This window comes from Vanacampus margaritifer, chromosome 15 (genome assembly GCF_051991255.1).
Source record: "Vanacampus margaritifer isolate UIUO_Vmar chromosome 15, RoL_Vmar_1.0, whole genome shotgun sequence".
NCBI classification, from domain to species: Eukaryota; Metazoa; Chordata; class Actinopteri; order Syngnathiformes; family Syngnathidae; genus Vanacampus; species Vanacampus margaritifer.
This window is the reverse complement of record NC_135446.1, coordinates 11437842-11509930: the sequence shown is the minus strand read 5'-3', so window position 1 is coordinate 11509930 and position 72089 is coordinate 11437842. Positions and strand designations below refer to the sequence as shown.

At 40.7% G+C, this 72089-nt stretch overlaps 1 protein-coding gene across 2 annotated transcripts; it reads right to left on the bottom strand.

The window, feature by feature from the left end:
* Nucleotides 1-15641: 15641 nt before the first annotated feature.
* lmo3 (LIM domain only 3) lies at nucleotides 15642-58437 on the bottom strand. 2 transcript variants are annotated; one of them, XM_077545359.1, is made up of 4 exons: nucleotides 58014-58437; nucleotides 52778-52991; nucleotides 27312-27437; nucleotides 15642-17778 (listed from the first exon to the last, which is right to left on the bottom strand). In XM_077545359.1, the coding sequence occupies exons 2-4, from the start codon at nucleotides 52981-52983 to the stop codon at nucleotides 17673-17675; spliced, it is 438 nt and encodes a 145-aa protein (XP_077401485.1). In that variant the 5' UTR covers nucleotides 52984-52991; nucleotides 58014-58437; the 3' UTR covers nucleotides 15642-17672. The 2 variants fall into 2 exon arrangements, with proteins under 2 accessions (XP_077401485.1, XP_077401486.1); XM_077545360.1 differs by lacking the exon at nucleotides 58014-58437 and adding an exon at nucleotides 56449-56706.
* Between the last annotated feature and the right edge of the window lie 13652 nt (nucleotides 58438-72089).

Below are 72089 nucleotides of genomic sequence, written 5' to 3'. Positions count from 1 at the left end.
CGGATGGACAGTTGGTAGTGCTTACTCTACCAACCCAATATGGAGCCTTTTTGACCCCATACTTCTTGATTAATGCAGAAGTAATCCAAAGCAAATTAGACTTTGAGAGTGTCTAAGAAGGCAAATCGTGTTTGTTTGTGGTGTATCACTCCAAACGTTGAAGACATTAGACTCGTACGGGCAAGGAAGCTGGTACTGTCAAGGCAGCCGTTGCTATTAAAGGGACATTTTGTGGTGTCTGGTCGGTGCTGGATTTCACTTTCCTTTCTTTTCTTTGGTCCTTCCTCGGGTCTCCTGACGGCCTCACGACTCTGGCTGGAAGTGTTCGGTTTAGGTGAACGGTATGGGATTTTTTAATAGGTTTTAGGTGAACTAATGAATACACACACACTCGCACGCACGCACACACACACATACACATACTCACCCACATACAAAAATAATAATAATAATAATAATAAAAAAAATAAAGGAGAGCAATGATGATGACATGTCAAATCGGTAAAATTACCGAATGAACAATACTGAGCTCTCCAGGAAAAAAAAAAAAAGGACATTTTGTGATCCCTAGCGCCATCTAGTGGTTAAAAAATAGCATACATACAACGGTGGATCAAAGAGATCATATTTTATCAAGCCTACCACCAATTCTTATTTAGCGTGAGCAAACGTGCATCTCGGTGAGCGATGGCAACTTGCCAGCTGCTGTGAAGCCCCCGGCAAGTCGCACTGAAAGATCGAGCGAACCGGAATTTGCCGGAGCAGCTAACAAGAGCAGCTAGCGGGAGCTAGCCAGAGCCCCAGACTGGAGTGGCTAACAAGAGCGGATTACGGAAGGAGCTAGTAAAAAAAAGCTTGCAAGAACAAAGCATAAATTGACAAGCGACGGGCCCGAATCACGGTAGTTTTTGATAACGGCCTGCGCATGGATATGCTGGCATTTCCTTTTTGAGCGGTACCGTTTCACATCACAGTTCATTATCTACACACACAATTTAATCCGTCCTTACATTTGCAACATTACCAGCCGTAGTCATGAGCTTCGCTTTTAACCGTTTTGGGTTCTATTGATATGGACTTTTTAGTGTAGTGGCAACACCAGTTGAAACTAATTTGCGTTGATATAACTACCTCAAATCAGCTGTCCTGGAACCGAAAACACAGAGTTTCCTCTCTCAGTGTATGTCAACTCGCTGTTCAGGGTTAGTCTCTGTGTTTGTTGAACATGCTTTGTGAAATGGACCCCAGTAGCATTGAACACCACTACTACTGATTACCAAACAACTCTTACCCTTTTACCGACTGTTTACCAGAGTAGTGTTTTTTTTTTTTTTGTACAGCTCTAACAAACACTTGGAAACACCAGGAGGTGTCTTTTTAGTTTATTGCTTACAAGAAAGTTAGTTTTGTCCTTCAGTTGCCAATGAAAATTACGCTGAATAGTCCTTTATGCATCACAGTTTATGAAAAGGTCTGTATATGTGTTTACAAAGTTTTGTATATTCTTGAGAAATCATAGCATTGCAAGGGTAGTTGTACACAGGAAGGTTTGGGCCTGACATATTCCATTAGTCCGCTTTTGGACCCTTACTGATTGCATATAACACATGGCAGCATCTTGCGGTCAGTAATGCGGACTCTTATCCGCAGTTCTGTGTAACATATTAATTAAAGTTGAATCTTACTCCCTGTAGCATTGGGTTATTGCTAAGCAGTATCTCCCAGTGCAAAATGTATTATTCATGCTCGCTGTTTTGGTTTCTTTGTTGTCCCTGCAGGCAGGTCCCAGGTAAGTCCCGATACCTCAGTAGTGCTTGCGGATGGGAGGCCCTGGGGTAGAGCCTCTGGCGATGGCTTTAGCCTAGCTGCTCCCCGGAGACCGTCCCGCTCAACCGCTCCGTTCCGTCTTCAAAGACAAATACAAACACCGCAGCCTCGCCATCTCCAGCTCCTGCTTCTCTCTTGTGCTTCTGAGAGCTCATACAGTAATATTGTTCCCCTCCCGCTCTGCCCACATATTCAATCCAGAGTGAGTTACACCACGGAAAAAAATTCGTACGTGGGCGCGTTCTTTCAAATTGTGCAAGTGCGGTCAAGGGTTCAGTGGCGGAGGCGGCCAAAGGAAAGTCTTTTGTGACTTTACAGATGCAGAATTACAGTATCTCAACAAACAAATACACAGAGTGGTGGGGACATGAAGTTTGTTGATAAAAAAATAAAAATTCCACTCCCCAAACCCCCTAAAAACAAAGGCAGAATAAAAACCAGTGGAAATGTTTTTTTTCATTTTGTCTTTCCCATGCGCATTTAAAACTACATATCTATTTTCTTTATTTGACTCAAGCTGCCAGTCTACCCTGAAACCAGTCAGAAACTTTCTTTTTTTTTTTCTGGAGAGCTCAGTATTGTTCATTCGGTAATTTTACCGATTTGACATGTCATCATCATTGCTCTCTCTTTTTAATTAAAAAAAAAATATATATATATTGTTATTATTTTATTTTATTATTTTTTTGTATGTGGGTGATTTGGGGTATGTGCGTGCGTGCGTGCGAGTGTATTCATTAGTTCACCTAAAACCTATTTAAAAATCCCATACCGTTCACCTAAACCGAACACTTCCAGCCAGAGTCGTGAGGCCGTCAGGAGACCCGAGCTCTCAGAAACTCAGAAACCAGTCAGAAACTTGACACGATTGTAGCTTGAAACTATCAAACGTGACCTCAGAAGAGGTTTCTGGTGTTTCTTTCTCTAATAAACCCCCACATTGTGACGTGTTTTGTTATATTCATGACTTTCAGAAGATACTCCGTGGTCCACCTTGGCCTTTAAGTCTACACTTTGGCGGAGAATTAGCAGTGTCAGGTTCCGTAACGGGATGGTGAGCAGTAATTACAGCGAGGCCGCGGCCCCATCAAGATCCCCCCGCGTTGTCAGTTGGTCAGCACCGGATTGGCAGCAGGCGCTCCTGCCTGAGAGTCTCCAGAGTGCCCATTAGGATGGAGGCCCGGCGTCCTTATCAAGCCAACCCCTGTGCACTTCCAGTGCGCAATTACAGCATGGTCTGCACATTTGTGGAGCTCACTGTTGTTGTTAGCGTCACCTTAGTCTACAGCCTCCTTAATAACCGTAAGTCAGTAGTGAGGGCTTGCAGGGCCGCAGTTGGCAGGGTGAGACGTGCGCGGCGAGTTAATGACGAGAGTTATGGCTGTTGTGTGATGTTACATGGGAGCTGATTGGGAGAGAGACTGTGACCTTGTGTTCTGCAAGCTTTATAATTGTTTTAGGTTCACACGGATCACAGAGGGGAGTGTTACATTCAGAATGTGTTTTGGTTAGGTAGTCTTTTCCCTGATTTGGATCACAGCATTCATACGCTGATACCCCTAAATACAATCAATATGTCAGTTTAATACATAAAAATAAAGATGAGAGAAACTTGATATCAATTCAAACCAATTTCTTTTTTCTGATCGACAATCACATTGGGGGAGATAAAATGTCACTTTCCTATTTATTTACATTGCGAGTCATCTCAATTTCTGTTGTTTTTTCTGTTGTTTTTTTTTTGTTGCATAATCGCCACTTTAATTTCACAGTTGGAGATGGGAATTTCAATCACATTATTACCTAGTTTGATGTATATGAATACATTCCCGATGGTGATTCATTCCTTTCACTGTAACCTGCTCTGACAGGATTGTTGCAAACCCCAATTCCAATTAAGTTCAGACGTTGTGTAAAACGTACTTAAAAGCAGAATATAATGATTTGCAAACCCTTTTCAATTCCTGACTCCGGGCCTGGAGGACTCCGGGCCTCGAGGACCCCGGCCCTAGAGGACCCCGGCCCTAGAGGACCCCGGGCCTCGAGGACCCCGGGCCTCGAGGACTCCGGGCCTCGAGGACTCCGGGCCTCGAGGACTCCGGGCCTCGATGACTGGAATTGGTGAACCCTGCTCTACAAAGACAACATAAAATTATGTTTTTATACCAGTTGTGCGACATCCCCTTTCTTTTTGAACAATCATCAAGAAGCATTTGGTAACTGAGCTCAGAAAGTTGTCTGAGTTGGGACTCTCGCCCCACTCTTCTACTAGATTAAGGACTTTTCTTTTCAGCCAACTTCAGTCTGTCAAACTCAGTCCCCACCACGTCGCGTCTCTCCACCATCAGGAAATGTATCTGACTGGTGCTCAGCTAACATCCCTACCTCAGAACACCACAAAGTCAAAAAAGATCACCCTGGACTCCACCTTCCTGGGAACCATGATATCTGGTAACCTCTCCTGGTCTGGATCCAGTAGCGTCTGCACCTCCTGAGGATGTCCAAGAAAAACAACATCTGCCAGAAGCTGTTTGTGACCTTCTGCCGCCTGACCATTCTGACAAACGGAATCACAGTGTGGCTCTCCAACTGCTCTGAGGCAAAAAGGAAGAGGCTCCAGAGAGTGGTCAAGAGAGTGTTGAGGATCATCGGCCGAGGCCATCGCAGGTGACAACACCCACCCTGCTTACCAACTCTTTGACCCGCTGCCCTCTGGCAGACACAACCAGTCGACCAAGGCGAGAATGAATAGAAACAGAGATGGCTTCTTCCCACAAGCCATCACTGCACTCAACTCACAATAAAACACTTTTCTACCCTGTTGTGAATAACACGTTTTCAAACTGTTGAAACAAGTTAAGAAGGCATTTCTGCATTCATTTCAAATGAATAATATTTTTGTATGATACTTAACTGTGTGCTTTCAATGTCAAAGAACGAAACATTGGCCATTTCTCAATACGAACACAGAACGTACTTGAGAAGGTACTTCCTAACCCTGGAGAACCCAAGAACCCTTTTCTTTTTTGGAAAATTATGAATTATACATTAAATGACTGCTATAACTTCACTGAACACCAAAATATATGTTTTTATCAATTTTAACCCTTTATTCCCTAATTTAGGATTAGGGCGAAATTTGACCCTTTTGGGATTTAGGGGTATCATTTTGAAAAATCAGAATAACAAAAACTGTCAGTAAACTATTTAGAATTTAAGAAAATAATCAATCAAATACACAGCTACATTGAACAATATAATTTTTTTGTTTTATTTGTTGCATTTTAGAACTGTATTTTGAATGTACAAACACACTTTGGCCAATGGAAACAAGAACACAGACAAAATCACTACTGGAAAAAAAAAAGGTCTTTGTTATTTGAGTAGCAGAATTTATAGGGGCCAAATTTGACCCCGTGGGTTCTCCAGGGCTAAGACCGAGAGTCTCTTTGTTAATTGGAACAACTCAAGGGTCCTAAAAAGGGGAAGTAATGATTGTGCACACATACTATATGAAATTAGTGAAGAAAGGAATAGTATGTCAAACGGAAAACAGTGGTGACAAAATGTAATTTAGCATAAAAAATTTGGGGCGGACTGACAATTGATGGACTGCGCCCAAATAGTGGCGGTTATTTACCAATGATTAAGGCAATGGTTCGGCTTGAAATATTGACGAATCGACAATGACAGAAGGGTGTCCTGTCGGTTGCCGAATGACCGACGCTCAAAATTCATTGACGCTCTCACCTCCGTGTATTTCCGTGATTGCAAGCATGAAATGCTTTTGGGATATTTTCATAGCGAAGCCCTCACAAGTATCCAAACGATGCATCCTTGATGTAGGCTAGCTGACATGAACAACATCCGGCTATTCTGCGCGTTCTTGGTTTATTTGTACTTTCAATTGGAACAGTACTTAGGCCCGCGACTGATGACGTTTCACAACATCACAAGAACGGACAAGAATGCAAAATGAAGAATGGCTCGAGGCTACCATGGAGACATAACTCATAAAATTTCACACCAATTTAGCATCATAAGATATCGCTTTCTATTTTTTTTTCGCACTTCTTAATGCCGATACTCAAAAGTTCTTCAGATCCTCCATCTGCCCTGTTTGATTACACTCATCCTCTGCAGAGAGGTAGAGAGAGAGAGTCGCCTTTTGAGTCTCTTCCACCATTTCCCCACAACAAAATAAGACGTTTCATTGCATCTAACCAAACGAGCTAGGTGGGAAAATTGCCTTTTCAATAATCTGGCCTGAAACTCCCCCCCACCGCCCCCCACTGCCTTTTTCATCCTGAAAGGTTTTCTGAAGGTTATTGTTGGAAATAAGGCGGCTCCTATACCCCCCGCAGATGACAATCATCTTTCCAATTTGTTTGAGATTAGGTCATACGGAAACAGTGCTTCATAAACACACAGGGTCGGCATCAACAGCCATGAGGGATGGGAGGGCGGGATAGCCATAGCGCTCGTGAACCAGGAGGAAAACAAACAAAATTACACAGATCTCCATTACTAACTGAGAAAAAAAAGAAAGACTCCCACCCCTGCTTCATTTCCAAAACAGCATGACCTGGCTTAGAAGTTTGATTTGGATCACTAAACCCATTTTTCAGCATAATTAATATCTGAGTGAACAAGTGAGTGTTTGAAAAATGGCTGCATTGACTTTGGCGTTGCTGTTTGTGGTGGCCCAAGCATGCAATGCGACAGCCTTTGTGAAATGACTTTGTTTTTTCCAAGTGATTATATTCAGGCGATTTTTTTGAGGGCTTTCCGATCTTCTAATATGATTTTAAAAGCCAGTCAGGCTGAATTTGAGCACTTCACAGACCCACATAATTAAAGAAATGCACAATTCTCTGGTCTCTAAATGTTTGTCCTGTTGTGTGGGCTATGTTTAGAAGACAGACTGACAATAATAGATGTTAATCTTGTTCAAGCATACACATACTCACCCGCATACAAAAAAAAAAAGAAAAAAAAGAGCAATGATGATGACATGTCAAATCGGTAAAATTACCGAATGAACAATACTGAGCTCTCCAGAAGAAAAAATCTAATAAAAATAAATCTTGTTCAAGCAATCTCAAGAGTGCAACTGCTTATGGTGAACGTTCAATGTGTGCTCCAATTCATTAATTCATTCACCATAATGAAAATGAAGAGAAACATTAAGAGTTACGGTAGCATCGCTAACAGTTAGCCTAGCTTCTTCTACCACCACCACTGCTTTGTATTTTCCAACAGTCAGGATCCCTTTATAGACATCCCTCTAAACCAGGGTTCACCAATTCCAGTCCTCGAGGTCCGGAGTCCTGCAGGTTTTAGTTGTTTCCGCCCACTACCACACCTGATTCATATAATCTGCTCATCAGCATGCCTGATAATGATCCTGTTTTTTAGTATCAGCTGTGTGTAAAAATTTATAAATAAAATAAAATAAAAAACATAAAATAAAAAAAAGAGAGAGCAATGATGATGACATGTCAAATCGGTAAAATTACCAAATGAACAATACTGAGCTCTCCGTAAAAAAAATAAAATAATAAAATTTAAAAAAAAAAATTAATATAAAAATCAGCTGTGTTGGAAAAAGGAAACATGAAAAACCTGCAGGACTCCGGACCTTGAGGACCGGAATTGGTGAAACCCGCATAAACCATAGGTGTCAAACTCTGGTTAATCCGGGACATCTGGCTACCCTAGTTTCTCATTAAATGTTAGCATTAAGCTAAGCGCTAAAAAAGAAAAAGAAAAAGGTTGAATACACGTGTTATTTAATTTAATTAATTTCAACAGTAAACTTCCATTGGGAGTGGCATTAAACAGCTTGACGTGATGTTTGTGATGAAGACATGAGCCCTTAAAGGAGACATTATAGAAAATGGACTTTTTAATTGTTTGTATTTCAATAGCTGAGTCTCTGGAGTGCCTGCCCACACACACTCGCAGTTGAATCATTATGGACTCACGTTTTATTTGCAGTGGGGGTATATGGCTAAATTCGCTCCATTCATTTGCAGTCTGGATCAGTCAGTGTCTCCAATAATGCCACATAACTGCTCAACATGTCTCCATGAAGAGATTCATAGGTGCCCTCTGCTGGCATAAATCTGCAGATGATGATTCTACAAACCTCCAAACTATTGCATGCCTGGAAAGCTTGGGGGAGTGTGGACCTGTTTAATTAACTGTATTTGTGACCACTAAACCACGTAAGCACTGCAATCTTTTTAATACTTTAAATCACTTTTTGCTGGTCAGGTGAGTGTTTGCGTGGGATGGCGGATTGCTGTGATTTACCTTGCATGGCTGACCTCCTAGACGGGGGTCCTAAACAGGCATCTGGTAGGAGTTATCCCACCACTTCAAAAGTACCCAGTTCACAAACCCAAAGGCTGCAATGAATCCCAATGGGCATGCGGCAGATCAGTTGACGGGGTCAGATTTGTGATGGGGCATTAATGCAATCAATGAGGTGCTAATTGCGTGTCTCGCTGACGTTCTTTCCATCCCGATTGTCAATACTCTACCGGGTAAGGTTGTGACTCCATATTAAAGGTTTTAATTGCCCTAACCTTCACTAATCCCCAATGTTATTACATGGGTATTTGCATGATTATGGAAGGTTTAAACAATAGAACAAATGCAAATATCACAGAGGATTAATTTAAAATGAAAGCACGGTCTGCAGTGGGTTAACAATGGAACCAGCCCATTGACTTACTGTACTATAAATGTGCATTGAGATTTTGTGATTCAAAATATACATAGACTGATCTATATTCTTTTTCTTCTGCAAAGAATGACTGATGTTACTGCATGCTTAGTGAAGAGTGACCGTCTCCATGTATCTGTCTATTATATTGCCAGCAGGTGGCTAAAACGCGCACTTCTTAGGGAGCAGCACAATGCCCTCAGAAGTGGGGAGAAAAACGGAATCTAATTATTGACATTATTTTAATGATGTCAGTACATTACTGCATGAATGGCGCTTGTGCAAAGACATCACTGGCTAATGTGACCACTAACTACCTTTTTTTTTTTCTTTTTTCTGGAGAGCGCAGTATTGTTCATTCGGTAATTTTACCGATTTGACATGTCATCATCATTGCTCTCTCTCTTTTTTTTTTTTTTGTAATTTAAAAGAAATAGTTTTTTATTATGTATGTGGGTGAGTATGTGTGCGTGCGTGTGAGTGTGTATTCATGAGTTCACCTAAAACCTATTAAAAAATCTCATACCGTTCACCTAAACCAAACACTTCCAGCAAGAGTCGCGAGGCCGTCAGGAGACCCGAGGAAGGACCAAAGAAAAGAAAGGAAAGTGAAATCTAGCACCGACCAGACACCACCCACCACCCACCGGACCACTAACTACCTATATACATGTCAAATCGGTAAAATTACCGAATGAACAATACTGAGCTCTCCAGAAAAAAAACAAACAAAAAAAAAACCTACGTATATACTGTATTAGCATTTAAAAAAAAAATAATCCCCTGTAGTGTTTTGAACCACACTTTGGAAATAAAGGCTTTTTTTCCCTCTTCTTTTTCTTACCTTCCAGAGACAGTTGAAAATCTGAGTAGTTTGGGAAAGCTAAATTATGAGTCATTGCATGAAATCAAAACAGCCTCAACAAGCTTACGGTCGAGACGATTCTATTTTTATTTCAACTCAAAACAAACCCTCATTGGATTGACCCCGGTGCTGTGTACTCCTCCTGGGAGCTGACTAATTGTTCAAAGAGTCAAATTTGCTCGGGTCTTACACTCAAATCAGACCCAAAAATACAAAATCCATTATCAGCGCAATAAAGAGCTAATGACCCAAACAACTGGAATTTATTTGCCAGGGCGCCCATATCCTTGAAAGGGCCAAAGGATAAGGAGTCATTAAAGCAGCGTTATCTGGTCCAGATAGCATTGGCATGTCTGTAAAGATCATTATTTTTGCCCCTGGAGCCGTTTGGCAAAGGAGAGCAGCACTAACTTCAGGGTCAGCATTAACACAGGGATAAAGACGCTAACGATACACAGCCTGGCAGCTAATACTTTTTCTAAACGCTCTTAATGACTGTAGATTCGGATGTGGGAGAGTTCGTGTTTTTCTTTGTGCTCAAGCAGCTCACTTTGGCTGTGAGCGACGGGGCACAGTTCTTTAAACGTTTTTTACTTTTCTCAAGGTTCCATCTCATCCCCACCCCCCCCTTTTTTTTTTTTGCTGTGGCAAGGGGGGCTGGGTGCATGTTTTCAGAAGGCCCCCGTGAGCTGAGTGTTTGATAATTCTTAACTTGTTACGCAAATGAGCAACATTCTGTTTTCCAAGTCGACATACAAAAAACATGATTACCTGATCACATTGTAACTTTCCATACCACATTTAAACCCTATAGGGTAGTAATTTGATCATATAAAACTTTGTGTTAAAGAAACTTACTCATGCTGGCAACCTTTAGACAGTCATAAAAAAAAGAAGTAATGATTCATCAATCTGTATTCCAGAAAGTTAATGCAATCCATCCCAAATGGCATTGAGACTTGGTGAAGCAGCATGTGGCTCATTTCTCTCTCTCTCTCTTTTTTATTTTTCTTTTTTTGCGGGAAATATATGCCATGGCAGCTCCGACTCAATCCATTGCGGACCGTGCTCGTAAACTAAACTTGAAAGTACGTAACAGGGCGTAAAATAAATTTGGAGTTGGTCCTTAGTAACCGTTTTTATTTTTGGACATTTCACACTCGTAAACCTATAACTCGCAAGCACACCTAGCAGTGTGTATGTGAATAACGGGCTCTTTTGCATGTTTTGCTACAAGAGACTGATCAGTGAATTAGTTGTTGACTAAAAACTAATATTATCAAGCATTTATTGAGAGTGTGTAAATTCAGCCAGCTACATAAAATCAGCAAATCAAAATTGTGAGGCCTTTATCTCGTTATGCTTAGAAGAGTTGTGTGACAAACATATTACTCTTATAAACACAAGGAAATATTAAAAGTTGCCTATCTGGGTAATTCCTTTTGGAATTGATGCCGTACACACTAGTCACAAATATTAGGTTTATTGTACAGGGTGACACAAAAAATCTGGATTTTTGTAATAATCCAATAAAACCAAGAGTGACGGAAGCAAATTATTTTATTCATAAAACATGCCATTTAAGAAAAAATGTTGGAATTTTCTTTTCTTTTTTTATTACGTCCTGTAGATAGATGACATCTTCCTGTACAAATTCATTGAAATCTGTTGACCGCTGCAAGATCTCAGCTGTGATAGCTGGGATCATTGTTTGATTGCAAATGGCGTGTTCTAAGGTTTCAATTACTAGGAATAAAATATTTTGCTTCCATCACTCTTGGTTTTATTGGATTGTTAAAAAGTTCCCACAGAAGGATTGTTATAACCTCAGACTTCTAGATTTACTCTTTATTACAACATCGATTAAGCGACATAATTGTTTTAAAAACCCAATGATTTCCGCCACCGTGACTGCCTGGTCGAAGGCACTAGAATTGACAAAAGCCCAAGTGGAGCCCTGTGGGCTTTCTCCCCTATGGCATAACCCCGACTTTCAACTTAACAACCAACCGTTTTATTTAGGTGTGTGGGAGCAGAAAGGAATTACACATCTCCACCATCTCTTCTCAGATAATATGTTTATATCATATACATCCTTGCTCCAAAAATACAAAATAAAAAACGGAAATTTTTTACATTATCTACAAGTTAAAAATATGATAAAGAAAAAAATTCCAACACTTCGGGGTACACTCCAACCGCCTGTTTTAGCTAAAGATATTAACAAGCTTTCTCCGACAATAACAAAAAAACTTTCAAAAATATATGTTACTTTCATATACTGATAAAATGTCTTTACCCATCTCGAAATGGGAGACAGACTTGTCTATAGCACCGGAATCTGACTTTTGGATTCAAGTTTGTGAAAACGCATTTAAAATGACAAAACACACAAATTTACAACTTATCCAATATAAAATTATTTATAGAACATACATTACTCAATATATGATGAAGAAAATGGGACTCTCAGACTCCGACATTTGTCTCCAATGTTTACAAAACACTACAGACACTTATGTTCATGCTTTATGGTTATGTACTCCAGTTATGTATTTCTGGACTAAAGTCTTAGAAAAACTTTCCGCTATTTTGGACTGTAGGATACCTTTATCTCCAAACTTGTGTTTGCTAGGTGACCTAACAACAACTGACTTACCACATAAACAATTTCAATCTACACTTGTAGCCCTTACTATCGCTAAAAAAAAAAATTCTTGTTAACTGGAAAAATAAACAAACTCTGAATATCAACCAATGGTCTAACCTCCTCATAAATCACATTTTAATGGAAAAAATATCTGCCTCAAATAAAAACCAAATATAAAAATTTATAGAAACATGGTCTACGTATATAGAATTTTTTAACCTAATTCTGGTTACTTAATTCTGCCTGTTAGCGAGAGCCACCACATCGTGATAACTTACATTGATGTTTCTGCATTTGGCAATTTATTATTATATTATATTATTAGTATGGGATTTTTTTTTTAATAGGCTTTAGGTGAACTGATGAATACACACGCACGCACGCACGCACGCACACACACACGCACATACACATACTCACCCACATACAAAAAAAAAATATATATATATATATATATATATAAATGTATTTTTTTTTTTATTTATTTATTATTATTATTATTTTAAAAAAAAGAATAAAAGGAGAGCAATGATGATGTCAAATCGAATGAACAATACTGAGCTTTCCTGAGAAGAAGAAGAAAAAAGAAGAAGAAAAAAAAGTTCCCGTTTTTTTTGTGTCACCCTGTATTTATGAAAGCTAAAAAAACAACAACATTATTTCATTGTTTTTTTTTGTGGTTAAAATTTAATTTCATTTTGCAGTGTTTTTCGAGTGCATATTGCATCAGCCTAGCCACTGTAAGCATTCGCTGCATGCTTCACCACATGTAAAAAGGTAAGGACATAAATCAATTGGTGTGACAAAACCACACGGTTACGGTATTCTATTTATCTGCGGGGCAAACATACATGACAAAGCGAGTGTGTGTTGTTTCCACACAAACTCCTCCTTTATTCAAGCGCACGTCTTGTAATGGCACAAATGGCCATCACGTTGCAATGTATCATCCCTGTCACAAAAGACAACACGGCGCTAATGATGCCAGGCTATCAGCGGTAAGGATTCGGTGAGATGGGGCGGGGGGCTAACATCTGACTCCCGGAACAGCCGAGGCAAAATAACACATGACACATGTCTGCCATTAGTGCGAATCCTCCCCGCGGTTGCCACACTTTCTTTTAATTTCGCTTGGCTGTAATCTCCCATCGACTCGAGTGTTTTCATCTACTAAAGGACTTTCAACAGCTTGAGCCTAATCAAAGACGTTCCCTCTTTTTTCCCCGTGTCTCTGGATAAGGAAATTCAATTAGCTTAATTGGGCTGGATATTATCCTCTGTAATGTGATGGAAGCATCGCTTTCACCAAAACTACACAGGGCACTTTGGAAGCACCTTGCTAATTAGTGCAATAACTTTAATCCAAATGTTTTACCTCAACATTCCAGATGATTCCAAATTGAAATCCAGGTAATTAGTCGAAATAACCCCCACGCACGAGGAGATCACTCGACTCCATCTTCAAGGCTGCTGACGGCAAAGTATAAATGAAGCGTTCCGTTTCCTCATGTTCCACGCTTGACACTTAATGGGACCAAAATAGAAAATATATTTGTTTGCTTTGTGTTTTACAACTGCAAAAACAGATGGATTTCTTCAGAAATGCAGTGGCAAAAAAAAACTTTATACAGCCCTATTTAAATGCAATTGTTTTGTTTCTTGAGAAAAAAAAATGCAATTGTTTTGGGATATAAATTCTTAAAAAGCAAGATAAATGAATGCGACCTATAAATAAATATATAAAAATATTTTTGAAGGAATATTTTTGAAGGAGGAAGCAACGATAATGTCGCTGCACCCTCTTATAACTGTGCTCAGAATTAACGAATCACATTCAAACTCATGTAGAATGGGAGTCGGCACACACATGCCATCAAGTGCCTTGCGTTACCTTCCGCCCCCCAAAACCTTCAGGCTTCTGCTCGAAAGCAAATACATGTCAAGAAAAGCCTACTCGAACAGCTTTGTGGTTAATCATGAATTTGAATGTGACTGCTTAATTCTGAAAACAGCCACATCCCAGTTATTAGAGGGTGTGCACACTTATGCAATTATCTCATTTCACCAAAATATTTTTTTCCTTCAGTTGATTTGTATTATAGATCACATTAATGATGGAAAACAAGTTTTCATATGATTTATCTTAGTGTAATCTTATATCACAAAAAAAACGGCATTTGAACATAGGGTGTGCAGACTTTTTACTTCGTGCATTTAAATGGGGGGGGGGGGGGGGGATTTGGACTTCTGCAACCAAGCATCTTTACTCTGAGATTTCATTGGGTTCCTTCCATCCAAGCAAGGATGAAATGGGATTTTTTTCTCTCTCAATTTATTAGAGGGTGTGCACACTTATGCAATTATCTAATTTCTCCCAAATATTTTTTCCCCTCAGTTGAGTTGTATTATAGATCACATTAATGATGGAAAAAAAAGTTTTCATATGATTCATCTTAGTGTAATCTTGTATCACAAAAAAAACCCGGCATTTGAACATAGGGTGTGCAGACTTTTTACATCGTGCATCTAAATGGGGGGGATTTGGACTTCTGCAACCAAGCATCTTTACTCTGAGATTTCATTGGGTTCCTTCCATCCAAGCAAGGCTGAAATGGGATTTTTTTCTCTCCCAACTTATTAGAGGGTGTGCACACTTATGCAATTATCTCATTTCTCCCAAATATTTTTTTCCCTCAGTTGAGTTGTATTATAGATCACGTTAATGATGGAAAAAAAAGTTTTCATATGATTCATCTTAGTGTAATCTTGTATCACAAAAAAACGGCATTTGAACATAGGGTGTGCAGACTTTTTACATCATGCATCTAAATGGTGGGGGGGGGGGATTTGGACTTCTGCAACCAAGCATCTTTACTCTGAGATTTCATTGGGTTCCTTCCATCCAAGCAAGGCTGAAATGGGATTTTTTTCTCTCCCAACTTATTAGAGGGTGTGCACACTTATGCAATTATCTCATTTCTCCCAAATATTTTTTTCCCTCAGTTGAGTTGTATTATAGATCACGTTAATGATGGAAAAAAAAGTTTTCATATGATTCATCTTAGTGTAATCTTGTATCACAAAAAAACGGCATTTGAACATAGGGTGTGCAGACTTTTTACATCATGCATCTAAATGGTGGGGGGGGGGGGGGGGGATTTGGACTTCTGCAACCAAGCATCTTTACTCTGAGATTTCATTGGGTTCCTTCCATCTAAGCAAGGCTGAAATGGGATTTTTTCTCTCTCCCACCCCCAAGCAGCAGAGACAACAAACTGAGGAAATTATTGCACTTCAAATCAGTCATATATCATAAGCTGCAACATGCTCCGTTGGTTAGGGTAATAGACAGAGAAAGCAGCTTTTTTTCTGATGGCTGGTTTGCATCTAATGCTGTGCCCTTGAGCTAGATACTTAACCTTAGCAGCTCCAGCAAACACAGGGCCTCCCAAATGGCTTTGAAAGTGTAAACCTATCTTCAGAAACGAATATCTGCTGTCAACTGGTTGAGCTAACGCTGGTTTTGCCCCCTACGAAATGACAGAAAGAAGACACCAAACTCAGCGTAACACAATAAAACTGTATTACATTTGTGCTTAAAATTATTACAATTACAGTATTTACAAGCGTTGTCCTAAAAATAAACATCTCATGCTGGATGACACATAAAAAGAAAGAATTGCACAATAGGCAAGCAAAATGAAATACTCTTTTTTTTTTTTTTATGTACACCTACATTTTACAGATGACATTTTGAAGTCAAGAATGAACGCAGAGTGCAGCTGGACAGTTTACGCAGGACGGGGGAGGTCAAGATGACGAGGCCGCGAGTGGCGAGCGGAGTCGCGCGTCCGCCATCGATTGCATTCAAGTATCAGCGTGTTGAAACAAGCCAAATTCAGGACGAGAACCGCTTCAATAAATAATCGACGGAAAGTTAACCAAACCCTTCAAGGTCATTTCATACACTCGTACAACTGCTACAACAACAACCAGCCTCCATGAGCGTATCTCCAGCTTCTCAATGCAAAGTTTAATAAATATAATTTCCATTAAAAAAAAAAAAAGATTCCAAAACCGGATGGTCAAATGCTGCTTGAAGTAAAAGAGGATTTAAGGAATTGAATCAAGACTTGATCTAGTCCAGTTATTTTCTGTGTGAGGCATAGCAGTTTGAGAAAAATAAAGAACAAACAAACAAAAATCTCAATTGAGTCCACAGTTTGTTCTCTAGTGGGTAGCTTGATCTCCTACACTTTGAAAACCAACACGTTGCTCTTGTCCATAAGGCTGTGTCCCATTATCGTTACTATTTGCTGTTAAATTCAAACAACTGTGCAAAAGGCGATTTGTCGTGGTCGGCACAAAATGGAGGATTTCAGTTTTTGCTGTTGTTGTTTCACGCCATTCTGACTGTTCCATTGAAGATGTAGTTATAGATCACAGGTGTCAAAATCCGGTCCTCGAGGGCCACTACCTTGACACCTCAGTTCTAGATCATCAACATTTAATAACTTCTTCTTTAACCCCTGACATCACATCTGGATTTTGGCCTGTATTACTAAAAAAACCTCGCCCCCAAACCCCCGCCCCCCCACGCTAGGTGTTGAAGTGAGGAGGGTTGGGGTTCACCATCTTCTGTCCTCGAGGGCACTTATCCTACATATTTTGGATGTTTCCCATCTCCAACGCACCTGATTCAAATGATCAGCTCATCATGAAAACTCTGCAGGAGTCTGATAACAATCCTGATCATTTCAATCAGGTGTGTTGGTGGGAAACATCTGAAACGTGCAGGATAGGGACTCTCGAGTACCCCTGATATGGACAAAATTAACATGGCCTATCACGTTCCACTCATAATTCTTTTTTGTGGGATTGCAGAACTGTTAATCAATCGTATTATCGGTAAAAATAAAAACATTGAAAAATATGACATATCAATCAACCTGATGTTGAGGTTGACTCTTTGTGAGAGACTGACAGATCAAACCAAGACTGCATGAGAAAAACTCCTCAAAAAACGAAGAGCGATTTACACGCACTCTCACACACACACACACACACACATACACACGTATTAAATTATTTTTTTTCCAAGCTCATCTGTTTACACTTTACAACATCCAGTAAAAAGGTGTTTATCCCAAAGATACACTGATTGACAATACCTCTGCGTGTTTTAGATTCAAGTAGTTGGACCGCGCAGTCCTTGTCATAAAAGGTGACACATGTAAATATCAGTCCAACAACTTGCTTTGGGTTGTTCTGAGGCCAGTGTTTTTGTTTGCCGAGAGTAAAGAGGCAGCACTTGTCAGTCACAAACAAACAAAACGTTATTTTACTTAAGAGTCCGCTTCCGGCGCCGCTGCCTGCTATGTCGCAGTCTCTATGGCTATTCTGTACAGTCGAGTACCTCCCCTTCCAGATGAGGCTTCATTATGTACACGTGGGTGGGGGGGGGGCGGACAGGAGCTGGACAGGAAGCGGTAGTGCTTTTTGTTGTGTGATTGCAAGCTTTCCATCAGTCTTCTCCTACTCCTCTGTCTTCCTCCTGCTTTTGGCCCCCCCCGCCCCGCCCCCCTCTTTTACGAGGGTCAGCGGACCTGGGGAGCGTAGCCTTCCTTCATCAGGCCCTCTTCGTAGTCCGTCTGGCACAGGATCATGTTGTTCTTCAGGAAGAACTTGTCTCCCACGCAAAACCTGCGCGACATGAGAGGAGAAGTGCATCATTAACACCAAACTGTAGGTTAGCAAGGCTACGGCGCTAGCAAGGCTACGGCGCTAGCAAGGCTACGGCGCTAGCTCGTCTTTGGGAGCTAGCGTTGTGCCAAACCCCTTCAGCTGCAAATTGTGAAGGAAATTTATCAACTTGGGGAAAGCATTTGTTTAGTTCATTTCACCTGAAGATGTTACCAAACCTTGAACATCCCCGGTAGCCGCATCCTCACAAGTGGGGGTATACGGTTATTTTTGACCTTTCAGCACAGCGCCAAACGGAGATTATGTCGAACGAGAGGCAACTCTTGCTGAATTGTCCTGAGGGTCGCTTATCTCCCTACAGGTTGGACAAGGTCGGCGAACGCCGGTGCTAGTGTTTAACCAGAGGCTACGGGGTGAGTTTGTGGAAGGGGGGTGGCGGGCAGTTTCTCCTCTTGTTTGACTTTCAACGGATACTAAGAATACAGAATTCATAGCTGGAAGCTGCGTGGTAGCTCGTGTACCTGACATGCTCGTTGTGTTTATTCTGCGCTGGAGGGCAGATTGAGAGCATGATTTGTTACATCCGTTTGGGACCAATTAACAGATAGAACGTAAAAGGTGAGACCGGGGCCTTTTGGGAAAGGAGGAAAAAGGCATGCTCCGAGGAAGGGATTATAATTACTTAGGAAAACATTCTAGGAAGCTCTGTGATCAGAACTGATCTCATTTGAAATCATCCATTACACCTTGTTGACCACTACAGGCATGAAAGTTGATGAAATTGGATCACATTGATGACAACTTAATTTTCCTTGTTATTAACTAGAGCACCAACCCAGTGCAGTTCTAGTGTTAAGCGGGACACACATATACCTATATATATACATAGGTGGACCAAATTTGAGCGATCAAAGTCTGTGTGAGTGTGAATTTTTCCTGACTTTGGTACCTCCATGATACCGAGACACCGGGCACGAGTTTAGGGATTGAGCAGCTCAGAGATAAAAAAATAAAAATAAAAAATCATTGAGAGATTTGAAAACAAATATCAGAAAATGCTCCCTCTTACGCGTTCCAGTTCACAGGTGAGTAGCAGATTTTTGAACCAAGTGGAGACATTTGAGAGAGGACTGGTTGGCTCCAAAGTAAAGCGCTTCGAAAGTAATCCAGACTGACTTCCTGTGGTGTGGGATGTATTTAGAGTAACTTTTCCTCCACGATCTACTTGAAAACGGCCGGGGCTGACTATGGTAAATGTTGAACCTGTTGAATATTTCCGAGTGCAAATCCCGACAGTGTATGGCAGAGCAATTGACTGTGTGACTTGAAACAAATTGTCGGTGGAGATATTGTTACATGCGTCACGATAAGCGCAGAAAGAACACCCCGATTTATTTCCCTCCTTAGGTCAAATTTCTACATATTACTATTTGAAAATAAACGCCTCTAAACTCTATTATTTTTCTGCTTGCTCTGTGTCCACTCCAATAATGACCTCATGTCAACGTGTTTTCTTTTTTTGCACTCCTTCTCTCCTCCAGTCAAATTGTTTCTCCCCCTTTTCACCTCCCCGCGCTCGTTTCCGCTCCCCTATTTCACACAGACAAATTGTTTCTGCTCGGTGAAATGTCAACAGCATATGTGACATCTGTGCGCCAATTTTGATGAGGATATTACACTTGGGCCCATCACAGGCGTGTCTAATAAAGGACGTTTTGCCGCCCCCGACTATTTCCAGTTTCTGGAACAAACAATAGCCAAGTGTATTTTCTATATGTGGTTCTATTAGGTCAGGCTTGGAAAGTGGTTTGCTGTTACTGCAGCTTCAAATATGACTAATAGCCAATTATTGTATTGTAGCAACTTTAGCCTTTAAGGAGTATTGGAATACAACAAGCTACACTTTATAGAGAAGAGGTACAAGATTTATCTCTAGGATGCAATGAAACTTCGAAACCCAGTAAAAAAAAAAAAAATCGAAAATACTTAAGCGTAATTTGCTCATCATACGGTATTATCAGCCTTTACTAATGAGGCTCATTAAAAGAGTCCCTTGACATCATTAATACAATTCTACACCTAGTTGTATTCATATTATGGTCTGTAGTCTTACAGATGCTTACTGTGCATGCAGTCATCGTCCTCTGACGCTTTCTTCATCTCTCCTTTTCACTTTCTTCCCTTTCTTTACCGAGAGGTGAGTGTGACTAATGAGTCTTTAGAGACCTCTTGTTGTAGGGGTGGAAGAGGGGGAGAAAAAAATGGCTTCCACAGGCGCACACTTAAAAGATGCATTGCGATGCCAGCTATATGCCCCGGAGGCGCGTGTTAACTAGAGTAGTCTCCTTTCCACTCAAATGAGGAAACCGGGAGAAAAAGTGAGCTGCGCCACATGTAGTTAGTGTTCACAAATACTCGGGCTTATGAATGGGACCGCATGTCTCCGTTGTCACCAGACAGCACAAGGACAATCATAGAATTTGCCTTGTTTTCGCAAAATGTTCCGGGCCATTAGTCATCTACTGTGAAGTGTGGTTCTATCACTTTTGGAACGTTTGAGTGAATGTGAGCAGAGTACGTCCTTAGAAATCATTTTTACCCCAACATGAGCTCTTCCCTTCCTTCTCGACATGTTTCTCTTCCCGGTGGTTTTCACCTTTGTTTTAAGGTGCCTCTTAGTTGTAGTGTATGACATTAGGCCATCTTTTCAGTTTGTTGCATTCACATTCACGTCAATTTTCCAAATCCTTTTGAGCACGTGAAAGTGAACACAATCTCTATAAAAAGAAAAGTTACTCCTAAATAATACCGTTTTGTCATTATTCAGAAGAAAATTCTTATTTGTGTGTTTACAAGTATGTGCCATAAGATATTTGGCAGGTACACACTTCGGTGATCAGGTAGGGTATTAGCATTTCCCCAAAGGCTGAAGAGGGTCTTCTGCCCAGATTTAGTCATAACTGTTTTAATTTACTTATTTCCTCAATAGACCAGAATTAGGGTCTGTGGTTGAAGTCAATGTGTTAGTATGATTTCTTTGTAAATCTTATCTTATGCCGGGTGTCGGTTTGTCTGGAGGGCCTCCTCTATTTCCACAACAATAGACCATTTGTCTGTGGTCGAAGTCAATGTGTATTGAATGATGTCTGTAAAAGTTGTATCTCATGTCTGGTGAACTCCGGGTGGGCTGGGGGCTGAGGGCTTGGGGGTTTTATGGTACCGCCCTTCAAGATAGTATAAGAATGTTGTGAGTCCGCTGTAACTTCGCTCTAGTGAGAGGCTGCCGCTATTGTATGGGAACTCACTTTTGCCCGGAATATTCTGTAGAAATAAAAGCTTCGAAGTGACTTTTCATCGATCTCCAGCCTGCATTCGGATAACCAACATTCTCACTACCCGAAAGAAAACGAACACGCGGAAGAAAAAGATTATTTTCTTCAACAAGGCTCAACTGTTGAATGTCTCTAAATCCTTACATGTATGATTGACGAGTTGTGCTGAGCCACAGATTCCGTGAATTTGATGTGAAACTGAAAAATAGCCACTTAGGAAGCTATCTGAAGCTGAACGCTGGCTATGTTGAGCATTTCTATGACGTGATTGCCAAGTCAGCAATGTTACCCGTTAAGCTAAGAACTAGCCTAGCTTCTGGAAAGTGACGAATATGCCAAATTATGTAAACCAGAGCAGCCTTGTGTCAGATCTGCGCAAATGCTCCACGGTACTTTAATTATTAATAATAATTTTCCAGGTACGAAGGATCTCGACTGCCCTCTCTAACCTAAGGGTTCAGCGCTCCTGCTAGCCTGCTAGCTTAAACCAAGGATGCATATATCAAGATTCGGGAGGAAGTTAACAAGTACACAAAGTACAAAAAGACTCCCAAGTACGTTCTTAGGAAGACCGTACCTGGCAAGTTCAAGAGATCATACTCTTAGAATTTCTTCCATTTCTTCTTCTACTAATATTCCCTTTATTGTATCTGTCAATATGGATGCCGTGCGACATAATGCTGCCTCTCCAAGATCAGTATTAACAAACATCTGGTTTTGGGTTGTCGTGTTTTTAATCTTTGCTAGTTTGCTAGTTCAGTTTTTCTCATATCATCTAATAGTTGTGCTTATTGTTTGTGGGTGGGATTGGCTGTAAATGAGTGCGGAAAATCCTTAGTTGTATATTTTAACGTGTCGTGATCATTTCTCCCCTCTCGTAGATCAGTATGAGGAAGCACGATTGTAGTTCTCCAGTAGTTCTCCCCGCACAGGCTCCCAGTTCTCGACACCAATCATACACAAAGTGACAACTATGTCCCTTATTGCCTATTAGGCCCCTGTCTAACAAGCCTGACTCATGACATACAAGGCACCCGTGGCTGAGCTTTGCTGCGCGGGAACCCAATTGGCGTCAGTCTCTCCTTGCAAGGCTCAAGTATGGAGATCCCCCCCACCACCACACACCCCACACCCTTATCAGCACTGACCTTCGCCTGCACTGTCACCCATCCGGCTCCTCTCTGCTCTAACCTTCCTCCAGCCTCCCCAGACTGTGGCCTCCAGCTCATCAGGGGGAAATTGGGCCAGCTCCGGCTAGATGATGAGGCTGGACGACAGCCTCATCGATTAACTGTCCCCCACGGCTGATCTGTGGCTAACTGCTTGCTGGATGGAGGCTCATATCTCCTTCCTTATTCCCAACACCTCTTTTCGGAATCAGTCGCCTGTTCCTTTCGGCTCCGGCTTCCTCGCTTGCCGCTCAGGTAGGGGAGAATAACAGGCCCGGCAATTGGGAAGGTCACAGTGGTAGATTTATGTTTGGTTTAACGGAGTGAGGCCGCATTGGGTGCAGACATGAGGAATCAGGGTTGATGTAGGATCCTATATTTTCACTGATGGACCACGGACAGGGTAGTCACTCCCTTTGCTTGATAACATTTCAAAGTCATGCTCAGAGTGGAAAAAAGCGGTCTGGCTGATGCACAAGTAAGATAACCGGTGCAGCTTTTCTATTTATCGCACTCTTCATTGCTTTGCCTTCATGGCAATACATAAATTGCTGTCAATTTGACAGTGATGGTGAGGAAGAACAAAGGTCACGGTCACTCGCTCCCTTGAACTAATTGGCCTATCACTTAACCAAGGCCTTTAATAGCTGAGCACAGCAATGACTATTAGAGTCCTACAGTGACGGAATCAGAATAATCACTGGCGTCCGACTTCTCTCGGCTGGTTTGAACGCGCCCACAAAGGGACGGAAGACACGGGTTGATAAATGGGAGGCTATGGGGGGGGAGTCGGCTGGGTGTTCATACGTGATTGTAGCAATTCAACCTTCAAACGCCAATTTGCGCGGCGGCTGACCTGGAGGAGCGACGGATAATTACACCGCCTGACCCCTGCCGACCCGCCGATCGCCTGCTCTGTTTATCAGATTTCACATTTTCTGACGACGTTCCACAGAGAAATCTCTGGGCCATTTGCGAGATGGATTAGATTGCTTTATTGAAGGGCCTGTCGGGGGAGCGGGTCAATGGGAGGGGAGGCGAGGGGGGCCCGGTCTTTCGTGTTTGTTTGAGGCCGGGAAATGAGAGGGGACAGAGCTGGTGCCAATGAACAAGGGGAGCAGCAGGATCGGTATGCCAGACAAAGCGCGGGAGCCCATTTTCAGGCCATCCGAAACGAGGCGGATAAACTATTCAGGAAAAGTGAGATCTCCAGAGAGCTAAGAGCAATTTGCTGAAGGTCAATCTATTAATCACACTATAAACGTTGAGCATTTTACCTAAGCTAAACGTGTTACTCTCTACAAGGCAACACAAACATCAAAGACAAGTTTGAACATTTGAAGAAGAAAGTAGTAAATTAGTGAGAATTAAGTTGTATAATTAGAAAAATCAATGCATACGTTCTCAGACTGGTATGTGTAGAAATGTGCAGGGATTTTGTAATATGTTTCATTTTCACGTGCATGTACTGTGATTATTAATACCCGCCAAGAATGTTGCCTGTAGATTTTTTTTTTTTACAACATGGCTTTTAATGTTATGCCAAAGAAGTTAGTTTATGTAACTTTATTTGTACCTGAGGGTAGACAGTGAGTCGGATGCTCACACATACACAAACATCTTTTAAACCGCCAATACATGACAGCAACATAACCGAGACAGAAGTGCTTCAGGCATATCAAACATGGTTAAAAACAAACATTGAAATCTAAATCAAAAGATGTGGAACAGAATAAAATGATTGATGCTTCTTGTGATGGCACAATTGTATTTAAAACACTAAACAATATTTAAAGCATTTATTTATATATGATAAATGCGCATCATCTGTTATAGGCCTAACATTTAACCGAAGGCTGTGCAATTAATCGGAATTCAATTACAATTTCAATTATTACACTCCACAATTACAAAATCGGCATAGTCGTAAACAAAAATAAAAGATTATTAATACTAAATTTGAGTTGTTTAAATTTATATATTTGCACCTTTTTTTATTTTAAAATGACACATTTAATCAATATTGTTTGGTCCAAAAGGAACTTGCATAATTAAAGTGTTTATTTAATTGTAATTTGCTTCTCTTATTATTTTTTTACATGTTTAAATATTTTTTTGTTTTTGTACCAAAAAACAAATGATTGTCCTAATTGTGATTTCAATTATTACCAAATTAATCGTGATTCATATTTTCTTAATAATCGAGCAGTAATAATCGAGTACTTAAGCTTCAAAAAGTAATCCCTTGTAAATACCTCATTTATCATGTGCAGAATGTCACCTAAAAAATAAACAAATGTTCATATTACTCATGCTTTTTCAAAAAACAAACAAACATCCAAAACAAATCAAACAAAAACTCAACACAAAAAAATTGTGTTAAAAGCCATTATCTGTAAGTGTCCAAATATTTTTGTCCATTCTAGTATATATAGGCTGCAAAAAGCTAGTAACAAACTGGAAAACAAAAAGTCAAAGCTGACGAACAGCTTCAATTAAATCCGGTGCCACACCATAAACCGCGGCCAGACTCCGGCAAAAATTGTGATGGGCATCTAAATGGTGCCTGCAAGGCCGCGGTGGACCGTGCGAAACACACAAACGTCAATTTTATTCAACAGTTCATCAGCCACCTTAATGTAAAAAGAAAGATTTGCCCGCGCTTAAGTGGGTTTTAATGCGGGGGAGCAGAGTTGGCCTGCCTGGGTCTAGCTGATGAAGATTAGCTGACTTCTTCTATTAGGAAAGGCTGTCTGGTGCAGCCGGCTGAAGTGGCAAGACAATAACCAAGTGCTAATTGTGCGTAACCAGGTCTCCTGCCTTTTAGTATGCACGGCGCGTCCGGCGTGTGCGAATGCCGGCAACGTAGAGAGTAATGTTCTTTGTGTCTGATTGCGCTTCTTGTAACCTTCGCAAATGCAAACTCAATTGCGGTCACCTACCGCAGCAGAGATAGCTTACGTTTTGTTGCATTGAATTACAATATATGGACACGGTGGACGGAAGGAAATGTAATATATACCCCGAGGCCACAGCATTATGACCACCTGCACAATCAATTGAGATTAAAAAATATGAATAAAGGGGTCTTCAAAATAATAGCAATAAGTTTTGATTGACACTAGTGAGGGGATATTGATACTGTATAACTATATAGATATATAAAAAAAAAATCTAAGTTTTTACTTCATCAGCTCCCTCTCAAAATCCCACTGACATCTTTAGAAAACCGTCGGTAACTCAACAAGCACTTTTTAGTTATCATTTTCACATTCTTAGTCGTGGGTTAAGGTTTAAGCGTCAGATCCATGTTAAAAATAAATAAATAAAATAAATAATGTAAATTAAATCGGTAAAATTACCGAATGAACAATACTGAGCTCTCCAGAAAAAAAAAAGAAGGTTTAAGCGTTTAAGCGTCAGATCCATGTTAAAAAAAAAAAGAAAAGAAAAAGAGAGCAATGATGATGACATGTCAAATCGGTAAAATTACCGAGTGAACAATACTGAGCTCTCCAGAAAGAAAAAAAAAAAGATCCATGTTTGCTCCTTTCTCTATGTCTGCTAATCATCATCTCTTCATTCATTTCACCTATTGTCTGCTCCACCCGACCCATATGTCTCCACTCATTCTCGCTCATTCTATCCTGCCCAGGTGTGTCTCGTTCATCATGAGGATTGTCATTGTTGGTATCTAAGGCAAAATGCAAAAAGCACTTCGTTCCTCAAAAAAATCTTGTACAGACAAAAACGTCTCAAGACGTGCGAGTGTCCAGAAGAAGACGCTGAGGACGTTTTAATGGCTGTAATGTATATGCCAAGTCTGGAGTGGCGCTGTAGCGCAGCCACAGGCAGTTAACGGAAAGCGTATGTATAAATGATATGCTTAATGATATTTACAGGAAGAAACTTGTATATTTTTTAATAAATAATTTAAACCAAATCTAATATTAGGGTCTAAGGAACTGAGCGCTAAAAGAAAAAGGGAGTCTTCAAAGTAGTTTATACAGTAGTCTGCACGCGAGATGGGAGGAGAAAGATGGCCGCCCTGTCGCTTCAAAGGCTTGCACGGGCGTGTACGGGCTATCGGCTATCCAGTGATATATACAGATCAGTGAGACAAACAGGAGAAGTGACAATGGCGGGTGATTCAAGTACAACAACATCACGCAAAATGTTTTCCTGTAAAAGCATAAGCACGCTAAGGAGGTTGCGCAAAACTACTACGACACGGCCATCCGCCATTGTTGCTGACAGACTGGCGGTTCGCGCGCAGTCACGCGGAAATTGGAGTATACGTCATCGAACTGCAACCACTGCGTCAGCATATGTTGTCCACATTGGAGCATACGGGTCGCGTTTTGAAATCTTTCTACTTTGGAGCCCGGGTCCAGAAGTGATCGGTTTCAAGCTCCAAAATGGTAAGAATGTTGTGCGGACACATTGATACGGGCTTTCGTGTGGACGGGGGGCTAAGATAACTAAGAAAAACAGAAAGCCTTGTCTATATAATTTGTAGTTGACGTTCTCAACGAGCGGCACCATTGTTGATTCTTGCAAAGTAGAGTGAAAATGACGGTGACCTCATATGTGACGTGATTCAAGCCCTGAGGATTTGATTTTTCAATAAAAGTGCTCGGTATGATCCAGTGCATTACTATATATTGTTGACCGAAAACCTCTGAGATCAATCAAAAGTATGCATTGCTGTCTTTGTAAAGACAGAACTGTGGTACAAGCTGTCACCTCTGACCAGGTTCAGGATTCTGGCGGACTGCCAGTAATGAAGACTGATGGGGCCGATGGAAGAATATGTATGGACAGAGACGGGGGCCCTGAAACTCTACAGTAGTAGTACAAGATCATCATCTGGGGCATCTCTCTGGTCACTTGTTAGAGTGATATATCTCCCGATGTTCAACTATCAGCAGCGGGGTTAGTACGCCTCAATCGTTCTTCCCCGAGCAGCCATTTAGGCCGGATGCAGGTAGCGGCGGAGACACGGGCAGTTCAGTGCAGTTCAATCACTCACCTCTGATTGCAGAGCTGGCACGCGAAGCAGTCCAGGTGGTAGACGTTCTCTTTGGCTCTCATGACCATCTCGAAGGCTGGGATTAGCTTGCTGCAGGCTGCGCAGTTCCCCGTCACGCCAAACAACCTACGCCACACAGACAACCTAATATTAGTGTCCATAAAACGGCGAGTTTGGGAGTCCGGCGCTTTCAAGACGGACTAGAAATTGAGAAAGTCGCGATTTCATTTCCTATCAAGGATTATTATGGTGTGAAGCCCATAGTAACAATTCTTTGTGCTCACTGAGTCTTAATGTCAGCTAAGCCCAAGGAGGCATTGAATAGTATCAGTGTTAGCGAATCAAAGATTTCACTGCGGGTGTATGTTTGGCTTTTCCGCAACACCCAAAAAAAATTGAGAAGAAGAAGAAGGGGGACAAAGCAATAAGACTGCAGCGTCACTATATGAGTTGTTATTTACTCTTAATGCCATGATACATTTCTGTTATGACATTTAAGAATGAGAAGAATTTGAGACATATGAGGCACATCAGTAACTTTACTCACTTTTCACCTACTGATTAAACTGATCAATATATATATATATATATATATATATATATTGAAAGATATTATAACATTTTTAATACCTAATTTCATATATCAACTATTGTTACACATTATGAACATTTTAATTCTTCATATTAACCTTGTCGAAATGTTTTGTGTCCTGAGCAGAGCAGATGATGTTGATCTCGTATGGTCTGACCTTAGGCTGGTACACATTGATTGGTCCAAAATTCCTTGTTTTATTTTGTACACGCACATTTCGGTCTTGAAAACAAAATTTGCTTTGAAATAACACACACACACACTCTTTACTTTCTTCATCAGTCGCGGCCACCGTAAATTTGGTTCAACTTGTTTGTGAGATTTTGTTATGGGGAAAAATAGAACCTTCAACTATATAACATATTCAGTCCCGAACACACACCCAAATCTGACCTTGTTTACGCCATCTGCTCTGGAAAAGTACTCAGAGATATGTTTTGTCTACAAATAAAAGAGAGGAGGTCCTTAAACAATAAAAGCCATCCGCCACCCGGAAGAGACACGTTTGACGCTCTGAATCCCACCTGTTTAAGTGATGATTAGAGGCAGTTATTTGTCCAGAGATTCTCTGTTTTTTATTAAATCATTTTTGCAAAAGGTGTATTTTTCTTACATTAAATCTATCTTCATTTTTGGAACACGCAAAGAGGACAAAATTCTAGATTCCTCTTCAATATATATATATATATATATATATATATATATATATATATATATATATCCATCCATCCATTTACTTAACCGCTTGTCCTCACAAGGGTCGCGGGGGTTGCTGGAGCCTATCCCAGCTGGCTTCGGGCAGTAGGCGGTGTACACCCTGAACTGGTTGCCAGCCAATCGCAGATATATATAAAACTAAGAGCTCACCTTCGTATTTATAGACTGATGCTGTATATATTATATTTTATTATATCCATTTTCTATCTCACTTATTTTGTTCAGGGTCATCATCAGAGTGGGAACTGAATTTGCGATCAGATGAAGCGAATCAACCGTTCCACTTTATATGCGGGTTCATGACGGAGATCTAACAAAAAATGTAGACTTTGAGAATCATTTATGAAATGTCGCCGCTTCCATTGATGCAATTACAGTGACATCTTGAGATAAATTGTTCCGTGACCTTGTTCGTAACAAAAAACATCTTTTCACCATTAAAATGTATGGAAATGGCATTAATCAAAACACCGGCAAACATTTTTGTAATGTGTTTTATTCACATGGATTATATTTTACTTCATAAAAGCAAACCGCAATGACTTGATTAAACAGAATGTAAATAATTAAAAAGCTGTTGTTGTCTTCTGTTCAATGGTCATTGTTCAACTCATTCTGGTGTGTGTGCCTTACAACAGGTTAGCTTAGCGCTAGGTAGCTGGTACGATGGATTTATTGGACCAAAGCAAAAAACAAAAACAAAAAACACCTGCATTCAACCGTTGACCAGGGTAGACGATAAATCCTGGAAGTTTAACGAAGCTATTTTAAACTAAGAAGAAAACCTTTCTGTCGGATGACGCTGAGTGAATGTTTCTGTATGGTGTAAATAAAGTGCTACACAAGTGCACTCTATTTATAATTTACCATTTTGATCAAATTGGATTATTCATTTGTTGGACTTTGAAGCACTTTTCGGGAAAAGTGCAATAAGTAACCGATTTGAGTTGATTTGGTACTTGCTTGTTAATGTGAACCTTCCTTGCTGATGCTATTCGTTAGCCCATCTATGATGTTTTGTATTGTTTGTTAGCGTTAAGCTATAAAGACTTACGTATAACAAAATGGTTGTTTTGAATACATAACGTGATACTCTTTGTTTTGGCAAAAAGAGAAAGTGAGACTTACCAAAAGTGTAAACTACCTGACCTGCTGATATAGACTATAGGTAGAGAACAAAAAAAAAAAAGTTGGATTAGGCTTGGCCAAAGCATTAATATATTTTTTAAAAGATTGCAGGGCCACAGCTTGTGCCATTGAAATAGATGGGACATGGCTTCCACCACTGCCCAGGGAGGACCCTATTATTTCTCTGCCTGCTCCAGGGACTTTAATGGGAGTATTCATTAGGGATTCAGGGCTGTTACTACACAGCGACCTAGACCAGGCTACAAGGGAGAAAAGAATCTGATAACGAAATCATATAACAAAATAACCTATTAAGCAGACTTCTTGGGGCACTTTTAGCCATCGTTGTTAAAATGATAAAACGGCATGCCACTCTCTGAGTCTGTAAGAGATCGCAATCTGATAAATGATCTCGGGGCTCGGGATATGCAGGGTTGTTTATTAACCTTCAGAAAGTATGTTTCCCAGAGGCACAGGAAGCAGATAGATTGCGCCCTCATGAATACCTCCAGAATTAAGGGCCACTGTCAACACACCTTGAGACAATGAAGGATATTGCTTGTAACGTGGTCGCTAGGTGAAAACAAAGAAAGCTTCTTCCTTGGATTATTACTGATTTAATTAAAAGAATTATGCCTCCTCCTTTGAGCCCTCTAAATTTAGATATGTCTGGGTTATCTCATCCTTTTTTTCCCCCCCCTTTCCTGCACAAATGCGTATCGCCAAAAGGCGCTCGTGTGAATTCGATGAAATGATGACTTCTCTTCTACAAAGAACGGTAATTGATCTAAAAAAACAAAACAAAACAAGAAAGAGCCAGATATGATAGATTTAGTGTGAGATAATGAGCACGTGTGCCGGAGCCTAACAGCGGCACTTTGTATTGTGGCTTACGACAAAGTCACAGCGAAACGCCGCTTACTCTGCAGGGGTGAATGTCCTTGTCTTCCACTAACCCGAATCATTTTCAGATAGCATGCTCTCAAGGCTCCCACATTATAAAGGATGGAAGGTATTCGCGTAAAAAAAAAAGTGACGGTATAAGCTTTCTGCCTGTCGGATTGAATCAAAACGGTGTTCTGTTTCACCGTTTCATTTGCGCTGTCTGTCCTGAAATTCGTCTGGCCCGCTCTGTTTAAAAAAGTCTGTCACACTACTTTGCTTTCAGAGATTCGCGATCGACGTCCTTGTGCCCTGTTACTATTCCCCGTTGTGTCTACCCCTGCAATCGATAACAAAAGACTCCGTCCCTGTTGAAGTTACAGCTTAAAAAAAAAAAAAAAACATATAGAAACTTCTACTTGGAGGTCAGACTGCTTGAAAATGATTAGAAAATTGTTCAATAATGATAATTATTTAATGCATTTCAAGTATCATATTTACTGAAATTCCTCAATTGACACAATGCCTCCAAGTTCAGTGGTCCTCTAACTTTTCAAACCATGTACCACCTGAAATAAATCTCTCCAAGAGCCACTATAGTAACCAACATAAGCCAACGTTTTCATCAAAAACTAGACCTTGAAAGTGTATTCAGCATTACCATTAATTCAAATGTATTATCCACAAGTTCTTAAACGTTAAGTACAGATGAGCTGAAATTGAAAAGTAAAAAAAAAAAAGAAAAAAAGTCATACTACCCGGTACACATTTCTTTAACACCAAAAATGAATGGATGAATATTTTGAATGCATATATTTCAATTATGAAGTGACAAAGAATTATGTAATACCACAATCTAAAAACAGTTGGGTAAAAAAAAAAAAAAAACATGGACCGATGCTCTACTTGGGTCTATTTGACCCAACTTTGAGTCAAGAAATGGGTCTTCTATGTAGAGTAAAACAACTTAGAACTTAGAACCTTTACTTGGGTCAAAAAATTGGGTCATTTTGTATACAACAACAAAAAGTCAGGTGTAATTGACCTTTTTTTTTTTGCCATAATTGGGTTACTTTTGACCCAACAGTTTTTAGAGTGTATTATAATATACACACCCCTAATACATGGCTAGAACTTTTTCCCCTCACTTTTGTAAATATATCTGTCAAATATAGTAGTTGTCCACATAAAACGTGTCTATTTTTTTACACTTAAGAACTATAAATGAATTGAACTGAACGTTTTAGGATGGCAACAGCAACTTATTATTTCTATTGCCATATTTCCTTCGAAAAAAAAAAGAGGTTAGGATTAAAGTTCTAATTTGATTCTGAGAGGACAGCATTTTTAGCGTTGACTCTGCAGCAGAGAAATTAAATGTTTGATAATGTTTTCCAGCCTGTGAGCAGCATTTCTCTTGCGTCTGTGATGGATGTCATTATTGAAAGAAAAAAGAAAGAAAACTCGTTGAAAAGAAAATGAGAAGCCCAAAGACCCCCCCAGGTTCCTAACCAGACCTCCTGGCTGCTTCTCATCCACTTGTTTGCTGCATAATTCATTTGATACCTATGTGCTACATTAACCACTGCGATAAATGATTCAACGTCGCCTTCCGGCGTGCGCTGGCTTCCGGGGACAACATGTACATTTGCTTCTCCAATCAAACCATATTTTCTCCCCCCCGCCCAACAAGCTGAGCGGACGCAATAAGAGAGGCTGGCCATCTTTTGGACGGCGATGGCAGCTCCGGTGTGGCCAACGCACTTCAAAGCGGCGGAAGGCGGGGGGAAAGGCCTGCCTCGCCCTGTGGGGAGGGAAGACGGATGGAGCGTACCTGCCACTCGTCTTTCGCCGCTCTGCCAGTTTGATGTCACAGACGCTAATGGCTCTCAGGGGAGGAGGCAAATTAAGCGTGGTTTTGCTTGTAATGAATTCAAAGGCGCAAGCTCACACGCAATCAGACGATGACGGCTTAGAGGCCTCGTGCGTCCGCGACCCAAACCCTGCGATTCAATACATTTAGCTCTGCATTATAATTGGTGATAAATAAATACATTTCTCGTGGCCTTCTCTCTTATTCTAACAGCTGCCTGTTATGTCTCGAGGGCTGCGGGATAACAATGTAAAACAGCAGGCTTGACATACACTTAATATCCACAGCTGACAAGACAGCATGTATATTTAAAGGGGTTGGAGATACAGCCCCAAATTAAAATTCATGCTTTGCGCAAATCTGAATTTGAAAGGGTATTGATGCAGTCAGTGCTCAATACCTCATATTGTCGGTCAGAAGGCGTTCACTGTGTATTAGAGCCCGGTACGGCTCAGTGGTACCTATTTGATGAGTGGAGAGAGAGAAAGAAAAAAACAGATACCAATTAAATTATTCCACAAGGCTTTAGCCCAGTGGACCCCAAAACCCAATCGCATCTCCTTTGGCGAATGTACAAGTGGTGTCATGCCAAATGGATTGTTTCAGCTTTGGCGAACTAAACGTGTCAAAAAATACGACGACTCCCTGCTCATTACTGAAGTGTTGTAAATGACGTACCGTACAATGGAATATATTTATCCGCTGGACTTGACAAAAACACACAAAAGTTCTGCCTTTACAAAGGTAACTAAGTTGTGCAGACCGCCGCCAAGGTGAAAAGATGGACATTTGCATGTCTATGCAAACAATTCTTGCCAAACAAAGGAGTTCAAATTGTTATGTATAAAACTGAAAGTGTATTCATTCAAAAATAGCAATATACTCTCTATATTTACATCAAAACCAAAGCACAAATCACCACCCATCCGGGTGAAAACAACACTAGTCACTTCCTGGCATGGGGAATAACGCACTCAGCTAAAACTCAACAATTGCAACAAAGACAATTACACATTTATTTAACCTTCAGCTATCTTAAAGCTTAAGTTAACACACAATGACAAACATCAAAGATGGGTAACAAATCGCATCAGTATATTAGAGACAGATAGACAATAAAACTATATATATATATATATATATATATATGTATATATATATATATATATATAAATGGCGATGAAATTACTGAAATTAATCGTATGACTTCAATAGCTAACTCACGCACTGCAAATTTTATGTCTGTTCTAAATGTACAATAACATATTTTGTTCTAAGTTTTCATACTCTTAACATAAAAGTGGAAAAAAGTGATAATATTAAACTAATAAAAATATGGCAGCATATTTTAGTCATTGATAAAGAAATTTCATAAAAACGTTAAAAACAAGTGTGATATTGATTTCTGTTGAAGTCATTTTTCTGCCACCAGATGGCAGAATTGCAATTATAAGACGGTGACAGCTCGGTGCATTTTTGTTTTCATGTTAAGAGCTATCTAATTTTTTTAACTTGAAGTAACTTATGAAATTAAGCACATTTTTAAAATTGTAAAATACAACTTGAACCCAGTCTCCTCAAATATATGCATTATTTTAAAATTTATTGCTGCAAAATTTTGACGTGGCCGTGCCTGCTGCATTGTGACTGGAATTTGAAAAAAAATTGTGGCGTTAAAGGAACTTTAAATTAACCCAAAATGAACGCACTAATGTATATATATATATATATATATATATATATATATATATATATATATATATATATATATTAGGGGTGTCAAAATTAGTGCGTTAATTTTGAGTTAGTAACCATTTAAAATTCCAGCTGCAGCGTTCCTCCCCTTCCACAGACCTCACCCCACACCCCCCGATCTCCATCTTTGCCGTCCCTCCCACCACTTGAATTGCCCCAGCCTCGGCATGCATTCATCAGTTGCCGGATTAGAATTTGTTTCCTCACAAACCATTGATCATCGGCCTATTACTAGGCAAATGACAGTTAATTACCCACTACATTAACCACTGGGACCCGGGGACCGACTCTCCGTGCCATCAGTCAACATGATGAATGTGGCAAGTTCAGTAATGCATGGCCATTCCCTCGTCCGCCTGCCACGCTGAGAACAACCCCGGGATCTCACTTCCAGGCACCCAAGGAAAATCTATGGTAATCTGCATAATTACAGGCTCAGGGTTAATAACAGACAAATGATTTGTTGCGTCTCAACATGGTCTTTTTTTTTTTTAATGGGATTGCGCTTAGTCCATTTGCTGATGCGGCCTGTCCGTAACTGCAAATTTACTCACAGGGAGTTTGTCGAATGAATTCCAATGATAACACGGTGCCCGGTTTTATAATATAGCCACAAAGTAAAGAAAGTTACAACAGGGCGGGTAGGACGGGGGAGGGGAGACAGTTAAAAGTGGCAGATGTAATCAGACTCTCACGTTCTTCAATTTAATACCCCCAGCCTGTGTGATTGTCAGTGATTAAACAACGTTTCGGGGCAAAATTATTTCAATTACCGTGGCCATGACCTGGGAATTGTCCGCGGGATAAGATTTTCTTCCTCGAGTGCTCCGACTTGCCTGGCTGCCAGCCTCTATCAGTTCTCATCTGCACCTGGACTCTGATATCCTAATGATGAATTATGGGCCGCTTTGCCGGAGTATACAACGCAACGTTCCTCCAGTAACTGTCAGTTGGGCGAGACGCCACAGAGCGCCACCTAATTAGATCCCGTATAACCTCTGCCGAGGGGTTTAACAACATCTGCTTTTCTACATTAAGCAACTTTGAGAAGATAAGCCATACGTGCAAGGTCATGTTCTTTGATACTTTGTGTAAGTATTCATAGTGAGAATCGATAAATCACTGCTTTTGCAACCTAATACATGGGCACAGGCCCAGATTAGTAATCTGGATATTCTGGAAATTTCTCGCTGGGGCAGTTTGTTTTGGGCCGCTATTCTAGCCCGCACATTAATATCCTCCAGCCCACGGATTTGCTTTAAAATCAGGAATTAAAATTAACCTGTCTCATTTAAATGTAGTATTACTTTCTTGTACAAATAGTCGAGATCGGCCATTCTATTATATTTAACATTGACATTCACTAAATCTATATTACGCTATATTACACCGTGTTTAAACAAAATAACACATTAAAAAGGCATAAAACAGTCACAAGTGTTACTTTTAACGGCAATAAAGCATGTTGGGAAAGCCAAAGATAGCGTCAGTCCCCTAACGTAGTGCACCGGAAGGGGTAGCGCAAACAGGAAGTGACGTGTTAGCTACATTTTAACCGTTTTGTCTTGTGTCTCGGTTCATCTTCTGTGCACTTACCTATCGGTACTTTTTGTTGTTGTCTTAAAAAAATAATAATAATCAGCAAATTGTGTCGGTAAATTCGCTAACTAAAGCGCCACAAGCGGCTAATTTGTGGCACTGGCTATGCTTTGGCTAAACCATGTTGTTAGTGTAAGCACCGCACATCAGCATGTAGGTGTTTGGAAATATAGACCCCAAAAATACAAATGTCAAACTCAATTCAATCAATAAAATTAATTAATAGCTCAACCTTACTTTAGGATACCTAATTAGTTTTCTCCACTGTGAGCGCGATTGTTTTGAAATTCCTCTCCCATCAATAGTGTCTGTAAAGGGAAACAACTCAGCTCAAATCAAACAGAAAAAAACGGTTTTGGCAGAGCCTCTTCCCAGGTCCATTTTGAGGACGACTAAATGAAAGATTCCGACCAGATGTGTCGTTCGATAGGCACTCTCCCAGCGCCAGCCCACCTGCTATACCACGCCGGGTGCCAGATAGTGGCACACACAAGCCCCGCAATTATCTGCACCAAACATGCACAGTCCCATGAGTCATTGCTCTTCACAGCTAATTTAACTAATCTCCACTGGAGGGGATGATCCAAAAGAATAATGCATCCAGGGGACTGAACAAGTAAGCATTTTAGTCCAATTGGAAATATTGGCGGCGGAGCCCACACAAAGACAAAAGGTGAAGAAAAGTGGCAAGATTTTAAAGGCAGTTTTAGATTTAGAGTTTTGTAGAGAAACACAGCATTGCATCTATGAACAAAAGTCACAAAGCATTATGCTGTATCACTCGTGGCTCTAAGACCTTTGGAAAAGAGTTTGAGTGATGATGACGGCTATATTATTTTAATCAATGACAGGGTAATAAATTTAGAGTCTTAAATTAACATATTGTGCATATTTTTGGAACGTGTGAGAATGCCGGGAACCAAGATTCAAATGCTAGACAACACAATTGTAGACCGCTAACAGTAATGGTTTGAAATAAACATTTTTGGCCAGTAAAATCTAAATTCATGAATTGTTTTCGCACAGTGGAAAGCATTTATGGGAACATGTTGACTTGAATGCAGCATTTCAGCGGGGCAGCTGCTTTAATGGGAAAATGCAAACGACAAAAAGTTCACTAAGAGAACTTCGATGGACAGCTTTCCCCTCAAATTAATCACAGCAGCACTTCAAACGCACCCTAAATGATATTGCCGTTGAGGGTCTGTCATTTTATTCCATCAGATGGCATTCCTTCCGTGCTTTCAGGAACCAAAACAAAGGAGCCACTCTTGACCTCGGCTAAACAAAACGTAACCCCCCCTCTCGTCGGGACAATTAAACGAGGTTGAAAACAGACCCTCCAATGTGTGTGTGCGTGACCCTCCTTCAGACACAATCACCGGCGCCCAGTTTGACCCCTCAGCACTTTCAGATTACACGTGAAAAGCCCGGAGTAATTACAGGAAATTCACATTCGCACATTTGTGAGCATTATTGGCGAGGTAATTGCTTGGCGTGTGAAGTGAGTGGCCATGTAGGGGAGGGGGTTAATGGTAGCCAAGCTGTAAAGCTACAACATTTAAAGAGTACTTTGCCAGAGTTGAACATCTAGAAAGCGTCTCATTAAAAGTGTGAGACAGAAACAGCGGAAGGAAATACATTTTCATTTGTCTTATACTGGAAGACAAACCTGAGTATAAAAGAAATGGTTGGAGTGGAATTAATATGACGGATAAGTAATTTTCTGTTATGGCCCTTAAAAATTGGCCAACTCTTGTCTGTAAATACATTGAAAAGCAAAGAAGGAAAATGTTTTGGTTTATTCTTTACTAGTAATTCATCGGAGTGAGAACATAATGTTTTGAGAAAAAAAAATTCTGACAGAACTGAACATTAGCGCTATTGCTAACACAATGCTATTTTTATTCGAATTTTCAAGAATTGCGAAAAATAAACTGAATGGAAACGGCAGAAATTTGAAAAAAGGCCCAAAATTCACCCAAAAAGTTTTTAGGCTTGGAGGGGAGGTTTTTTTAAGCGTATCGCAAAAAGGAAAATAAATGTGCATTTTGGCGATGGAAACAGGTTTTGCGAATAAACGACTACAAGACCGGATATACGTCGCACGTTTTGACCGATACTGCATCACACACGCTTGTAGTCACAATAAATGCCGGATGATAAAGAAGAAACACGATTTTAAAAAATAATTAATTAAAGAAAAATAAAACATTAATGCAATTTTAGATGGCTTTATTAACATCAGCTCTCAATGTAACGACACACTTCACTTACATGCGGGAGGGAAGCCAACAAGACAAACTACTTCCGTTCAGTCCGTCAAAACCAACATTCCCACCTGGAACTCCCCATTGTCCCAAAGTTCCGTCACTACAATGTCATCTCGCGGCGCATATTCGCAAAAGAAGAGCGGATGGAAACGGGCATAAGTCCTATGTCCGTTTTGCGCATTTTCACAAAATTTGCATAAAAAATTCGAAAACATTTAGATGGAAACCTGACTACAGTAGAAAGTGTGGTCCATCAAGAAACATCTGGAGGATACATTCTCCCCGGCTGATTGACACCTTGTTGAAATGTTAACGTTCATCAGAATACATAAATATTCCCACTGCTGCCTTCAACTGGATTGTCACAGCTGTCCATAGCAATCTCGTTACATTCATTCAATTTTTGTTATCATCCCATCAGCAACTCTCCAGGGGGAAGTACCCGTGTATGGCCTGTCAAAAAGGTCAACTTTTTTCACCATGTTCATGCAATTGTCTCCATTTTACATGACGTAATTTGAGGTTGCCAAAGCCATGTGTACAAAGTGGAATATTTAAGCAATCACAATGGACACAAAGACATTGACAGATATGTTGAAGTGACTCATACAGAAATGTTATTCATCGTATATGACAGTGAAGCAAGAAAAGGCTGCCCCGCCGCACACCTGTCCAACAGCGTAACGGATTATGATTTAGTGGAAAAACATCCCGATAAGGCAACAATGTGTGAAAGCCAAGCAAGCTGTGAAACAAAGGCGATGTCGCTAATGAATGGACACGGTGGAATGCCAATTAAATTAATGAGATCATACAAAGCCTCGCAGGTTTGGCCGAAATACGTGAAACCATTAAAGTTTGTGGGGCTCTCGAGAGGACTGAGGTAGACCAGCTTTTAATTGTTTGTCTTAAGATAAGCACTTGTCCTTTTGGAAAAGTGAAGGGCGAATTGTGCTTTTGTGTGAATTGTTTGACAGTGGCTATTGAGAATACAGGAATAGAGAATTAGCTGGCCGTTCAGTAGCAAAACTCAGCATATAATTAAAAACACACATATATATATATATATATATATATATATTCACATGTGTAAGTGTAACAGAACATATGGTGTTCCACAAGGTTCAATTCTAGGGCCTCAGCTGTTTTCTTTCTTTCTTTTATATCTGCTGCCCTTGGGTTCCATCTTAAGAAAACAGTGATGCTTGTTTCTAATGTGCTCTGTAAATATATAATTGAGTTGAGTGATGAGGGTTAAGTCAGCCTCCTAACTGCATGATTTGCGATGCCAAGTTGAGGAACCCTCCCTAAAGCTGCATGGAGATTGGGAATACAAGAACACAACACTTTCTGAATTTAAGGTGAAGGGAAACATTTGATAAATAAATGGGATTTCATTTGTATAGCGCTTTTCTACGTTTGGTACTCAAAGTACTTTAACACTGTTTCCTATTTTAAGTACTGATGATTCAACATAGTCACAATGGCCGGAGATCAAACTCACAATTGCTGGGATGGGAGACGACTACTCTACCACTGAGCCGTGCCGCCCACAAATTAACATTGGTGTTCGTGGCTGGTTCATGTTGAAAGTGTTGACATGGTAGGATGGTTTCCAAAACTCAAAATCTCTGGGAAGTGCACGTCATGCCTGTCCCGCCCATTGATCAAGTCTCCACCGCAGTTGGCTGCGAAATCACAGGACCGACATTTGCACACCGCTGCGCATCCCTCTGATTGCCTATTTACCATTTCGCAGAATAAAAGCGCTGGAAAACTGGCATAGGGCGCAATCAATGCAGCGGTCGCCACTCTGCAGTCACTGGCATGTCCTTCCAGCCTCCAAACAACACTTAAACAAGCGGCAGGCATGATTTCTTCAAAACTTTGGATACCAATAATGAGTCTTTGATTTATTTTCACTTGAGAGATTCCCGGCTTTTCTTTTTCTTCATGTTGGCCTGGGCAAATATTTCCATGTTGACATGGTTATATCAACTCCACAAATACGCATTCAGCAACATCAGCGGTAATAGATACAGTAGATCTTCTATCGAGTGACGTAAGCTAGTACGTGCCAATGTTGTCAGGTGACCTAATGAAGTTGTTAATTCCTTTGTCGAGTGACTTGTTTGTCAATGTGGCCCATCCAAGGGCAAAGCAGTGTGTAGCATTAGCATTCTTGTCTTTCTTTTGGCATCCTCATGAATAAATCAGGCTGTTAAAATTGCCACATTTACATCTCATTTCACACAAGCATAGCACGGCAACGGGGACCGGCTCGACTCGGTTAAGCAAAGCGGACTTCTCCATTGTGGAGTGCCGTTATCTGCGATATTCAGGTTTTACAAAGCCTCACGCGACTTCAATCCGCAGAGCGCCGTTATCGTGGAAGAAAGAGCAACATCAAAAACATCATATTGCGTCCTCAAAGCCGCCACGATGAAAACAAAAATAGCCCGATAAGGCGTCTTCCCAACAAGTCGGCGTGGAATAACGTACCAAGTGCCTGATCACTAGATCTGGCAAACATGTGGCGAGGAAGGTTGTAGCAGGATGACGGTTGGGCATTGGGGGGATGCACAATAGTGTCTGGCAGTTCCGCTAGGCCGCCCACTAATTGAGAAGTCGCTCAGGGGTTCAGCACAGGTCTCACAGCCCTGCCTAAACCATTCAAATAACGCCTGTAAGTGGGGCTGACACCAACCAATCAGCAATTTGCAATGCTGTTTTCCACAGTTCTGCGCCGGTCTCCCCGCTTTCACCCCGGCGCTGTTTTAACAGCTGCAACCGGCTACCATCATCGTGGTTAGCACTCGTCTCGGTGTCTTCCTCTGCCCACACCCCTACTTCATCTCCATAAAGGCCTCATTAACCAGGGGTGGCACACAAGGCCTTACCACATCCACACACACACCACTACGTCGATGCACATTACCACACTAATTGCCGGCAAACTGAACCGACTGACTCGCGGATCAGGTTCCACCGCTCCCACACTTCCATAATGGGGCTTGACTCCTGCTCGCACACTTCCACTAACAATACAAGACTTGGAGTTCAGGTGACCTTCCTAATGTGGAACATCACCTCTGACATCAGCACGGATGTCAGAATGGACACATACAATATATATATATATATATATATATATATATATATATATATATATATATTTTTTTTTTTTTTTTGAAGCAACCATATATGATATGATATCAGCCCTTTAAAAAAATATTTTTTTTCATACACATTAACACATTATAATATAAGACAAAGATAATGTTAACCCACCCCCCAAATATAAATATATAAATAAATATTTAGCAACAAATAAATAAATACATTTGAATTTATTTAAATTTAAATTTATCTGAATTTTATTCGGCCAAAATAGCAGATGCGGCATCCGCCTCAAAATAATCCATATTGGTCGGGCCTTAGTTTTTACATGCTGGGCAGTACTGGAACAGATGCATTACAATTAGGCTAGTGGATTTATGCTAGCCAAATTATATGGTTTGACTGTTGACATATACAACAGTCGTATCTGGGCATGATCAAACTGATGAAGGCTCTATCTAGAACATAGCCAGTGTGTGAATGGCGGATCAGCAGGACCAAATCCCAGATTTGACTGAATAATTCCTGATCTGGTATCTACACTCAATAGCGCCAGCACAAATGCATACAACGATTTTCCCATCCTTATAATTCAATCTTTAATGGGCACAATGCCAAGCTCTCGTCTATCTTCATCTACGATGTAAGCCGCACGTCGTTTTGTCATTCTCAGCGATGAAGCATCGACAGTGCAGGTTTACGGGGGAGACATCTGGCACTTTCGGACAGGATAGGACAGCGCAAGGGCACATCGCCGATGCTTCCAAAACACACGGTCGTGAAACAAAATAAGAGCAGCGTGTGCCAAAACTTGTGTGGATGGAGGCGGGAGGGAATGCTGCACTGCCGTGAGAGGTAAACAGCAAACCCGTTATCATTCTCTAACACGCTCACCAAACAGACGGAGAAGCCAAATATGTGGTGGCGCTGTGTTGCCGGCAAGGTTTGAGGCCCGCGACTGCTCATATAAACTCAATTTCCACCAAGCAGTCCAGTTCAGTTTGCTATGGTATTGTTTGTAACTGTAACTACGTATGCTATAAATCTACTCTTTATCCTTTATCCTAAAAATTGCATTAGCTTACTCGGTTACTAAATTGCCCCAAAAACTTTAAAATCAAGGCACCACTATACTTGTATGTACGACGGCGTATTAGGACCACGTCTATATATATATATATTTTTTTAGAGGGCGGGGGCAATATTCTGAGAAAAAAACTCTCAAATTTGCCACTTTATAAAGTGGCAAATTTGCGACTTTATATAGTGGCAGATTTGCGGAAAAAAACCTCAGAAATCTACGAGACATACACGTAGCGTAGCTATAGTCTAATCATGTGAGGATTCGTTGGTGGTTAACGGGACACTGTTTATAAAATGAAAAGGCAGGATAGAGACGGATTCATTCTTAAATTAAAACGTTACTCGTCATTTACCGCAGCCAGAGCGACAACACTTCCTGATCCGCTGACTAACACAGCTGACTAACACTAGCCAATCAGATGCTAGCATGCTAGCATACCATAGGTAAATGCAAGTGAATGACGGAGAGCAGCAGATTTGACACATCAATTTAGATACTTGTACAAAAAAATACCAAAAAGTATGAATGTGTAAATAATAATTCTAGAAACATAAATTTACAAGTAAATATACACTTTAACAAATTAACTTAAATGCTTGATCGTCCGGGTGTGGACCTTCGCAAAGTGAGGCGTCTTTGTCGTTGGCCAGTGGCCGTACACAACGGTTCAAAGAGCGAATTCTTACCATGATATGGTTCATCTGTGCTAAAGCAATTACTATCTCCTTATTTGGATTACCGAAAAGTATTGGCACAAACGGTCGAGTAGTACGCTACGTGTATTTCTCGTAAGTTTTTTATTTTTTTCTCTCGCAAATCTGCCACTAAATAAAGTGGCAAATTTGCCACTTTATAAACTCGCAAATTTGGGAGAGAAAAAAATCCTAAATTGGCGAGTTTATAAAGTCTTTTTTCTCGGAATATTGCCTCCGCCCTCTAATTTTTTATTTATTTATACGTGTCCCTCATACGCCGTCGTATGTATGTGTATGTATGTATGTATGTACCTACAGTACATCCCAATAATAATGAAAATGAAAGCACCAAGCAGTGATGAATGACCAAAGAACTTGCTGTGTAACAGTCAAAAAATGTGAAATAGACCAGACTTAAAACTCCACTTAATCTGTAAAGCCTTCCCCAAGAGGAAAGTGGATATTAATATATGCATGGAAATGACCTGAGGCACTGCCAGTAAAGAGGGGCCAGCAGAGGTCAAATAGCCGCCTAACTGCACTTGAGTTTAATTAAAAAGACAAAGGGGGGCATAATTTTGGAGTGGACAGCGAAGATTACTGTTCAATGAGAAGGGGAGCTCAGCTCCAACTCTTTCAGTGGGCCCGCGTCCCCCTTTCCCATAAGGCCTTGCGCCATCTCTCATCCCTTTGATGTGAATATAGACCATTTATTAGGGCCATAAAGGTTAATCTGGGGGGAGAGAGGATATCACATGGTGGGCACGGGCGGAGGAATCGGCACGAGTTGGCGCTCTGGAGGAAAGTTCAAATTCACTTATCAGGTAATCAACTTCTCCCGTGTTTAATGAAAAACCTTGAAAGAGCAAAGTGGGACATGGCGGGCTTTGAGTGTTTAAAAACTTGATTTGCTTGAATGAATTTAACACAATGGGAGTCAATATTCATTACAGGGAGGTCTGCTCGGTCAGAGGGGGTTCATGATTGGGACGGCCGCATGATTTACTATATTACAGAGTAACACAAGATGATGGATGTGTTCAATTGCACAAAGTAACTGACTCAATGAATTTTTCATTACCCTGGTTGATGTGTTTGGGACAGAGAATTAGATAAGGCCGCTGATGAAACAGAGCTGTGGCTGTGTATCAAAAGGCCCTGAGGGCGCCGCTTTCAGATTTGTTCATTTGGCACACTTCGGTCCAAATTTAAGCAAACCCCTTCGATATAATCCGACTGTAATTACTACTGTTTGGCTGGAAGGAGCGCACAAACATAACTGGAGGGAAAATGATGTTTAATAAAAGTATATTGCACTGAAGGGAGCGCGGTGGTTAGCCTGTCTACGGTCCAGTCAAATACTGTGTGGGTTTTCTCCTGGTACTCTGACTGACTTCATCCCACGCTCCGAAAACAATCATGTAGGGTTAATTGAGGTTAATTTCCATAGGTGTGAATGTGAGAGTGAATTGGTATTTGTAAATATGCCCTATGATGCCCAATCTAGAGGAAATACATTTAAAAAAAAACGTGTGTGGATGTATTACACATACACATATTACCAAAAAAAAAAAATAACACACTCAAAGCAAAACAAAACACTTTTAGATATATTTTTATGGAAGTGTGGAACTGTCATTGTAGAGTGAACATTTTTGACTGGCGAGTATGTTCCAACGTATTTGCGTATATGTTCGAACGTATAATGCCCTCGAACGTACACAGAAATACGTTCAAACATACCCGCAAGTGCGTTCGAACACACTAAAAAATACGTTTGAACATACTTATAATTACGTTCAAACATACTCGACTCGTTCGGTCATACATAACAAATACGTTCAAACGTACTTGTAAGCTAAATGCTACAAACAAAGCATATTTTCCCAAAATGCCATGGGTGATTGCACATGCACGACTGAAACAAAGAAGCTTTTTTTTTTTTAAGTATTAGGCCCACATAATACCAATACGTTCAAAAGTAAAAAATTCTTGTTTATTTTATACTTTTATGATTTATTATATATATATATTTGATCAATTTCATCACTGCCCTGCAAAATGGCAAACATGGAGTTAGCCCAGTGTTCTTCACAATGCCTTAATCTGTTTCTATCATACAACCGGTGGTACTCACGTCTGTCCTCTTTACTTAAACACATTACATAAAATTCATCAGTTACGACGGATGCCTCGAGGTTGTATCGGTGTCATCAAAAGACCGCAATAGTTAGGTGTGAGACGGCGAGCGGGAACATGGCAACCTGAAGATGCGAGCAGGGAGGGAAAAAAAAGGAAAAACCTTGGAGAATTACATAAGTCTACCAAGAATATGTGACGGTGGGAAATCAATAGAGCAACAATAACAACACATAAAGGCGCAGGCGGCACAAGTGGACCATTACAGTAAACACCGTGTTCGGCTAGAGTGAGCTGTCTATTCACCGGTGAGTAATCATCTCACTGTCTAAATACGCAACAGGAGGATCAGAAGGGAAAATTGTAGCCAACCAACTTCAGTCTACAAGAAAGTTAGTGTTTATCACATGGATGAGTTGCTGTTGGACTAAACTGTCCACCGCCATGAGGCAGTGTAAATGAAGTTACACTCCACAACTGTAGGGGGAGCCCTGTGCCTAGTATTCTCTTTAACATTACAGATGATATGTGACACTTTTTCAAACTTAGCAGCAGTAAAATACACTAAATGTCATTCTTTTGCTGTGAAATGTGTTGACTTTTCCGTAAAGTGACCTAAAATGCACATAATGGTGGGATTATTTCAACAACTTGCAAAAAAGCGAATAAGTACCCTAGGACAGCTTTTGTTGCTTTTGTCACACAGTAAACAGGAGCGATCACAAACATTGTTTCTTGTTCGGAACAGGAAAATCGATATAACATTGAGTAATAAGCCTCAAGCTGTGTTTTCTGTTGTCGTTTTTGATCAAATGGGATTTTTCATTTGTTCGACTATGACGTGTTTCTCTGTAAAAGTACATTGAGTACGCCAATGGAGTTAACTTCAAATATCAATAGTGAATACAGAACTTGAGCTCTAGTATCGACTACGCTATATGACCAATGATCCATCCATTCATTTTCTGTTCCGATTATCTTTGAGCCAGATGACTTCAGGCTGACTACGCCTCGGACTAGCTGCCAGTCAATCGCAAGACACACATGAGCAACTATTTTCAGGCATTTATGACCTCATTGGAGCAGTTTAACAAAGCAGTTTGGAATTTTGTCACATTCAGTGACGTCCTCGTGTCAATGGAGAACATTTGATTACAAAGTAGGTAAGGTTGGCTTCTCTTCACTGCAATATTTAGACAAACTATACGTGACTTTTTCTTTTTGACAATCTTTTCGATCTCTCCTCTCACTTCAACAGCCCACACTGCCAGATTCTCCTCTCAAGATGCGTGGGAGGAATCACGCAGCAGCATCTCGGGCGCCTTCAAATCCCCAACACAAACAGGGGAGCACTTTTAGCCATTTAGACGTAAAGCTAATATCTGTAATTGTCATTTGACTGCATTGTGGCCTTAATCTTAAACATGCAGCAATCAGAAAACCTTGATTGACCTTACAAAATGCAGCAGGAAGTCCCATAAAAATTCTTACATCATATCGCAACAATGGATGTCCATTACTGATAATATCTTTCACATTTGTGTGCCATGACCCGAAAATTCTCATTTAATCCAACCGGAAAAGAATCGGGGCCGTCAGTGTGGAAGCAGCGATTCCCATTATACTATTTACAGTTCGGCCATGCTTTCACAACCTTAATTATTTCCAGTGTAATCTCAAAGAGACGAGCTAATTATGCGGCGCCGCTAAAATGGTTATAAACCCTCATGAATTGCGCTAACAAGAGATATCCCATAATGTGTCTGTGATTAGCATTGCTCTCATTTTTATGTGCGGCGCTTCCACTGGCTCTGTTCCTATTTGAGTTCCGCCATCAGAAGAGTAGTTTGGAGTGACCAAGCATCCTTTTTCCCTCGGAAACGAAAAACTTAATCATCAATCATTACCAAGGTTATTATAGTTAATAAAAACTGAAAAACGAAATAACTGAAATTAAAAAAACATTTTTATGAATGAAATAAAATTAAAAAAAAAATTAAATAAATAAAGATTAGCTGAAGCTACAGCTTACGTTTAAAAAACTATCTATAATGATTACAGAAATGCCCTTCATTTTTGTCCATTGATATCATACTTAATTTGAGCTCTCCGGGTTCATTTTAAATTTCGGTATCAATGCGCCTAAGAGGTAAACGAGGGAAGGTCAAACACTCGTTTGAGAATTTTAGTTTATAAAAATATAAAAACTAATAAAACTTACTCTGAAAACTAATTAAAACTAACTGAATTTAAAAGCCAAAAGTCAAAACAGAAAAGCACTAACTTTAATGAAAAATCCCAAACTACTATAAGCCTGATTAATACACGGTGATTGGTTGAGATGTCAATTATGCCGTTCAAATTTATGGAGAAAAATAAATACGAGAATCAGTTTGGGACAATGCAAAGATCACGCATTGAAAAGTCACACTCGCATCCTTTATTTTTGGAATTAAATACAGTTGATGCAGTGATTTGTCATAATTTCATTTCTTCGTGGAATACGCGTATTCTTTCTTCTGAAAGATTCAATGAAATGTGTTGGACTGCATTTTCCCCCTTGTTTGGTAACAACGCAGAAGTACAAAGGAAAAGGAAAAAGCCTACGGAAAGTTTCCGGAAAGGTTTTCTTAAAAGCACCAGGTGGTGACATCTTCATTTTTCACAGCCCAAAAGTGAGCCTGCGCGGTTCTCCTCGCGCTCCCCTATGCATTATTCTTGCTTTAAGCAGCGCGTCTCCTCAGGGGGACGGGGGTAGGGGTGGGGGGGGGGGTTGTATTGTTTTACAACACACCCAGCTGCGGCCTACTTGCCTGGCCTGGGGTTCTTTTTCAAGGAGTTGTCTTCGGTGACCCTTCTCTCTGGCAGTTATTAATAATAACACGTGCCGGGGAATAGTTCACCTTGTAGCTCTGAGGCCGCTGCTTGTATGTCTAGCCTCATACAGGGGGGTCTCAGGGGGGGCGGAGAACGAACGGGAGGCGGGAGGGGCTTGAAAGGTAAAGCAATCCAAGCTGAGATGCACACAAAAGACATCAAACAAAGTCCCCCCCCCCCCCTTGCATGTAATTAGAATCAGGTATCATCTGCAATCCTGCTAAAGCGATGAAGAGTCTGATTAGCGGCATCAAAGGAGGCCAAGAGGGCCGAGACTCGTGATGGAGGGCTGTGCGTGCGTGCCGAACGGGAGGGGTGAAAAAAAAAAAAGATGAAGGCTAAAGATGCTGGAGTGCCGAGGCTGACAGACTGAGTGCCGCATTCTCCACCTCCAAGTCCCCATTAAAAGCTCGAGCAGGCGAAGCCTTTTGTGCATGCTGAGTGCTCCATTGTAATAACAAGCAGCCCAGATACGATTCAATCTGGAGCCTCACTGAGGCTTTCCTGACAAAATTCTGCTGCTAAAGTGTTCAAAGCGCTCGACAAATTGAAGGCTCCCTTTTCTTTTCCAGCGCAGAGAAAATATTTTAAGTTTCCCAGGAAGGCAGTGTCGTGTCTGTTGTTTTTTTTCCTTCCATTTTTGCGCAGCTTGACATCCTAATTGATTATGCGGAAGTCAAACTGCAGCTGGTTTTATCTAAATATGGCCACGGTGCAAGGACGGCGTAAGTAATACTGGTGGCATTCATGGGCACAGCGGGCACCGTGACCTTTCGCAGAGCCGCATTCGTCAAGACACAGATGGCTACCTTTGCTACCCCCCCCCCCGAAAAAGAATATAAGTGAGTGTATAGATGCATACAGGAGGAGGGAAAATGTTGTTTCACACAACTTACCAGGACACATACCAAGCGACGCCAGTCAAAAACAGCATGTCGTATCACATGACCTTTCGCGACAAAAAAACGAGATGAGATCCAGCCGCCCGCTATTAATTCTCTCAATACAGTATACTGTATAGTGTTTTATAAAAAATACTTAGCAATGATTTTGATTCCATCTTCGGCTACAAAGTGAAGCGTGGAGAGTCTCTGTCGTGAATGCAGGTAATGACTGGGGAGCTCACATCCACAATCTCTCCTTCATTCTTGCCCCTTTTTCTCTTTTTATATTATTATTTTGTGAAAAATATGAATAGACTGTGTTGGAACAAATTTGCACACTTAAAATGTGAATTGGAAATTTGAACGTCAAACCACTTCTTTGTGCATTTTTCACGGTTCCACTCTATTTATTTTGACCTTTTGTCATTCATGGGAAATGACACATGTTGTGGGTTTACATAGTAATGATTGTGCACATTGCATTCAACATGTTAAAACAAGCCAAAATATGAGATAACACTGTGAAAGAAAAAGTCTACACACCCATGTTCAAATGATAGGTTTTTGTGCGCTAAAAAAAAAAGAGACCCAGATAAATCATTTAAAGACATTTCCACTATTAATTTGATCTATAACATGCACAGCTCAGTTGAGGGAGAAAAAATAATTGAGAGGTGAAGTAAAAAATAAACAGCTGAGACAATGTGGTTGCACAAGTGTGCACACCCTAACAACCGAGGACGTGACTGAGTTCAGAACTAACCACTCCCATTCAAACTTACGTAAAATGAGCATCAGCACACAACTGTCATCATTTAAAGTGCATCTGATTCAGGACAGATAAAGTTTGGTTGTTCTAGTAGGATTTTCCTGATGTTTTTTTTTTCTTCTTCTAGCAGATGCCGTAAAGTTTTGTGTAACACTGACACCATTTTCAAATTGTTCTAAATACCCTGTCATCGCCAAAAAGTTCAACCTTGGTTTCATCAATCATAACAGAATTCCCAAACACACGTAAACAAAAAAAAATGCCAGGAAAAGCCTATTAGAACAGCTGAACTTTATTTGAGGCTAGTCAGTTACTCGATGTCTGACTCCCATTTAAGATGGATTTGGTGAATAGGTGTGTAGACTTTTCATATCCACTGTCTGTGGAAGGATCTTTTACCTCGATTCCTAAGCGTGGCCTTCAACACAAATTCAAATGCGCTTGCACTCGGAAAACTACGTTTGTGAGTAATCACACGCCACAGCCAACGAAATATCCCTTTTCTTATTAAAGCGATGACACATGTTCACGAGCGGGAATGTATCTAAATGAGATTTCCGAGGAGAATAGATGGCTTTGAGACAGGCTAAGCTTTTTTTCTCTTCACTGCCTGTCACTGTGCGGCGATAAAGGTTGACGTGATGTCACAGTCGCGCCTGACGCCGACATACAAATGTGTAATAAGCTTGATGTGAGATATAAAAAAGCTATTTTGTACTTCTTTTTTTTTTGGGGTGTGGGGGGTTGATTCTGAAGGAGAAGCGTTAAAAAAAAGTATTACTTTAAACCATGCTCTACATTTGGTTATCGCTCAGCTTTCTAAAAAGCTGAATAAATCCAGCTGTGTTGACTGCTGTGCGCATTTGCTTGCGTTCACAATCTTAGTAAAACCACTGTAGAGGAAAATTGGAAGTTGGGGGGGAAAAAAATGAATGAATACATAGATAAATAAATAAAGTTTTCTCCTGTTGCCGCCTTTAAAATGGATGCTCGGAATTTACAGTTTCCCATTAACTGATGCCCAACAGTTTTTTTTTTTTCCATGTGGCCCACCCCTCCTGGCCTTGGCGGTGCTCGGATGTTCGGGGGAAACGCGTTAGCTCTTAGCGTCGAAAATAGCGCATCAGCATAAACAAAGTGGCGCTATTACCTGGAATCACCGACGGAAAGCCTGCAAAGGGATCGTTTATGGATACGTTATTCATAGGGAGCAAAGTACAAATCAAGCTCGAGGAGATAATATCCGTAATTTTCTTTGCATTCCTCGCTGTGCATCATATTCAATCGCACCGGGGGGATTGCTGAAGCCTTAAGTATTATTCCCACTGTTTCTTTCCTTTCATTTTAGGGGGATTATTAGTCCTCTGCCGGTTTTTAGACCCCTGTAGAATTCTATTAACCCTTGTTATGTCATGCTTAATAACATACCAACCTGCTAAACAGAACAGGAGCACACGTGTCACAATATAAAAACGGACAGATTCTGAAATTGTGATTTCCCCCCCCCCCATCGCTTCTAACCCCAGGCTGACACAAGCGAGATAAACACAAGTCCAAATAATATACAGAAAACGCTTTTTTTTATGAGAGCGAGCGCGTGTGCGCGGTTGCGGGGGTCATGAATCTGTCGCAAGTCCTGATAACGTAAATCATTCCATTTTAAGGCAAGGTTAGGCCGAGTCGATGGGATGTCCTCGCAAGTGATGGAAAGTGTAAAATTGCAGCGTTCTTGTAACATCGCCGTCATTGATTAGCTCGGTGATGGAGCCTGACTTTTTTTTTTGTGTGGCTCCGCAGACCAGATGGGGAGCGCTGCCGTTTGTTGGATTTGCCGCTCATTAGCCGGCCGTGTGTGTTGGGGCGATGTTGGGGCGATGTCGCGGCATGTCATGATGTTGAGCGCTGAATCAATTCAGTCACCTTGAAGATGAAAGAATAACATGTTGGAATTGGCCACATACCTCGGGAAAATACGCATGGGTGGAAAAGGCCAGAAATGTGAAGCCAGTAGTTGAAAACGTGAAAAGATAACTATGTAGTTGTGAATTGTGGAGAAGTTACCTAGTCACCACTATTTAAGTTAGCGCACAAACTAGCTGGTGGCTAACAAACTCAAGCGGTGATGTTTTTGCGAGTATGAAGCCTCATTTTATATCCTTGGCGATTAAATGCTAAAGTATTCAATTTAAAAGTTAAATACAACTGACTTGTGTTTACTAAATTTCAAGTGTCATGTGAGCCGGAGCATGGAATAATTTCCTAGTGTTAGTTCACCATTTAAGACATCTGATTGGACCAGTGTTTTTCTTACGTCCAATTGGATTCCAGTATAAAAAGAAGGAATTACCCGGTTGCTGCTACTGTAGCAGCCAGGCTAATTTCTTTGGGGTTTGTTTGTTGTTTACAAGCTTCTTGTTGCTTTGAGTTATGCCAACAACTAAACTACAATATCTCAATGTGAGACGAAGACTTATTTAGAATACTATACAGCAGCAATAATAGCTGTAAGATAGCTAGCTGCTATAGCTAAAACAATTTTATACTTAGATTAACCAAACCATGACAACTAGGATTGAAAAAAATAAAACACAAAGCCAACTAAAAATTCCAAAAAATCACCTCCACAAGGCAAGACATGATGAAAATTTTTTTAGACCATTAGCTCCGCCTGCAAAAGCATTATTGAAGTAATAAACTGATAACGAACCACTCACACTTTCCATTCCCATTTAAACAAAACAAAATGTGTGACAGCACAAGAGCGTGTTGAACCAAAAACGTAACATTCAGTTATATTTAACTTTTTAAGTACAATACATTTGTGTAATGTTACAGCATTGTGCAATAATACGAAATATGCTTTTTAGGAATAAAACCTTCTTGGAAGTATTTTGGAGATGTTACCTGTTTGAGAAAAACAACACAGCAAATTAAAACATTGGCCAAACCCGAAGAAGGCAGCATTAAAAATGTGTTTCTCATCCGACCACATACAACCTAACCTCTGAAATGCGAGTAAGATTGATTTGAATGGAAAACGCCGGAGTGTTTGTTGAACGCTCGGAAAAGCGTCTCTTACCGTAGGTAGTCTCTCCGGCAGAGGATGAGGTTGGCTTTGGTGTAGAGCGTGGAGCCCACCTCGCCCAGCCTGCAGTCGCAGCAGGCGCACTTGAGGCAGTCTTCGTGCCAGTACTTATCGAGGGCCTTCAGTAGGTAGCGGTCCTTGATCTTCCGGTTGCAGCCGGCACAGCCCTTTGGCTTCGTGTCCGGCTGGACGGAAAGCATTTGTATACCTGCAACAAGATGACATGCAAAAGCAAGAGTTAGACGCAAAATCAAATCGAGGACATGAATGCGTATATTTTCCCAGGGAAGGTATATAATATAATATAATATAATATAATATAATATAATATAATATAATATAATATAATATAATATAATATAATATAATATTATATTTAGAGCTGTCAAACGATAACATTTTTAAATCAGATTAATCACATTTTAGAATTTTGATTAATCACGATTAATCGCTTATTAAAAAAGCCTTTTTTTTCTCCCCAAAAATTCCCCGCCACATTTGAAGAGCACCGGTTATGTGTTAATTCTTTTGGCATTTAGTGTTATGAGGACGCCTTCAACATTTTTTGATCCACTGCACACGCTCATCCTCCTCTTTTTCTAAGCAGTTAATTACTTGCATAATTTGAAATGGAAAAAAAATGACCCCAATATTTTTGACAAAGATTCTAAATGTGATACGCAAACATTTATTAAATGCTTTACTTTAATGCATGCAATTATGTTTATTGCTCAAACACAACCTGTGCTACCGTATACATAGCGATCCACTGACACACTAAAGGATCATCTGCGGTCAAAATTAATGTGCGATTAATCGGTGTTAATTCATGATTAATGTGATAATTTTGGGTGATTTATTAATCAGTTAACGCTTTAACTTTGACAGCACTAATTATATTATATTATATTATATTACTTTATATTATATTATCATTATCTGAAAAACACTTTTGTCCATTTAAATATGTTTTTTTTTTTTTTTTTTTTTTTTACATTTTTGGGATGAAACTGAATGCAGACATCCCAAAAACGTAAAAATATAAAAATTGCAAAAAATTCGTAGTGGAGATAAGTGTTTTTCAAATAGCAGCAACGATTTTATATGATATGATACGATATGATATGATATTATATTAGTTAAAACTTTTAAATCTGCCATTTTGGTGCCATCTTGTGCCTATAAATTTGCTAAACAAGAAACCACCACGCCCGAGAAAACCAGCCAATCAGAGACATGTCACACTTTCTGTCTCCCACTGGTTGTTTTTCTCAGGCGCTGTGGTTTCTTGGATACAGATCACATTTATCATGCACTACTGCCAAGTAGTGTTGACATGTTTCAACAAATGACAAAAAGGGTTTTTATTTATTTAACTGCAAACTTTAAATTTCCAAATGTTCTTTTCCTGTCAGATTAAGGACAAAAATCATGGATTGACAGCAGACAGAAAAATATCAATACGACGCCATTTGGAAGCTCTTTAAGCACAACATGCCCTCTGCAACAAATAGCGTACAATCAGACTGATATGAAAAGATGTGGATATCGGACTGTGTGTCATCTTTCTAAATGTCAAAAAAATCTGCGGAATCAAACTGATAGAAAAGTAAAGCAAAATGCCTGAAATGGAATCCACATTTTCTTTCTGTTGATTGTGCGCGAGGGAGATTGAGAAATATTGCTGAGGCAGCTAAAAATAAATGTTAAAGCGATGTTTATCTGGGGGATGGCGTTCATAAATCCTGTTCTGCGTCATCACTTAACCAAAGGACATCATGAAGGAATATTAAGATTTTCCCAACTTTTTTACTAGTGGAAGTGGACATCTTAAATGTATTTGTGAAGTGTGTTTTGCTGTTTTGGGCTTGGTTCTGTGTGTTTTCATAAACAGCCCACAGGCACAAAGACAGCACTTTTTGGACACTTTTTTTTTTTTTAAACTGTTTAAAAATGCACTGACCTCCTCCGTATTTAAAGGGGTGTGGCTACAGACGAGAAGCTTTGCAGCCTGTCTGCATTGTTTGGCCTGAGCTGACTGAGGAGACCCTTTGTTGGTCCACTGGGGGACTTAAAGAAGAGGTGGGGAAGAGGGGAGGGTCACCGGGCTGGAATTAGTATTCTCCCACTATTCCCTGAGGAGAGGCGTACCCCCGTTCCCCTTTTGTCCAACATTCAGCACACGCACAAGTCCTCAGTTTAGTTTCCTTGCCAATATCTCTAAATTGTGTATAGGAGGTAAAGTTATTTGGTCAGTTCACAATTATTATTTGCTCATTTGTTACAACTTAAGTCATTTTCATTGCTAAAGTTCATTGGAGTTGAATTTTTAAGAGGCGATCAAATGAATCCTCGTGCATTTACAAAAGCCAACGTTAGTTGTTGTCAAACTTACTCATTACTCATTTCTTTCCCTGACATCTTACAAGTTACATCTATTTCGAGTCAACATTTGCATTTTGGGCTCTAATTCCATTTAAGTTAATTGCCAGTTGTCATTTTGAATTGTAGGCCACTACATGCATTTCTACTATAACTTCTGCATTTCTTGACACCCCCCCGCCCCCCACCCCTCCCTGACAACTATAGTATCCTTCCATTTAGACTAAGTATTTGCCCTAAAAGGTGCACCATAAAGGTCACATTCATGATTTTTTATTACAACTTCCGGGTTAAAAAGTCAATTTCACGTCTTTTTCTCTGAGTTTTTTTTTTTTTTGTTTACTGGTCCATGCTATACACTATAGCCTATAAGTTAGCTACATATTTCTTCTACAACTTCTCGAATTTCATTCAAATTCGTGTTTTTGACCTGAATAACTTGTAGCACTGCACCAAAAGACAACATTTATGTATTCCTCCTACAACTTATGCGTTTTAGACTTCAATAACATGCATGGGGGAAAGTCGGTTTTCTGTAGGCCTATATTTCTCCTCAAACTTGTGTGTTGCGGGTGGGAAAAGCGTGCGCCGGCTGCGGTGCGCCGGCGAGCTCATCTCATTTGTTCCAGCGAGTTGCGGCTGTTGATTTGTTAATTGGCTGGATTTAGAGAGCGCGCGGGCTGCTCGCCCCTGGTTCCTCTCGGCCGCTCCTGTTCAGCTGCACTGATCCGTCCTGCAGCCTCGTTAACACTACAAAGTCGCCGCTGCTCATTACCAAAGCCAGAAGAAGAAAAAGGGGGAGCCGGTTTCGACTCCCCCCGCAATCAAGGAGAAGGAGAAGGGGAGAAGCATGGCAGGAATTCGGCCACTTGCTCTTCCGATTGCCGGTGGAAGAGGAGGGTGGAGGGGTGCCTGAACAAAAGCGTAATTTTCCCCACATAGGAGGGTTGCGGGGGTCACAGCTGCTCGGAGCTTTAATGATATCTGTTTTATTTGCTTGCTGGCTCGTATCCTCCGTATAGCGGGGCTGCGCGTCCCCCGCGTTCACATGCATCATCACCGGATGGAGGACGTCGGAGGAGACGAGGCTCCCCCCCTACATAAACCTCCCACTATTTGCTGACATTTCACCCGATCACTTTAATTACCGTTGCCATGGCAGCGGAGTGATAACGAATTCGATATGTGAACATCACGTGAACGCATGCAAGGGGAGCTTATTAGGAAAGACGAAGAGATTTTTGCAAAATCCGACAACAAAGCCACAGAAAAAGCTTGCTTACCGAAACTTTTCTCCCTTTTCTGCATTTGTTGAGCCGCTTCAGCAGCATGCAACCTGGTCCAGTCGAGCAGCTGGCTTTGTTTTATATACACACACACGCATACGCACGCACACACACACACAGACGAACGGGGGCCAATCCAGCCGATGAGAACGGACGAAACACCAAAAAACGAGGTTCCGAGCAGCAAAACACCGGATTGAAGCAAAGGTCGTCGAGCGTGGTGTTTGCGTGCAGGTTTTTGCCACCAGAGTGTGGAGCTGTGTGTGTGTAAGAGAGAGAGACAGAGAGAGGGAGGAGAGAGAGAGAGAGAGAGAGAGAGAGAGAGAGAGAGAGAGAGAGAGAGAGATAGAGCGACAAAGAGATGCTTGTCGGCGGCTCATGCAGCCACTAATCCGGCCACGAACGTCTTGCGTGCGCAAAAGAGCGACAGCGCACACGGAGCGATCCAACCAATCCCCCCCAAAGGTACTCACCTTTCCCAACAAGTTGATCCCACTTAGTTTTTAGCCCATAAGGGTCAGAGACAGGCTACAGGTGCTCGCTCCTTTGTGCAACTTTGCAAAATGTGTTCGTTTTGTGGCCGGCGTGTCCAAATGTATCAGTCAAATCTCCCCCCACCAACCCACTGCACTTCGCCCCCACCAACGCAATTAGAACCAACACGATAAGGTCAATTGTCGACTACCCAACGCGTTTTAAAGTTTACATGCGCAAAGACGCAATTTTGGAACATCTCGATGTTCGATTTAGCGTCAATTTAGCACCCAATTAAAAGAGTTTCTCAAGTTCCACTCACTGTCAATGTTGTATTCATTTTCGATTCTTGTTTCGACGCTCGATTAAGTGTCCTGGCAAGACATTCACGTCTTGTCGACTTTTGATTAGGCATCCTGGCAACTTAAGCTGCCACTTTTCACGTACACACTTTTCCGTGTTCTTATTTAAATTAACATATATTCAACGTCAAAGTTATTGTCTTGGAAATTCTGCTAGGCATGGAGACAGAATGGCACTCGGATTTGGGCGATAATGAGATGGGTCATAAAACGCTCTCCGCGCGCCATTATGAGTGATGAGATGCATTAAAGCTGACAGGGGTATTACCTGGCCGTAATTAGGTTTTGTCATGGATTGAATTATTTCAAGGCGGCCTATCTTGGTAATCATGCAATTTGCCGCGGAGCCGCCGCTGCCACCCTCTTTCCCCCGGTGCCCTCCCACCCGCGTTTGGCAAATTATTCCCCTTCGCTGCGACTGGAGGACGGATAAGAGTTTTAGTAGGGAAAATAGACTGTTTTGGATTTGTTAAAAAAAATAAAAATAAAATACGCCTGTTGGGAGTTCACGCGCATTTTACGCACAGTCAAAACTAACTCATGCACGAACACTTGCGGCGTCCAAAGTAAAAATCCACCGTAAATCGGAAAAAGATTTCAAGGTTGTGGGAATTTCGAAGCACTGCAGCCCACTTGTCAGCGCGACCGTGCGCCTTTACGCATGACCCACCACCACCAAAACGGAGGACTTCAACTCACAAAAACACACAAGAGGACTTCATCTACCTTGAAGTGAAGACAGCGGTGTCCAAAATCAAAACGAATATCGTCGCCGGTCCAACTTTGTCACTTCCAATCGGCGCGCGCGTCCTCGAGTTCTCCGTAAAACTCCTCTCTCCGATCTTCCACCTCCACACTCGCCACCGTTTGGTTTTGTCTCCAAGTGTTGCCGGCGCTCTCCTATTTAAGCCCCTCCGCCAGGTCCCCAGTCAGCAGCACACTCCAGCTCATCCAAGAAGCTGACAAGCACCGTTAGGGAAGGCAGCGCATGTTGCTCTAATGGACCTCATTAAGCTCTACTTACAGATGTTCTCTTAACATAATTGATCTGCAGCGAGTTGAGAGGACGGCAACCCTATTCCCTAGCCCCCAATTATGGCCCGGTAATTAGATCCCCAACCTCCAGTTCTCCACATTCACCCTCCTTACATTCCGAAATATCAAAGTATCTCTTTCTCTCAAAGCGCCCCCCCCCTCTCCCCAGCCAAACCCCCTCCCACCTCACCTCCAATGTCTCCTCCCACCCACCAACCCACCCACAAGACTTGACTATTGACAGTCAGATGTGCTAACCTTTTGTAGTATAAAGCCAGACTAACTACAGCTGACAGTGCTCACTCACCCCCCCCCCACACACACACACCTCCACCCCCCCCCCCCCCGCCCGTTGGGAGTCAGTGTGAGTGACACAGGAAGTTAAAAAAAAAAAAACACTTCCCATAAAAGGTTGTAATGATAATATCTGTCAAGGGAGACTTCCATAATGTCTTTTATCTTAAATAATTCCTCTGATGGCAACTTTTGAGAGGAGACGCTGGGTGCCGCACCGAAGAGTAAAATAGTGATCGTGCAGCTTTTTTTTGTAATGCCAATCAGTGCCACTCCTATCGCTCGTCTAATTAGCCGCTGCGTTAAAACAAGAAATCACAAGGGAGATGCTCATGTCACGCGTTTGCACTTTGGGAAAAAAAAAAAAACGAGGGCACTTTCCATGACGGTGATTTAGTGTGATGAAGTTTTTGAGCATGGTAGTGAGTGGTTAGCATTTCTGTCCCACCTCTCACACATAAAAAGGTACGGAAATTGGGTGTTGAGCCCAAATAATGCGGCCCTGGGTGGCTCCACATATTGCAAATACCAAAACTGTTCAATATTATATACATTAGGCTTAATTTGACCACCAACACTAAGCCTAAATGTGCTTAAAAATGTTTTAAGTTGAACCTGAACATGCAAACTCCACATGGGAATTCAAACCGGGAACCTTAGCTATGTGAGTCGGACGTGCGAAACACTAGGCCACCATGCTGCCCAATTTTGACGTCCTTTAAATGCTGTAATGTGATTGTTTGTTGATAGTTCAAATATGTTTGATAAGTGGCGACATAGCGGTTTGCACAGCCAAGAGGTTCTGGGTTCGAATCCCTGGAGTTTTCTCTATGTACTCCAACTTTAAGTCGATGATTCTCAAAGTGTGGTTTGAGTACTGCTAGTGGTGTGTGGCCTCCCTCTTGTGGTACACAAAATAATTACTAAGCGTTGTATTTAAATTTTAAGTATGAATACATTTGCATTTAATCAATTGAAAATGTTTACAATTAAGACATAAGAAGACAATTTTGGGAATGTGATCACATGTTGAGTAAAATGTACTTATATGACCTTATTATATACCTCCTATGATCAAATAGTTCCCATAATCCTTTGGGCAATCATTTTCCTCACTAGAGAGACTTTTCAGGTCATTTAGGATCTTAAGGACTGGACCCTGGTCCTTCAGACCCTCACACACGCGACCCACTATTCCCTCAGGAGATAACCCAGGGGACTGTCCTCCGCTAACGACCAGCAAAAGCTCCCCTTCAAGACACGCTAAATAATTGCTTCGACCTTGAAGTGGGGGTCAAGGGATCCGTAATTTTAATGACAATTTTTTTTCCTCTTCCCCCTCACAGGCCAATTTTGTCTTTAGACAGACGGAAGTTCCGGAAGACGTTTCTTCACACTTAAAAAGTCCCGAGAATCACCTTCTTTCAGTAATGGGTCAGAAGGGAACTGTGCAAATCCAAAGAGAGACGTGGGCCAACGAGTACTGACCCTTCTTATTACTCCTCAGAGAGTTAGTGGAGATTACTTCATTCAAACGTCTATTCATTTAGTCGGAATATAAAACAGGAGAACATCAGCAGTCGGCGCGCTATAGGCCGCTTCATTCATCCATTTGACTTGGAACAGCAAATAAAATCCAGAGGCCGGAGGATGATTGAAACGGCACTTAAAATTCATACGTGACATGCGTAATTTCAATTAAATCCATCGGCTCAAATCGAATGGAATGTCACCAGATTTTACGATGGAAAATGAGCCCGGTGACAAGACTCATCCATAGTGCGCAAAAAAAAAAAAATGGAGATATAATAGTAACTAATGCAGTGTTTTTATTGCATAAAATGCAAATGCAAGTATGGCTGCTCAACAAGAAAAGTTGCTATTTGCTACCCTAAAAGTTGCCAAAAATCGCCACAGGGGACAAATTATGTAAAAATATATATTTGTTATTGTTGGCACATAAATATGCTACATTATGTATGGGTAATTGTCTCGTGATGTCTTTCATATAAGGTAAGCAGAGCTGCATTCTGTTTTGTTGTCTGCACAGATTAGCGTTAGCTTTTGGCGAGAGCGCCAAACGCCCAGGAAGGTGTTGCGCGTCTCCCAAATTCATAAACACGCTATAACTAGACTTGCCCCGGCAGTGCACAAAAATTGAGATGCGGCCATTTTTATGCCAAGTGCCCCAGAGTCCACAGTGTACAAATTGCTGCCTCCACCAGGTCAAATGTTTTTGCTATCTCATGCTTGCTTTTTTTCTACACTAAGTAATGGCGGGGATGGGGAAGCATATTCAGTTTTGATCAAAAAGCTGTTTACTTTTTAGCAGGACACGTCACCGTGGCAACCCATGCTGTTGGACTAATCTCATACACAGTGGGTTTAGACACCTACTGACATTTTTTTTTGGGGGGAATGATGCATCACAGCAGCTCAGAGATCACACAAGCCTCTGTGTATGAAAAAAAAAATATGCGTGATGATGTGATGCGGAAGGTCAACATTAAATTGCATATCCACTTTGGCATATTTAGAGCTCCATTAGTTGTTTCTTTGGGGACTTCTTCAGGGTATTATTTGTTGCTCGTCACTCCGTCATCGTTATTTTAACCACATTTCTGTCAGTTTGGCCAACCAGTAATTTTGTGTTTCCTGTCCACTCGTGGCAGTCAAGAAAGCGTGCGTACATACTGTAAAACCTACAAACCTACAAATATGGTCCAAAATTTAGTGTGCAATTCCCGGATCATAAAATGGTCGCCATCTGAATTTCCAAGGATCATAACTCGCAAATCAAAATTATTTTGAACACTTTGAGTTGCATTGCCATGTATGAAAAGTGTTTTATAAAAAAAGTTGGATTAATTTATTTTAAAGCATTTCATTGAAATCATTGACTTGAAACCGAAGTACATTACCTTAAAGCTGCACCATTTAAAAATGAAAAGTTCAAGCAATTTAAAAATTGCTAATAAATGAACAAAAAACAACAACAACAAAAAACACTAAAACCATTTTGGGTATTTTGAACATTTTATATTTTCTAAATGCTCTGAACGACAATATTTGTATTTTGTAGTTATGTTATTCGTAGCTTTTATAGTGAACAAAAATATTGTCAACCGTTTTTTTTTTTGTAATTATTTTGTCCCACTTTATAAGCAAGTTAGTGGAATATTTTCTTTATCCTCTGCAAAAAACAGCTATTACTCTACCCGCCTGTGCAGTTGTGTAACCGTGCCCCCTGGTGGCCACTTAATGGTTAAACTATTTAATTCTTTACATTCTATTTAATTGTTACTGTATGTTTCATAAAGCAAAAAAAAAAAAATCGCAGTATAATATTTTTCTTCGAAGCACCGGTTTATAGTAAAAAGTTTGCCTGATCAACAAAGTTGAAGGCATTTTCGTCAACGTCTTATTTAGTCTTCTCCCAAGGTCAAAGCACTCTGATGCGAAAAAGTGTTTAGATACGTTTTCATTCACTCCTGGATTTCCTCTAAACATGCCAACTCAGAGATTTTCCTTTGAATAATATTTCTTCAAGCCTTTAATGATGATAACCTTGAACAGCGCAGTGCTGGTAACTGCTACATAATATCTATCGATTCCATCCGCTACGATTTCCTTGAGTAGCTTGGGCTGAAATTACTTGTGTGTTCCAAAAGTGAACATCTCAAACAGACTGCTGTATACCTCAGCAGCAATCAATCAGCCTTAATCCAAAACCAATTTACTCCGCCTGAAGAGGAAAATATCTTTTAATCTCTCGCCGACAATCCCTGATTGCAGTCAGTTGACAGTCAAAGTGTGCCGCCTGGAATGGGACATTTATATTGGATTTGCGCTTGCCACCGCGACACACACATGAATGAATAGTCAATTTAATACCTATGAGAACTGTTCTCCCCTGGCTGAAGATGGGATATTGCTTCCCAGACGTCTCCTCCATAATCATTTGCCGTTCCATCCTGTAAGACACTGTGACAAAAGAGACAAAGGTCATCACGGGAAACAAACTAAAGGCAAGCGTGGAGTGGATTTAGGTGCAACAAAGAAAACCGTGTCTGACGTTAATACGAAGGGATATCATGGCACGGAGGAGAAAAATTTAGCAATTTTTTGATCAAATAACCCCCATTGTGAGGCTTCATTGGCAACATTAAGTCTTGGGAAATAAACTTTTCCATTTAAATGATTTGTAACATTTTACCTCTTTTTTTGTGAAATACATTAAATTGAAGTTTGACAATAAAAGCCTTTCTTTCAACATAAGATGAAATTGGTCAAAATGTAGCCACCGACAACTAGAGTGGGTTAACTCCGTTTCTGTATTTTAAATTGAAGTACCGGAATGACTCGAGAAAAGTCTTTCCAATGAAAAATCAAGTTTAGGCTAAATGACACGTTTGTATTTTTGCTGATTCAGCAGTGCAACACTGGGCCAACTCCAATTTCCAAGAGGGCCTCAAATACATTCCAGAAAGTGAGGCTCACGGATTGATAGAAGACTCAGCAAGTAAGTACTACTTTAGTTTGGGTGCAATAAGTGAATGTCATTTACTTTTGAAGTTTGGATTTGGTTCGTTATAAAAGATATAAATTAGATATAATCTCGGGCGAGGGTTGCTAATTGGCACCCTAAAGCAAACCACTGCACAAATGGGTGATTTAATTTTGGCAATTATATTTAAAGACCATTTGGTTGGTTGGTTTGGTTTAATCATGACACGCCGGATAGCAGATAATTGCTTTTCTATACGGTTACCGTTAAACCGAATAGGCTACCTCTCCTGCACATTTAACCCTATAAAGCCTGAAACATTAAATATATGAGAGAAAATCCAGATTCTTTGTAAATAGCTAATTTATTGGTCATTTTGAACAAACAACTTAAAAAAAATTTTTTTTTTTAAATCAACTTCCACATAGGACTTTTGATTTGTGTCAAATTTGATACATTTGGTCACATTGCTTACATTTCTAACTGTCAAAAATATCATAATAAACAGACATATCAAAAATATTAGTATTTCCAAAAATCAGAAAGAACATTTCCCACTATTAATAAGTATAGGTCTCTCTCCTTTCTTAATTGGGGCGATCTTGCAAGGTTGCTGGAGAAGCCATCAGCTGGGTGATTATCTGTGCAATGTATGTGTCAGATCATATATGGCAGGGTTTTAATGGGGGGATATTATACTCATGAAATAGAGGGCTCAAAATGCCTTGTATTTAATATGATACATTTGGCTTCACAGGGTTAAAGATTTGGAACAGCATCTGAAGTCGAAAAGGTATCTTTTACAAACCACGCTTCTTTAAATAAGATCATAGATGGCATTCATTTAAACTGAAAATGGATCAAATAGGACTTGAAACAGGGAATTTGGGCCATAAACCCACCAGATGAATGATTAATGGCATCATCAAGAGTGAGAAAGACATTTTAAGTTTTGCTGCTTTCATATTAAAGAGTGGCACAAAACAACCACAAGATTTTGCCTGAAAGCTATCAAATGCTAACAAACAATGCAAAACGCCATAGACGGGCTACTTAATTGCATTGGTGTCATAATGTTCTAACCCTCCAAGCAGACTGGAGCAAAACATTCCGATTCTATAACAATACGGGCAGGCATATATTATTGATCTCCATGTACAGTAAACATAGCAAAAATCCAAGAGCAGTTTTAACGCGGCACCCAAAAAGCTTGGAACAGTCAACTGATTGCCAGCAACACACTTAGTTCTGTTAGACAAGGCTATGGCCTGACTAAATTGAGTTCCTACCCTGACCTCAACATAGTTCCTTGGCACCAGATGCCACAAAATGGCACCCAAATCATAATTTATTCAGCATGGCGGGGATTCATTCCATTACCTTCAAAATTAGCATATCATTCGATCCTTTTGACACGCCTATACAAAATAAATGAGGCCATCAGACGCCAATCAAGCGAGTACACTATGACCTCCAGCCTATATGTCCCGCCTCCCCGTATACTTTTCCCCAAACCCAAGCTTTCAAGCCAAGCAAGGGTTGATTTAGAGGAGCCTTGTGGGTGGCTGTTGTTTTACTCCATATTGATCCTCTAAGCACAACTTTCCATCATGCAGAGAAGGCCAGGGCCAAAGACGACAGCTAATTAAGATGGCTAATCACTTCATTTCACAAGGCTGCAGGCTCTGTCACTCTTCTTTCCTATAGCACCTGTTGTTTGGGATGTGTGAAATGATAAAAATAACACACAAAAAAACAAAAGAAAGATGGATTTATTATTATTTTTTATTCCTTATCAGTAGAGATGCTGAGAAACTCTGAGGTTTATGGTCAAAAAGTTACATTCGCTTGTCTTTACATGTGGCTTTCAATTATTTATTTGAACTTTGTGCAGGGTTGAATGATTATACAAAGTCTATCAAAGGGGAAGTCGAACCCCCCCTTTTTTTGACTGGAATATGAGTTAAGCAGCAAAATCCAGCCATTTTTGACATCAATGTTGCTCAGAGCTCAGGCAAGGGCCAATCACAGCTCACCTGTTTTCTGAAGCTGAGCTGTGATTGATGTCATCTTCAGTCGACAGCAAGTGGCAAAATGGCCGCCCCTTGAGATGGATAAAAATGACTGGATTTTGCTTCTTAACTCTTATTCCACACGTTGTATTAATCAGAACTAGTGAGGTCACACATAACATATTATTGTAATGAAATGTGTAAGGTTGACTTCCACTTTAAGATACTTTAAACTTGATGTTAGTCTCTGTATTTTTCCATTTGTAAGGGGGGAAAAAAATCCCATTCTCTGTGATATTTGGTGATGAGAATATTTTTTTTCCAAATTGCAAGTAATTCAATTCCACTTAATGTCATTCAAATTCAATTTAACATCCTGTGGGGTGAAATCAATTCAAATTCATCAATTGAATTTGAATGAATTCTGAATTTTACCAAACCCTGACGGTTGTAAACATTACGTTATATTTAAAATGGATCTTTTTTTTTTAAGAATTATTGGACTGTATTATTTTTTTCCATGCTTTTCAATGGGTGTCAATTATGTGGATTTTCGCTATGACAGAGGTCGGCTGTACAATAAATATACAAGTTATTTAAACTGATATGATTCTCCATCTTCTGACTGAATCTGTGTTCAAGTATCTTTTTTTTCCCCAAAAGTGCTGATCTCGGCTTGACCTAAAAAATTTTTTTTTTTTTTTAAATCCAGACGTTTAATTTTTTATTTTAATGTAGAGTAAATAGACAAATTAGTTAAAGAAAATTTCTTAAGCTTGTGATGGGCGATCAGTGATTGGCCCCTTAAATCCTGATAGTCTAAAGCCTAATACTGTATTCAATAAACTTTTCAGAATAAAATCTCATATTCGGTAAATACTTATCCTACTATGCTGATCATTATAGTGGTACTTGGTGAGCCAAGTATTTTTTGATGGGGTACGTTAGAGCACTGTGTTAGTATGGTTTGTCTTTATTTTGATGGAAGCACAGTCACAGACTAGAATTGTGAATAAACAAACAAAAATGTGTAATTTAAAAGAAATTATACACACTGTAAAGTGGAAATAGTCTACACACAACTGTTCCAATCTCAGATTTGCCATTAAAACATTGAAACTCAATTGGAGAGCAAAATGACAGTTGTAGAGAGAGGAAGGAATACAGTAATGTGGCAGCGAACACTTTTATAACTGTGGATGCAATTGTTGTCAGGATCAACCAATCACAATCTCAAGATCATGCTAAATGCCTCCGTTAGCCCAAAATAAAGTTCAGAGTAGGCTATGAGCTGACTTTTGGTATCCACTGGTGTGCATAGTTGGAACTGTGCAGACCCCACAACACAAGATTGGAGTATTATATCCTGCAAAAAATAAAGCAGGGTTTCCCACACCATGTTAATACTTGGGCGGGCCACCCAAGTAAACTGGCCACCACCCAAGTAGATTTCAAGAAAATGTAATAAAAAAAAATATTAAAAAATATATAAATAAAAAATGTGTCGCGTCCAGATATACCGCATGTAACATTAGTTCGCCGTCACTCACTTGTGGATCAGGAGGTTAGAGGAGACAAGTCGCACGACTGAGATGAGAAGGGTCGTTGAGCCTCGAAATATTTTACAATCTCATGTAGAAGAATCCGAAAGGTTTGGATGGAAATCCATTGTGTCGTCAAACTGCAAATTAGGCATGTAGATGGTTCTCCTCCGGGGTTCAAAGCCCCTCAGGGACGGAGGGAGCTTCAACTCAGACACGGCGGAGGCTGACGTGGTTGATGTACAAAAAAACTCCGGAATCGTTTTTCATCTCTTTCAGTGTTCTTTTTATTTATATATTTTTTAACAAGGCGTCCTGTTTTAATTGACTGCTCTGTCAGAGTGTTGGTTCGGTGGGGGGTGGTGGTGGTTGTGGTAGGACCTTTGCACAACATGCCGCTAATCCCCATGTGATCATCAGCCTTCCAGGGACGGCGGCGAACAACCTGGATCAGTTTCCATTACATCGTGTATGTCGTTTGAGATGCCATCTTTGGCGGTAACAAGCGCCTCGGAATACATTGCGAGAGGGGGAGCTTGTTATAAAGTGAGAATTTCGCAGCAGGCGAGTCACCCCGGTCCTTTTCACAATCACTCCGGCTGAAGTATTGGATGCTGCTCTTCATGTCAAGTGGACTTATTCTGGCTGTTATGAGAAAAGGAGGATAAACATTACTCAAGACTCAGCGAGTGGATTTTATGCACGGCAAGGCAAAAAATTGCGGCTTTCCATGTTTTTTTTTCTCTCTCTCTCTCTCAATCTAATCATATTGATAACCGCTAACGCCATCTGGGAAACCTCAGCCATCATTTATTTTGTTCTCTGACCATTCGGTAAAGTAATTTGTGGGCTGGGATAAACACAGCGGAGCTAAGCCCCGAACGGTACTTATGAAAGGAAACTGTTAGAGAATGATTTCCCTTCTGGATTGAGTCGGAATAAGACACTTTTGACTGCATTATTGAGTGAGTGAGCCGTGTGTGCGTTAGGCCGCAATATTGCATCGCTCCTTCACTCCGCTCGACTCGGGAGAGAAGAAAAAGGGGCCGCGTGCTTCTTAGCACCCTAAGAAGAGAGTGTGGGAAGTTGAGTTAAACCGTGCCAAGTTGTACAACACACAAACTTAGCGAGAGATTATAGCTGGAGTCACTTCACATCAGGCAGATCCGCCGGGGAGCTAATGGAGACAGGAGAAACAGGAAGAGCTGTCTCACTCTCATCCATCCAAGGGATTGATATGCTGCGGAAAAGGAAAAAAAAAGGAATCACAAAGGATCAAGCGTGGAGATCCATGCTAGGCAACACTATTGGGCCTGTCATCTTCTGGAGCCATTTTGAGATCCCACCCCCATCCCCTTCCCTTCTCTCTCTCGTCTTAGACTCCTTTAAGCTTGGCTAAGGGCTGTTTTCAAATGCCTTCTTCTGATCAGTCGTGGGGGAGGATGAGCGATGGAAATCCGCCAAGGTTTGGAAATCCAAAATAGTTGAGTGATGAAAAAGGAAAATGTGCTATTTAATGTCCTTACATGTCAGGTGTCGCTTGTCAACTCGCGGCAGCTCTTTGTATTGGGATGAGGATTTATTTTGGCGAGACTGCGGGTGACACATCTAATAAGCGTTTAGCCACCATGGTGGATATGGTACACCTTCAAATTGAGTGTATGGTGAAAGAGAACCTGAGAAATGACAGTAATGTGACCCATCTGGATGGAAAAACTCTTATTATAAGATATTTTATAGACCAAAACGGGCATTTCTGTTTTTTGGATTAATGCTCGTTTTCAAGCATATTTTTCACAAACACCGCAAAACCATCTATTAGTTGCAAGTGCCCAGGCCAAGCCTAATTTTTTTTCTCTTCTGACCACAGATTTACATCAATGGACTACTAATGCCGCTTACTCGTGGTCAGGAACAGTGAAGCCATCTTACGTTGCCACTTGCTAAGCACTCCTAATTTGAATTGGTCGATTTCTCCATGGCGGTTTCACATTATTTTCTGTATGTCATAGGGATGCAACTTTAAGAGGCTCTTACAGGGTCCCTAACATTAAAAGTGCACTGATAATAGTTTTTTTTTTTAAGTATAAGTGGCAACGTAAGATGGCTACGTTATGGCTTCAGCTGTGAGGGGCTTATTGCTAGTTCATTCATATGCAATGCTATATTTGAGGAAGGTGGTTAGTTGGATTTATCCCAGTCGGATTGTCCAAGTTCTGACCTCAAAGTATTCGAGGTGAATGTAAACAACAACAAAACCAGACAAAAACAAAATTTCACAATAAAAAGAAGTGAGACAATACTACAATTCGGAAGTTAAAGACAAACAAAATGTCTTCATACAAGTGAGTGGAAAGCACCAGTTTTCATACCATCACCTATTTTGATTGTCATCAGGTGAGGGATGAACCCAGGTGCATTCAATTGCTCCTGATTAGGTGTGTGACGCAAGTCTTCAGGACCATATCAAGAGAGTCATTATACTTCTTGTTTTTAGGGGTCTTCAACATACTCAAAAACATTTAGATAATTTCGCAAACGAGTTTTCGGAGGAAAAGAAAGATTTAGAAAATGAAGTATGTTCCTCAACTTGTGTCACCAAAGATATATTTCAAACCCATGTTAACATCTCAACCTACGAACTATGGGGCAGACGTGCTAACCACTATAGACCACCGTACTACATACGTTTACGTTCCTCAAATAAATCTCGTACACACAGAAGCATTTCAAGATTTGTGTGGGTCCAAAAGAAGACGCTGAGGACTTTAACGGCTGTAATGTATATGCCAAATCTGGAGTGGCGTTATAGCGCAGCCACAGGGAGTTAACGGAAAGCGTAGAAGAAGAATCAGCAAAGATGACGGACACTTAAAAAAAAAATAAAAAATTGGATTGCCATCTACAGAACAAACATGGCTTTGCATGTATCAAAACAACATGAAAAAGACAAACACAGGAGAAGTAACAATGGCGGGTGATTCAAGTACATCACCACTTGTTGAACGTGGGAATAAAGAAGCAAAATATTTCGCTGCAAAAGCATAAGCAAGCTAAGGAGGCTGCGCAAAACGCGACTACGATACGGCTATCCGCCATTGTTGTTGACAGACTGACGGTTCACGCGCAGTCACGCGAGAATTGGCGCCAACGTCATCAACCTGCGACAATGCGTCGTCATCGAGCTGCGAGCATTACGTCATCGCTGAAGGAGTATCTTGCATAAGGTGTCCAGACGGACGCGTACGGGGCGCGTATTGAAATCTTTCCACTCTGGAGCCCGGTTTCAAAAGTGATCGGTCTCAAGCTCCAAAACCGCGCCGTCATGTGGACCAACGGCTTAAACGGTAAGAAACTTGTGAGGATACATTGAAACTGGGATTCGTGTGGACGCGGCCTAACTCCTCCAAGGTAATTCAGGAAGAGGAGTCCTATTTTTAAATCAGGGATACATGGACAGATGGGCAAAGGATTTTATTTGGGCAGAGCTCTTGATTCATTCACCATGCAACACATATTCCAAATAACTGCTTGTTTATTTTTTCCTCTGCAAAAACGTTGCGCCTGGTTTGTCCTCGCCCTAACTGTGACGACATGGCGGAGAAGGCTATGAGACACTGCGATAATTGGACTCTAATGGATGTAAAAACAGCAGGATGTGGTGAATCCGAGTGATGTGCCCCATGTCATGATTTCTTAAACCGCTCTAGGTCATCTGTAATTATGCCCTTGCGGCAGACATGATGATTTTGATGCGGTTATGGGGGCTTTTACGATCTCCATTTCAATTTAAGGCATAGGACACCGAAGGGAGCCTTTCTGCTGACTCGTAGCTGTTTCTGTTTCTCACGTTGAAAGCTGCTCGGATTGATCCCCCTGCCACCTCCGCATACGCACAATATCAACAGATGGCTTCCCCCAGATTTCTCTTTCTTCATTAGCCCGCTTCAAAGGAAATGTCCTGATGCCTTTCAGTCACTCTGGAAGGCTACGGTACAAGTAATCTGAGAGGAAACTTCACTGACGAAGTTGCCTCGGAATAATTGCTTCAAACAAATGAGCTCTTGCAGGTCCATTAGGCAAGTATAGTGCTCATCAAACAGTGTGTGATACCGACGCTTGCTCTGGGGGTCTGTGTGAAACAGATGGGGGCACATTTTAAAGGAGAATTCCATCCTTTCATGGGCTGCGATGATTGTCTCAATTTACACCAACAATATGTTGATACTGAACAACAGTTTCAATATCACCTTAATAGTACACTGACTTGTAATCAGGAAAAGTGAGTATATCAATGCAGTGATGGCCATGCATCATTTTGTCAACAACTCTTGAAAGGTTTGGACTGGTTAATAAGTACACGATGGCTACTCTACTTTCCTGAATGACTACAATATTGTTTTCCAAAGATTGGAAATAAACAAGAGTCTACATTCTTATCCAAATATGCTAACAATAGTTGAAATTGATACGTGACTGTATAGCCGCGTGTGCTAATCATGTTGGGAATTTCCCGGACTTGTTGTTGAGAAGCTGTGCCAGAATCCCGAGCTTCGATTATGTATCCTCTTTTATTCAATCATCACATAGCTCTGCGGTTGACATTTGGTCAATATTGCAATTTCCTAGTAATAAGGATATGCCAGACCATCTGCACCAAAGGATTCCAATAGCGGTGCCTTTCACTTACCGCATTTAATTCAAATATTGAGTAGATGTAACAATTACGTTGCACTGTTTCAGTTGTGTTATTGTTTTCCACCGTTATATACTTCACCAAGTCTGAATCTGAGTTTATACACAAAGTGTAGGAATACCTAATTTTTTGTTTTGACTATTTTGAATCAGTGAATGCGCTTATTGTCAACATGCTAATAGCGTGAGTAACCAGATTTTCAACATTAAAAAGTGAGACACTACAATTACCGAAAACCAAATGTACAATAAATTTTTACGAGAAACTATTGAAAACAAATGTAATCGCTAGTCAATCTGGTCATTGTGCTATTGCTTTAGCTAATGCTAAATGCTAACTTGGTTGACAGTTCAACAGTGCTAAAACAGGTCAAAGCCCTCACCGTTATCAGAATTTTCTCTGTCGCAGCAGCAATTGGAAGCAGGCTGTGTCGTTCACCTCACGCCAGTCCCGCATTGGAAAAATGACACCAGAAAAACTCCGTTTGCATTGGGTCTGACCAGCAACCGCAGCATTTAGCTAGTAGGATTACATTGCCCATGATTCTTCAACACGGAAGCAGGAAGTAGATCTAGTTCTGGTACGACAAAAACACAGCTGTTAGTGAACAGATGTAGTTAGATTAGTCGTACAAATTTTGCTATCACAACTGTGTGATTGACATACACATGGACCAAACAATTGGCTTGCTGGACAAAACAAACAAACAGGACGCGG

What these genes read in the sequence shown, in the direction of transcription:
- lmo3 (XM_077545360.1), bottom strand. Translation starts at nt 56,473, where the DNA reads ATGCAGAAAAGGGAGAAAAGTTTCG. An exon ending in GAAAAGGGAGAAAAGTTTCG is followed by an intron (nt 52,992 to 56,448) that starts GTAAGCAAGCTT and finishes ATCTTGTTGCAG; the next exon opens with GTATACAAATGCTTTCCGTC. An exon ending in TGCCGGAGAGACTACCTACG is followed by an intron (nt 27,438 to 52,777) that starts GTAAGAGACGCT and finishes TGTGTGGCGTAG; the next exon opens with GTTGTTTGGCGTGACGGGGA.